Source organism: Erythrolamprus reginae, chromosome 1 (genome assembly GCF_031021105.1).
Source record: "Erythrolamprus reginae isolate rEryReg1 chromosome 1, rEryReg1.hap1, whole genome shotgun sequence".
NCBI lineage: Eukaryota > Metazoa > Chordata > Lepidosauria > Squamata > Dipsadidae > Erythrolamprus > Erythrolamprus reginae.
Genome location: NC_091950.1, coordinates 190213301 through 190265613, shown reverse-complemented (window position 1 = coordinate 190265613; position 52313 = coordinate 190213301). Strand labels below are relative to the sequence as shown.

Below are 52313 nucleotides of genomic sequence, written 5' to 3'. Positions count from 1 at the left end.
GGTTCCACTGTATTGAAAACAAAGAACAATATGTTAAAAAGGCTTCCACTCATCCACAGACTTTTTTTTTGTGCTAAATAACACTGAACCAAGGTATTTGAAAATACTCCAACTGGGCATTTTCTTGAAACGTCATCTATAAAATGTTCCCGAGGACCTTTCATTTAAACTTATAATACTAATACAAATTTTATATATTTCCATTAAGGGGACAAATTACTTTTGACAGAAAGAATCAAAGGCATACTAGAAGGGATGCGCCATAGTAATGATAGCAAGGGAAGGGTAGGAGGTGGGAGAAATTGATGGACCAGTTCCAGTTCAGAGAATTGAGCACTTTTCATTTTTGCTGGAAATAACATAAATGATGGAACCTTTGCACCTCGGTTGCACATCTGCAGTTCTCAGGTAAAGTAGACGCTGCTAAACGCATCGCATTTTTTGACATTAAAATGAGTAGAAAGTTATTTCCTTCTCTTTCTTCCTGAAACGTAGTCAAGATTTTATTGAAATGGATGTATATGGTGGGGAGGGGGGGGCAGGTAATGTTTCAGATGACAACACCTCAACTAGAACCTTATTGCCATTTCTATCTTCATGCTGATTAGAATCCAGGTTGTTTATAGCAGAGCCATTATGAGAAACCGGCAAATACTTTTCTGCCTCAGTGGAAATGAAATCTTTCTACTGAACGCTTTGTCCTGGTGAATTTTGCATTTGAATCAGTAAGGTCATTGCTTTGCATAAGATGATGTGGAATATGCTTTGCTGGGCTTCAAAGGAAACCGATCCTTTACTGGGTTGAATGGAATATAGGGCAGGAAATATTTGGGGATAATTAGCTTACTTGGATAAGCTGGTGAATGTGGGGATCATAGGGAGATAGTTCTGCTTCCTTATTCTCTAGCAGCAAATGCTGATAACTTCAACATAATTATTCCAGAAACAGTGAGGCTCTCCTGATATTAATTTGCCTTTTACCATTAGCTGTATTGATTTTCACACTGATGTAAAAGAGCACTCACTCCAGTGACCTTCAGATGTTTGGGTTTCTTGTATGTGAATCAAGGTATTCAGTAGTTAATATTTCTAGAAAACAATAAAGGAAATACTTTCTGTTTACATTATTTATTGGTGAGTGCACATTATTGAATTTGCATTCAAAAGCAAAGGTTTTCCTTAAGCGATTACAGAATATTTCTTCAACCCCATAGCATCAATTGTGCTATTTTGTATACTGTAGGGAGGGTGTGAAAAAGAGAAAGAAGGAAAGAGATTTGTCTGTGTATTAATTATGGGCTCCTACAGGTACGGTCAGATACGCAGTACCGGTAGAAAAAATGTGGTCAGGTATGCAGAACCGGTAGAAATATTTTGAATTTTTTTTCTTTTTTTCACTTCTGGGCTCTGGATATGAAGTTGAATGTGTATAATTTTAAAAGAGCTGTGTGTGTGTGTGTGTGTGTGTGTTTGTACATACAGTTTATATAAAGATAATGTATATTTTTGTGTGCCTGTGTGTATTATGTATGTACACATATACATAGAATTAAAGAGTGTATTTTGGATGTTCAGTAATGGTAAATAGATAGGGAAATTGTATCTCTTTGACGAGAGGAGAGGCCAGGCACCCTAACCCAAACCCTTGACGTGAGTGACGTCAAGTTGGCCACCTTTAAGCCAGTCACATGACTTTTAAGCCACCCCCAGTCACATGATCATCAAGCCACTCCCACCTGATCAAATGGCTGGCAAGCCGCATCTACAAAATAAGCCATGCCCACAGTATGGTAGTAAAATTTTTTGTAGCCCTTCACTGCTGCGTGTGTATAGATTTGTATGCTTAGCCAGTGTAAGTATGATAAGGTGTAAGGTACAACAGTTAAGGTATTGGATCAGAAGTGGAAAAAAACAGTTTCTACTCTTCGTTTAGGCAGAGAAGTTGCTGGATGATTTGGGTCTTATTATTTGTTTAAGTCCTAGATTGGGATGTAAAAAAACACACTATTTTATTAATCTACACGTGTGTGGTATATTATGGTCTATAACCGTGTTGGCGAACCTATGGCACACATGCCACAGATGGCACACACAGAGTCATATCTTCCAGCACACAAGCTGTTGCCCTAGCTCAGCCCTAGCACGCATGCAGGCACTGGCCAGCTGATTTTTGGCTTGCACAGAGGCTCTGGAAGGGCATTTTCAGCCTCCTTAGGGCCTCCAGGGGATGGGGGAGGGCGTTACTGCCCTCCCCAGGCTCCAAGAATAGGCTCTGTGGCAGGTGAAAAAGAGCCTAACGGACCCTCTAAGTCTGGAAATGGGCCATTTCCAGTCTTCAGAGGACCTCCGGGGGTGGGGAAGGCCATTTCACCCTCCAAGAAAGGAAGCCTCTGGAAGTCGAGAAACAGGGCAGCAGGGGAGCAGGAGTCATGCATAGGAGGCGGGGTGTATGGTGGGCATTGAATTATGGGTGTGGGCACACACGTTTGCGATAGCATGCAAGTGCTTACTTTGGGTATCTCAGGAAAAAAAGGTTCTCCACAACTAGTCTATAATCTTTAATGAAGTAACCATCAGCCTGCAGAGGACTGATCTGGGGTGATAATATTGACATTGTGGCCTCAAACATTTATTATGTTGATTGTTGCTTTTCCTGGTTTGTATTAGTCCTTACATGTTGCTGATTCATAGCCATGAGATTGGACAATTATATAAATCATGCCTATATCTACAGGTAGTCCTCACTCCTGCTCCAAATGCTAATTGGGATCAGTAATTCCGTTGTTATGTGACACCGTTGTAAATTGGAAAACCATGTGACAGTGCCATTAGCTATCCCAGTTGTTTTCATTAAGGGAGGACCTCAATTGACTGGGAATTCAGCCTTCCTGCTGGCTTCCCCATTGACTTTGCTTGCCAATGTAAGTTTGGACAGTCGCTGAGTATTACCAGAGTATTTATTTTATTTATTTTCATTTATTAGATTTGTATGCCGCCCCTCTCCGAAGAGTACTTGGTAAACAAGGACACATGTATCTATATATACATGTAAACATACTTATATAAGCATAAATTTGCACATGCACACTCAAATAATAAAACTGTCCATTTTTCCTACCTTAGCAGTGAGTCTAAAAAAAGATCTGCTTTTTTGATTCATTACATAGTTATTGGTCACAAATTTAGCGAGGCTGGATCATTACAAAGTCATTAACAAATACCAATACAGACACTATCTACTTTTTATTGGGGTAATAACAGAAGCATTAGAATCAATTGACCCCATCAAATAATTTAGTAAGTGTAATTATGGTGGGAGGTGATAGCTGTTCAGAAGGAAAACTTTCCTGTTGTTAAATGCAATAAAACCAACAGCTGAAGAGAGCTTTGAAGTTTATCGATCAGTGATCATAGGGTGTTCAAGCAATTTATCACGTTGGTTTTCAAACATTTCATTACCTTTTCCTGCATATCTCGTTAGGAACACGCAGTGGTTGATTTAGATAGGAGCAACTTTGTCCTATATTATATATAGCTATCACTTCTTTCTTTCTTCTTTCTTTAAGAATTGTACTAGGCAGAAGTTTGAACAGAGAGCTTATTTCTAGTTCTTCCGCAGTTTGTGCACTTTATAGCTTATTTTCTTCCCTGCCAGGACTATGTTTTGTGCAATTTATCTGCAATTGTAATGACTTCCAGATTTTTCTGTGATCCACCTTAAATATGGCTTTGTTTTATGTCTCCTAATGTTTACATTATATGGGGGTCCCATGTCCTTCATCAAGTCTTACATCATGTTGTTCAATACACTGGACTAAACAATAAAACCATTGAACCACATTTTAGTCAATCAACACAGGTATTTGTAAATATGGGAATATGTAAACATGGTTGGTAAATGGTGATTTAGTGCAGGGGTATTTGCACTTTGTTTCTTCAAAAGGAATTTATTTATTTATTAGATTTTTATAATAATAATAATAATAATAATAATAATAACAATAATAATAATAATAATTTATTAGATTTGTATGCCGCCCTTCTCCGAAGACTCAGGGCGGCTTACAACATATTAGCAATAGCACTTTTTAACAGAGCCAGCATATTGCCCCCACAATCTGGGTCCTCATTTTACCCGCCTCGGAAGGATGGAAGGCTGAGTCAACCTTGAGCCGGTGATGAGATTTGAACCTCTAACCTACAGATATATAGTCAGCTTCAGTGGCCTGCAGTACAGCACTCTACCTGCTGTGCCACTCCGGCTAATTTGCTCCCCATCTTCCCTTGTTCTTTTATTTCCATTCTTTTTTCAAAATGACTGCGCATCAATATAAAAATATCAATCTGAAAATAATCAGAGTGGCTTGCTACAATTTGGAATTGTTAGTCCTTCTGGGTAAACCAGACACTTTATTGTAAGGCTTCAAGAATTAAGAATTTTACCAGTCTGAAAGTAGAAACTTTCCACTGTCACTTTTAACTGCTTGATCCACAATATTTCCTGAGGTTCTTCCTTTCTGCCTGTTATATTAAGGGCTCCTGTCCCTCTTGTTTGATTGTTTTCTAGGCCTCATCTCTTCCCTTCATTCCCCAAGGTCATCCAAACATTCCATTACACGAATATACCTTTAGAAAGGAAGAAATATTTCAACACCCTTGCAAGTGTGAAATCAAGCAGTGTGCATCATGAGTCTCCATTATGCACTAAAAGAAAGTAATGGTTTCTGGCAGGAGGGGCAATATTTGACATCATGGCATAGCATGTTTATCATCCTTGAGATAATGGCCTTGCCATTAACCACTGTTTGTTGGCTTTTCAAACTCACAGGCCTTGGCATTGCTATCTCTGCCTAGAGTCGTGGTTCTCAACCTCCCTAATGCCACAACCTTTTAATACAGTTCCTCATGTTGTGGTGACCCCCAACCATAAAATAATAAAATTATTTGGAAACTCAGTTTGTAACTTACCTCGCTGCTGGTTTTCTTCCTCCTGCGCTGCGTGGCTGTGCCTCATGGGCGTGCATGCGCTTTGCGTGCGCACATATGAACAGTGCTGGTTTTTTTTAATGCAAAAAAAAGAAGAAGCCAAAAACAAGATGCGAAGCATGCACGGTGCTGGAAATTTGGCTTCTACGCATGCTCAGAAGTTCACATGGTACAGATTTTTTTTCCCCCCAGTGGTCCATTTGCATGTGGATGGACCTGCCTGGAGACGGATAGAGGAGCGGTGTCTCAGTTTCTAGGACCATCAGAAATATGTATTTTCCCATGATCTTAGGTGACCCTGTGAAAGGGCCATTTGACCCCCAAAAGGGTTGCGACCCACAGGTTGAGAACCACTGGCCTAGAGTTGTTCTGTCCCAGCGACAAGACCCCCTCCCCCCAAAAAAAAGATTTGGCACAGACAGACAGTGATTTCACACTAATTATTTACTCCTAATATTTTCTTAGCAATCAGGTCTTTTTAAAAGTTCAAGAAATCATAAGGCTGTTAAGCTGTGAGACAGCTGCTAATTAATATCTTAACAACTGGCCAGAGTCCAAGCAGATATAACTTATGCAAGGTTGGCAGAAAGCCCAGAGCTCGTTAGCAAGAAAGCCAAATTTAACATCACAAGCGTACATAAGTGCACTGGTGTGCCTTTCGTCCCCTGTCCAATTGTCTTTCCTTTCTCTCACTTATCATATATATTTTCTTTCTTTCATATATCCTCTCCTCTAAGTTCACTTTACCCTTATATATATTGCTACATGTCCATTTTTCTTCCTATGTATTTGTGTATTGGACAAATGAATAAGTAAATAAAATAAATAAGAATGTCAGAGAGAGAGAGAGAGAGAGAGATGACCCCAAACCACATCTGGAATGGAAGGATGTTGACTTCCACTTAAGCGTCATGTGGCTAAGCTTTAAATAGTCTAAGGGCGTGGCGAATTGTTCTACAGATCTATTCACACAGAGACCTCCTCTTGCTTAGCCCCTCCTGCCTTCTGGCAGCTCTGCGGGTCCTAGCATCAAGAAGAGGCTCCTCCTCTTCTCCTGAGTCACTCATGGGCACCTCGGGAGAAGACCCTGGTTGGCTTTCAGCCTCTGACACCACATCTTCTCCAACCTCCTCGCTATTGGACTCAAGTGCCAGGTACACATGCATCTAGTGTATCACGCCATAACGTGACCATCTGCGCGGGATGTGGATGGGCCACAACAAGAGTAAGCCAAAATTGGATTCGGAAAGTATTGCAACAATTCTAGCTTGAGGATTGTCTGCCATACTGTTTTGTTGGGTGCCATCTGGGGACCCCATGCTCAATATTATATGTGTACAGTGTTCCCTCGATTTTCGCGGGTTCGAACTTCGCGAATAGTCTATACCACGGTTTTTCAAAAAATATTAATTAAAAAATACTTCGTGGTTTTTTCCCTATACCACGGTTTTTCCCACTTGATGACGTCATATGTCATTGCCAAACTAATAATTTTTGCAAATAAATAACAAAATAAATAATTATTGTTAATAAATAATTATGTTTATAAATATCAGGATCACTAAGTGTCTTATTCAATGGTGAGTACCAGTAATAATGGTGAGTAAATGGTTGTTAAGTGTTCTGTCTGGGTGCCCCCAGACTTCAACACCAACTGGAAAAAGCAGCCAGACACGCTGGTAAAAGCAAAAGCACTTTATAGTTTGAAAAATAAACACAGAAAAAAACCTGTTCTTCCCAACAGGCAGGCTATGAGACTTCACAGCAGAGTCCTGATGGCCAGACAATACAGCAGACTTCTTGCTGGCACACCCACCACTGTAGAGAATAAGACCCACACCTTTTCCCCCCAAGGTTTCAGTATTCAAAGTCACAAACCAGAATTCCAAGACGCCAAAGATCACAGCCAGGTCCCAGGACTCCCAAAGATAATACTCCACAAGCCAGGAAGGGTGGGTCTGCCTTTTCAGCCTTTCCAGAGAGCACCACACCCAAACCCAGCTGTTGCCTCTTTAGTGCTGAAAGTACCTGGCTAATTGTCCCCTTCGTTGTGTTGCTCTTCTCTGCCGGAGATCGATTATTGCTTGTGCATTTTCATGTAAGGAATCCAGGCTGCTTGCTGGGGAGAGCTCCCTCTCGGGGGACTCTGGCTGTCCTCCCTCTCCCTCAGCCTGAGATTCCTCCTCCCCGTCTGCCTGAACCTCCTGTTCCTCATCCTCCCCCTCTGAGCAGGAAGCCGGCAGAGGATCAGCCGTTCCCTGAGGGGCCTCAGACGGAATCACAACATTAAGGGAATGGGAAATGGTAATTTAGGGGTTTAAAGTGTTAAGGGATGGCTTGTGATACTGTCCATAGCCAAAAATGGTGTATTTACTTCCGCATCTCTACTTCACGGAAATTCAACTTTTGCGGGCAGTCTCGGAACGCATCCTCTGCGGAAATCGAGGGAACACTGTATATGTGGATGCACATAGAAATATGAATACAGTACATTGATTTTTGATGTGGTAGATGGACAAAATAATTGTATGGCACTGGCCTGCTTAAGAAGATCTGGTTTTAAACCATTCTGGATGTGCTATTCATTACCAGAGAAGCTGAATTTGGCAATAAGATTTCATAAATCTTACTGCCAAATTTTGTTGTAGTACTGCAAGGACTACAGTTTTTCTTGCATGTTTCCCGCTGTTATTTTAAAGTGTAAGCCAGCACCAACATTTTATTTCCAATCCAAACTAATTTGCTTAAATAAGCAATCAGACAGTCTGAACATTTGCTTCTCATCAAGTGAGGCTGATCTACCATAATCTAATTACTGTGTCAGAAAACTGACAAGCAATTTAACCAACAATGAAAATATACTGTAAATAACACACACATATAATGCAGTTGGGATAAAAAAAAAAAACTTTAGATCAGTAATTCTGATTATTTTCACAGCATCTCAACAAATAGTATTTGGAAAGAAGCAATATTTGATCTCTTGTCTTTAATGCTTTTGTATTAGCAGTTTGATCTTAAGAATGGTTCTTCTATACATATGTGTTTGGATGGGCTTCACTGCACAAAATAAACCTTGAATTGTTTTATACAAATGATACAGGTACTGTAGTTCTCAACTTATGACCACATTTGAGCCCCAAATTTTTGTTGCTAAGTAAGATATTTGCTAAGTGAATTTTGCCCCATTCTAATTCCTCCTCCATAAATGAATTCTTGTTTGTTTTAGTTGCATGTTACCTGTTACACACTGCTCAAAAAAAATAAAGGGAACACTCAAACTGTCTACTTAGGAAGCAACATTGATTGACAATCAATTTCACATGCTGTTGCGCACATTCAACTTTGTACAGAACAAAGTATTCAATGAGAATATTTCATTCATTCAGATCTAGGATGTGTTCTTGGAGTGTTCCCTTTATTTTTTTGAGCAGTATATTTACATCCAAACCTTTCTGTGGGAGCTGAAATTGGTTCAGTAAGGCTTTCTTCACTTTATCCCTACAATAAGCTGGAAAATATACCAGAATAAAAATGGTTGGCCCACATTCATCCCATGGTAGTTTTGACAACTTGGGGTCTCTAACTTTAATTTAATAACTTAACCCCTATAAAACAATGTTTCTTTACCTTGGAAAATTCTGACAATTGAAATCCATATATCTTAAAGCTCCCAAGGTTGAGAATCAGTGTTCTATACTACACTGGCTCTCTTCCTATTATCCAAGATATTGCTTTTAAGTGCTATGTGTTTAGAGCTCAAAGTATTGTTAGAGACCCCACCCACCACTTTGCAGACTCCTTCTCTTTCACCACTCTGGGAGGACGTTTTGAGGTACCTATAGCAGGACTACTCGATTCTGTAACAGCTTTGCTCCTTATACCATCCGTCTTGTAAACTTGCAGGATTCTCTCTTTTTTTACACCATGTATATGTATACAGTTGAACTAGACTGTGATGTTTCTCTGTATAGTGTGTGTGTGTGTGTGTGTGTGTGTGTGTGTATGCATAATGGCAGGGGTGAAATTGAGCAGGTTCTGACAGGTTCTAGAGAACCGGTAGTGGAAATTTTGAGTAGTTCAGAGAATGGGAAAATACCACCTCTGTCTGGCCTCAGAATGGGGTGGGAATGGAAATTTTGCAATATCCTTCCCTTGGAGTGAGGAGGCAATGGGATTTTGCAGTATCCTCCCCCTGCCATGCCCACCAAGCCACGCCCACCAAGCCACATCCACAGAACAGGTAGGGGAAAATTTTGAGATTTACTGTCACTTGGAAATTGTACAATCTGGTTGCCGCTACCGGAACAGAGCTGCCTAGCGCACTGGTAGGAACCCTTCACTGATCCACAGGCTCCAGAGGCTTTTTTGAAGGGTGGGAAGAGAGGAAATGGCCTCCCCCTGCCCTCCAAAAGACCAAAAATCAGCTGGCCAGCACACACATGTGCGCTGGAGCTGACATAGGGCAATACTTTGCGTGCCCTCAGACATGGCTCTGCATGCCACCTTTAGCATGGGTGCCATAGGTTCGCCATCAGCGCTAAAGACCAGTGGTGTCAAACTCAAGGCCCACGGGCCACATATGGTCCGCAGGGTGCTTAGATCTGGCTCAGAGGGCTGCCCTGGAAACAGCAAAGGACTGGCCCACAGCGCTTCTGCCAGCAGAAACAGAGCTCTTCGTTCAAACCTCTGCCAGCAAAAACAGCCCCCACCCCGAGCTCCATTTTCACTGGCAGAGGGCTAGCAAAACAAACTAAAAATGAAACAAAAGGAGAAATGTTTCCCCGTTTGCATCTGAGCATGGAAGAAGGGACAGGAAAGGAGAAAGGGAAAGACAATGAAAAAGAAGGAAAGATGGGAAGATAGTAAGGAAGGAAAAATAAGGAAAGGGGGAGGAAGAAGAAAGGAGACTGAAGAGGGAAGGAAAAAGAAGAGGGAGGAAGGATGGAGAGAAGGAGGGAAGGAAGAAAGGAAGGAGGGAGGGAGGGAGAGAAGGAGGAAGGAAGGAAAGGAAGGAAGGAGGGAGGGAGGGAGGGAAGGAGGAAGGAAGGAAGGAGGGAAAGAAGGAAGAAAGGAAGGAGGGAGGGAGGGAAGGAGGAAGGAAGGAAGGAGGGAAAGAAGGAAGGAAGGAGGGAGGGAAAGAAGGAAGAAAGGAAGGAGGGAAGGAAGGATGGAGAGAAGGAGGGAAAGAAGGAAGGAAGGAAGGAAGGAGGGAGAGAAGGAGGAAGGAAGGAAGGAGATTATAATGAGAGTGGGGGAGGGTCTGAGTGAAGTCCTGCCTTAGCATTTGGCCACAGCAGGTGCCATCCCAACAGCCACACACCCACACCTACCCTGGCCACACCACGTCAAACACCAGCCTGATACAGCCCTCAATGAAATCAAGTTTCACACCCCTGCTTAGACCATCATTTTCCACTCTCCCAAGGGAATGTGAGGATAAAAAAGGGATAGTGGCATAGATGTAAACCAATTGTTTGATTTCACTACCTCACTATGCATATCAGAAAAGTTATTGGACGTGAATTATGAAATTAACACCATATGTATGGGGTAGCGCTTTTTAGTAAATGAATCTTGCGTTGTCGTCTATGAGAGGTGGATGTGTTTTTGGTCGAAATCATCTACCCTGCCAGATAACCTCCAGATACGTTGATTATAATGTCCATAATTCCAAAGCCACATGATTAATGTAATTATGGAAGATGTGGTCAGACTCACCTGGAGAACAACAAGGTCAGGAAAAGAAACTGGACTCTGATGCAAATACAATTCTCTGAAAGCAACTAGCAAAGTGAGGGTTAATTCCATATGACAAACCCTTTTGAAAAATGCTGACATGGGATTTGCAGCAGCAATGAGGCAATGTAAACATAAAGTGAAGATGATGAAAACTAATTAGCTAAGTCTCCTGGAATCAAATTTTAACTTGATGTGATTATATATAAGGGGGGAAACACAATGTTTAGACTGCATGTAATTCCAGTAATATGGTAATGAAGCACAGTGCATAATTTCTGACCTAACTAATCCCGTGGGCTTTTAAAATGCCTGTTTTAAACAACATATCATCAGTAATGCTTCAGTGGTAGGTGACAATGTCATAATGGATACCGAGAGACCAGTTAAGTATCAAAATTGAATTAAAATTTGTAGCACCAATTAAACAGGAAGGGGGCTTGGCACATTCTAGCCTGGAGACATTGTACGCATCAATGTTTCATGGCAAAATAATTTGGGTCTATTTTGGAAGTATTTTCCCCAGATGCAACGTTGCTGAATAAATCAATAGCAGCTGGAAACAGATTCCTGATGTGACGCTAATGTTTTGTTAACTGGTAGCAGCATCTAGTCCATAGAATTCAGTATATCTATTCTCACTGTTTTATTGGTTTTCTGATCATACAGAAAATATGGCCTTACAGGGAAGAGTGGCAAATTAATTTCATTGGTATCTTCATTTGTACCCATTCAGGATGATTTCAGCAAATACTCAACACTGTCTCTCATGAGATTCTAGTAAAGAATGTGGCAAAATGTGATTTAGGCCAGTGTTTTTCAACCAGTGTGCCATGAGACATGGTCAGGTATGCCGCGAAGCTCAGAGAGAGAGAAAGAAAGAGAGAAAGAAAGAAAGAAAGAGAGAAAGAAAGAAAGAGAGAGAAAGAGCGAGCGAGCAAGAGAAAAAGAACAAGAGAGAGAGAAAAAAAGCAAGAGAGAGAGAAAAAGAACAAGAAAAAGAAAGCAAGAGAGAAAGAAAGAGATAGAACAAGAGAGAGAAAGAAAGCAAGAGAGAGAGAGAAAGAGAGGGGGGAAGGAGAGAGAGAGAAAGACATAGAGGGAGGTAGGGAGGGAGAAAGAGCAAAAAAGAGAGGAAGGAAGGAAGAGAAAGAAAGGAATGGAGAGAGAGAAAGAAAGATGAAGGGAGAGAAAGAGGGAGGGAGAGAGAAATAGAGCGAAAGGGAGGAAGAAAGAGAGAGAATTTTTTTGTCCAAACTTTCCCCCCCCCCCCCGCTCAATGTACCCCAGGGTTTCGTAAATGTAAAAAATGTGCCGCGGCTCAAGAAAGGTTGAAAATCACTGATTTAGGCTATGGTAAAGGATGCAGAACTAGTTCAGTGATTGGATCCATAAGAGTCCATCTATGACTCTATGTCAAGCTTCAAAGAGATATTGAGCAATGTATTGGAGCCAGAGGGCTTTGTTCTAGGACCCGTCCCTGTTCAATATATCTATAAACATCTTAGTTGAGCTTTAGAAGATAAGATTATTCATTTTTCCAATGACAATATACCATGGTATAAGGAGCATCATCCTCAATGATGGCAGTTTGGATTTTCTGTTTATAATTGATTTTGGACTTTATCTTGATATAGATACCACCAGATACCACTACCGTAAGCCACTCAGGGTCTATAGAAGTAGAACATCATATATGTAGTAAAAATAATAACAGTAACATTCATATGAAAAATCCAGCTTATTGTGATAGTGGGTTTGCATGATCCAGTGATGTCGGTGGGACCTTAACTCCTGGAAGTTCACACATGCCGGAAAGAGCTCAACTGCGAATCAAGATTAAGGCATCCCACAACCGATTAAATAAAAAAGGTAAAGGAGGCCCTACTTCTTTATGTGTGCTCCACAAACCATCGGTGACTATAGGGAGTGGTGCTTATCTCCATTTCAAGGCTATTGAGCCAGTGCTAGCTGAAGAAATCTCTGTGGTCATATGGCCAGCATGGCTATGCGCCAAAGGCACACCCGGGACACTATAACTGCTAGGTGGGCAGGAGCTGGAGCGAGGATGGGAGCTCACCCAGTCAGGTGGAGCTCGGGTGTGAAACCTGGGCTATCAGCTTTCCAGCACACTGGCCTAGCTTCTTAACTGCTGAGCCACCATACCACACCACAACCAGGGGCGGGCTGCTCCCCCCCCAGGGGGGAATGCCGTTCCGGTAGCAGAAATGGAGCTGTGTGCACAGTTCCAGCTGACTGCCATTCAGGCGTGTGCACCCTGCGTGAGATTTGCTTCCTGTGCATGCGCAGGATGTGAAATCTCATGCAAGGACGCACGTGACTGCGAGATTTTGGTGGTTTTCGCCAGGTTTTTGCTTCCACGACCGCAGCCCACCCGCCCAGAGGCATCCCGGTAAATGGAGGTAATGTGGCCCATCACTGCCCACAACCCATTAAGAAGGGTGAAAATTAAAGAATAGTTTCCAGACCAGATTAGAGATCACCTAGTTCTGGAAAACAAGTCAATTATAGTATATCCAGGGGTGGGTGAGCAGTTCCACTGGCGGAAATGAAGCTGTGTGCACAGCTCCAACTGACCGGCAGCAGTCACTTCCTGGATTACCGGTCTCGGCTCAGCTCTCCTTTTTTCTCCTGCTACTGCTGCTGCACGCTCCTCGCTTTTTGCCTCTTTCCTCCTTCCTGGCCTCAGTTGAGCTTCCTTCTCTGCTGTCCAGCTTCCCTCCAGCCTCACGCGGCCGCCTCCTAAGGCCAGGAAGGAGGAAAGAGGAAAAAAGTGAGGAGCGCACAGCAACAACAGCAGGGGGAAAAAGGAGAATCAAGCTGAGCCACACCAAAGCAGTCTGGGCTGTGGTCTTTTTCCCCTCACGAAGGCCTCACTCCACCCGCAGCTGAGATGAAAAGGCGTTGTGCGGCAATAATAACCTTGTGACTCTCCCTCAGCTTTCTGATATTTTTTAAAAAAACCCTCCCATTATCCTCCTCCTCAGAAAGGGGCAGGGAGACCAGCACCACCAGGAGTTGCGGGGGGTTCTTTTCCTCTCCTATCTTTTCTCAACAGCTGATCGGCACCTGTTCACCTAGCTACCAGCCTGAGGCAGGGGGCGATCCAGGAAGTATAGTGCGGGAAACCCAAAGCAAATTGTCACCCCAGCGAGCGACACTGGTGAGGTTGTAAGTCGAGGACTTAACAGTTCACTTGAACAATGATGATTGTTCAAGCCACTCCCACCTGGTCACATGGCCAGCAAGCCACTCCTACCCAGCCACATGTCCATCAAGCCACACCCACTAAATAAGCCACCCCCATAGTGTGGCAGTAAAAATTTTGGCTGCCCATTACTGAGTATATCATATATGAAATTGAAAGGAGATCAAAATCTGACATGAAATCTGGAATACCTAACAAGAATCGGAACCAATAATCATGCCAGATCAAGAACAAGCTCTGCAAGTTAATACTATTAAATTTGAAATGGAACATACTATGTAAAATTAAGGATAGCATTGTAGCTAATCTCATTAATGGCTATGGTGAAATCATTCAAACACAGTATAAATACCGTAATAGGACTGCAAAAATTATCCAATGCAATTTATGTGGAAAATTTGATTTTGGGTTGGTTTTTTTTTTAACATTTGCAAAAACTACTGAGACTATGCGCCTGAATTTTTTTTTGCACCATGAGAACAAAGTGTGAGATTTCAAAATTCAAACTGAGAGTGTAATACATCAGACATTGCTGTTACAGGGGGGGAAACCCGTATGGTTCATTGATGTGGCAATACCTAGAGATGGTCGAATTGATGAAAAACAGCAGGAGAAAATAACAAAATATCATGATATACAAATTGAGGTTGAAGTATTACGGAGGAAAAAATTGATTGTCCTACCGATTGCAATTGAAGCCCTTAGTACAATACCGTAAGGATTTGCAAAAGCTGAGCTTACTTGGAACAACATGCATTTTATGGTGATTCTACCAACTTTATTTGGTTGTTTGCGAGGTTCACTGAAATCAACACCTATTCAATTAGATTATGATATTCATTTTGGGCAAATAGAAAAGCATAATAACGTGAAAAATGGTTATGACCTATAAAGCCCTTCATGGAACCGGACCAGATTATCTCAGGGACCACCTTCTGCTGCACGAATCCCAGCGACCAGTAAGGTCCCACAGAGTGGGTCTTCTCCGGGTCCCGTCAACTAAACAATGTCGCTTGGCGGGACCCAGGGGAAGAGCCTTCTCTGTGGCAGACCCGACCCTCTGGAACCAACTCCCCCCAGAGATTAGAATTGCCCCCACCCTCCTTGCCTTTCGTAAGCTACTTAAAACCCACCTCTGCCGCCAAGCATGGGGGAATTGAGATACGCTTTCCCCCTAGGCCTTTACAATTTTATGCATGGTATATCTTTACATATGTTTGGTTTTATAATAAGGGTTTTTAACTGTTTTAGTATTGGATTATTATTATATGCTGTTTTATTGCTGTTGTTAGCCGCCCCGATAAATAAATCAATAAATCAATAAAATGTACCAAGAATAGTACCTGTTCTGCAGTTTTATGTAAGTCAATGGTAGTTACCGTGTTTCCCTGAAAATAAGACATGAAAATAGGACATGTGTTGAAATAACCCCCCTACCCACCCAAAATAAGCCCCCTCCACTACTTTCCAGGGAAAGGGGAGGATATGCAGGAGCCATTCTTTTAGCGATGGGCACTTTTGGCCACGAGAGCAAGACCAAGCAAGAGGCGGCTGCGCACCCCCCATCACCCCAGGACTAGCTCGGCTCCTCTGGGCTCTGCCTACAGCAGTTTGAAACACACTCCTACCTGTGAGGAAGTGGAGGCGGGCATCGATCCCTGCTTTGCCTCCTCCTTGCAGGCAGGAGCGCGTTTCAAAATACAGTGTTCCCTCGATTTTCGCGGGTTCGAACTTCGTGAAAAGTCTATACCACGGTTTTTCAAAAATATTAATTAAAAAATACTTTGCCGGTTTTTTCCTTATACCATGGTTTTTCCTGCCCGATGACGACATATGTCATTGCCAAACTTTCATCTGCCTTTAATAAATATTTCTTTTAATAAACTTTAATAAATAAACATGGTGAGTAATGATCTAAATGGTTGCTAAGGGAATGGGGAATTGCACTTTAGGGTTTTAAAGTGTTACGGGAAGGCTTGTGATACTGTTCATAGCCAAAAATAGTGTATTTACTTCCGCATCTCTACTTTGCGGAAATTCAACTTTCGTGGGCGGTCTCGGAACGCATCCCCCGTAAAAATCGAGGAAACACTGTACTGCCAGAGGCAACCCAGAGGACCTTGCAGGGGGTTCCCATCGCCCTCCCCTGCATCTCCTATCTGAAGGACACAGGGAGGGCAGGTGGAGGATGAGTAGCCCGAGCTGGCGAGCGAGTGAGGGAGGTGGTAGCAGGAGGCAGGGCCAAAGGGGCTATTTTACGTACTATTTTATTCCAGGAAGACGACAGGCCTTTTCATATACTCACCGTATGCACTGACTCTTCCGGAACGAATGTCTGCTGACATAAAACAGAGGCCCTTGGATCACAGTTTGGATGCAAACTATTTCATTTCCATCTGGAGGAAATTTATAGCAGAAAACTATTAAACAGAGGATCACCGTATTTGTCAGGAGAGTTAGTTTTAATTAACACTGCATCAAAGATTTCGCAATGACAGATGCTCTGTCTCAGGCATATCTCACGAGTCAAATTGTAACTACTGAGGAGGATTGTGATCTTGAAATCCATGGGGATAGCACAGGGCCAAAGCATCAAAGACGCCATCCCACCTGGTAAGAAATTGGCCATGACTTTCTTAAGATGTTTCAAGGAGGCTTATGAGGTAATACAAGTGTATGCGTAACAGGACACAATACCTAGGCCCGTGATGGCGAACCTATAGTACGCATATCACAAATGTCATGTGGAGCCATATCTGAGGGCACGTATAGGGCCAGCTGATTTTTAGCCTTGGGGAAGGCAGTTTTCATCCTCCCCAGGCTTTAGAAAGCTTCTGGAATGGAAAAAAATGGCCCAACAGGCAAACAGGAAGTCCGTTTTTTCCAAACTTCCAGTTTGCTCTATTTTTGGCACTCTGGAGGCTTCAAGGAAGCCTGAGGGTGAAAAATGGTCCACTGGGGGGGCATGTACGGGGACATGTGCATGAAGAGTGCGTGGGTGGTTGTGTATTGGCACACATGCACACTAGCATGTGCACACACTCTCATTTTTGGCATGCAAGAAGAAAAAGATTCGCCATCACTGACAGATGTCACCCAAGACAATATTTTTTTAAATTTTCACACCTCCAATAAGAATTAAGGTGGCACTGGAACTCTGCTGGTGATTGGCCCAAAGTCGCCCAGCCAGGACAGGGGTAGGCAAAGTTGGCTCTTCTGTGACATGTGGAATTAAATTCCCAGAATTCCTGAGCTAGCATGATTAGTTCAGGAATTCTGGGAGTTGAAGTCCACAAGTCATAGAAGAGCCAACTTTGCCTATCCTTGGCCCAGGAAGTTTCAATCCCCCACCCCACTTACTTTCCCCTCCTTGTCTGCTCCACAGTGCTTGTGAGAGCTGCAGCAGAAGCAGACAGGCTGGGGGAAGGGTCTCCCAGCAGCACTGGACAGCAGAGCCCTGCAGGCTTAGTGAGCCTGCTCCCCCTCTTCCCCCTCCCCACTCCTCCCACTGCCACTGCCTGCAAGCTGGAGGATTCAAGTGAAGCAGGCAGCGGAATTGAAGAGCAGGGCTAGAAATGGCTGTGCAAAACCCAGCTGCGGAGATGGAGTGTGGGAAATGAACTGAGTCATCAAGATTGCATGGCACTTGAAAGTGCTGCGCTAAAGTTTGGTTTTTTGTGTTTGTGGCTGCGCGGCTGCGCAGCTTAGAGGGAACAGTGAACTGTATAATATATCTTACTGCAAAGGAAGTTGAAAGTCACTGCTTTGTGTTTCCTTTTTGTTTCCTCCTTTAATCCACTTCTTTCCTTTTCCCTCTTTCCTCCTCCTTTTCCCATTATCTCCATTTCTATTTGAATTTTATATTAAGAATTTTTTTAAAAATAAAAATATTTTAAAAAACACTTCACAAATAAAAAGTTACGTTTTTGCTTGATTGCTTAGTGCACTTTGGAAGAGTAAATGCAAGGAAATAATCTCCATATGTGATAATGGAAAATATAATTAAATCAGTAATTTTAAAGAACAGAACTATTGAAAACAAAATTCAGAGTTCAGAACAGAAGAAAAGGGTGACTCACACTAACCATGTGAGAGTTTAACTGCTTTCAATTCATACATTAACCAGTCTAGTTGATTTCTGACTTTCATGTTTTTCTGTTTTTTCTTTAATCTCCCTTTTTCATCCCATTACATTAAGTAGCTATACCCGTGAAATACATTCAGCGATTTCTGAAAAAAGCCGAACACCTTTGATTTATGTATTTTGCTAAACAAGCCCTTGTGATTAATTTATGGATCATTGTATTGTCTGGATCTTGAAATCTGGAACTCAGTATTTTTGTTTTGTTTTTCCACCAAAGACCCTTGGTTTTTGTTTAAATCATTTTTGTGTGTATACATGTTTGTGCATGGATGTATGTGTATATGGAGGTATAATATAAAGGGGCGAAATGCAACATGGTACAAAAAAAGCCTGCCTTAAATAGAAATGAAATAAAAGTGAATTGATTGAATAATTAACTTAATTCAGTGTAAATTGTGCAAATGCAACCAGAATGTTTCCCCTTTTCTTCTTGCATGCCAATAATGGGAGTGTGTGCACAAGTCTCCCCCAAGTCTCCTCCACCTTTGAAAAGTGTTCGGAAACTTCAGATCGTGCAGAATGCAGCTGCGAGAGCAATCATGGGCTTTCCCAAATATGCCCATGTTTCTCCAACACTCCGCAGTCTGCATTGGTTGCCAATCAGTTTCCGGTCACAATTCAAAGTGTTGGTTATGACCTATAAAGCCCTTCATGGCACCGGGCCAGAATATCTCAGGGACTGCCTTCTGCCGCACGAATCCCACCGACCAGTTAGTTCCCACAGAGTGGGTCTTCTCTGGGTCCCGTCAACCAAACAATGTCGCTTGGCGGGTCCCAGAGGAAGAGCCTTCTCTGTGGCGGCCCCGACCCTCTGGAACCAACTCCCCCCAGAGATTAGAATTGCCACCACCCTCCTTGCCTTTCGTAAGCTGCTTAAAACCCACCTCTGCCGCCAGGCATGGGGGAACTAAGATACACTTCCCCCCTAGGCCTTCACAATTTTATGTATGGTATGTTTGTATGTGTGATTGGTCTTTATATAATGGGTTTTAACTGCTTTTTTAGTATTGGATTTTGTTGTACTGTTTTACTGCTGTTGTTAGCCGCCCCGAGTCTGCGGAGAGGGGCGGCATACAAATCCAATAAATAATAATAATAATAATAATAATAATAATAATAATAATAATAATAATAATAAAAGGTCCCCTCCTTTTTTTCCTATGTGTTGATCGGGGTGGATTCCCATTATTGCCGCTACCAGTGAGCTGCATATGCAGAAGCAAAAACATATTGTGTGTGAAAACCAGTTGGCCAGCACAACGGAACCTGGAAGAGCAAGGGGTGATGGCTCTGCGAGCCCGGAGAAATGGTTCTGCCTGCAACTTCCTGCATGCGTGCCATCACAACATTTCTCAGTGTTTGTCCAAATTCATGTTTATTGCATGGATTGTTGGGTTTCACCACTCTACCACATGCTTACACTGTCTTGTAGACACATCTCTATGGTCAGGTTGTAATTGGCTGACTAGTCTGTCACCTTTTGATGACAAAAAGGGGCATGTACTCTGCAGACTATATAAACAGTGCAGAGTAGATGACTCCTCTCCTTTTTTCCCCTTTTTGGCCCTGCTGAGCTTCTTTCCGCCTCCTTCTATCTTCCTGTGTGCTCCATTGTCCTTGGCTGAGGACACATGTGTGAGATCAATCCGAAGGCATCCTCACACATGGAAGCATCCGGAAGTTATTAATATGAACTGGAATATAAGCATTTATGCCTGCATTCTGTAAATGCATGAATCAACAGAATTGTAAGTAAAGATTGCAGTTTATTTCATCTTTATGAAAGGGTGTTCATTCATTGCTAACAAATGGGATTCTAAGCCACACAATTGATTTCTTGCCCTGCTGAATCCATTGCAAATTAAGCCAGCTGAACTCTGCTAATACTGTACTAATAATATGAATAGCAACCAAATACCAACGTAGATGACATCATCTAAGCATCTCATCCTCTGCTGTCCCTTTCTCATTTTGCCTTCAATCTTTCCCAACATTAGGGTCTTCTCCAATGAGTGCTCTCTTCTCATTTGGTGGCTAGTTATGTGAGCTTTAGCTTCAGTATCTATCCTTCCAAATAAAATGGAAAATATAGGCCTGGGTTATAGACAACCTGATGCCTTCCAGATGTTTTTGACTTCACTCTCCATCAATCCTACTCAGAAAATTCAAATGCAAAGGATTGTAAGTATTGCAATTCAAAACATCTGGAGAGCACTGGGTTATAGATAAACAGTTATAAAATGTATAATAATTCTTTTTGTACCATAGGATGTTTCAAGAGCAGGGGCTTCAAAAGACTGGAGATAGCTGACAAACAAGCTTGATAATGCTTGCCATCTAGTGGATACTGTTTATATATACATTAAATGAAAATATATAACATATTGTGTAACGTGAAAGTGGCTGGTTTTATATCTGAGGAAATTAGGCAAACATGATGATGACGATGGTATCCAGGATTGGTTGTATTGTAAAAAAACCATATACATACATACATACATACATACATACATACATACATACATATCACATGTTTTTTTGCTGAATTTGAAAATTAAGGGAGACTAGGATAGATCTATTTCAGCCTTGTTTTGGCCTCATCAGCTAGCAATACCCACTGGGACTTAAACCTGCAACCTTTGCCTTGTAAGGCAGAGAATTATCCTCTAGGCTACAGTATCCAATCCCTTCAGCTCTGCACCAGGGAAGGGTTACATATTTTTGTGTCGAATCACCCTGGTGTATTGAAGGAACATCACAGCTCCTTATTTGCCTCTCGGCCCAACCCAGGGCCATTTCCAAGGCAGTTAATTTTATTGATAGCCGACAATTCTATCTGTATGTGTCACATGTTTTTTTTGCTGAATTTGAAAATTAAGGGAGACTAGGATAGATCTATTTCGGCCTTGTTTTGGCCTCATCAGCTAGCCATACCCACTGGGACTTGAACCTGCAACCTTTGCCCTGTAAATTTATATATGTATAAACTGTAGTGCCTTAGCACTTGAAGAGTGCAGGTCTTAAAAATAAAAATGAATGGGAGAAGATTTGGGTTTTAGGATGTATTTCACAAGCAAATCATACAAGTGAAGAGGAATTTAATACCATCTTCTAGGAATTTTTCACTGATATAATTTGATATCAGAATGCTATGTATACTAATATCATTTGATATCAGAATGCTATATGATTGTCATTTGCAACTGAGGCATTTTTGCCGCCCCAAATGGCGGGCCGCTCGTGAATTTGGACCGTAGTCTTGACTTGGGTATATGCTATTGGTTCTTGTGTAACTATGTCATGTAGTCCAACCTTCTATTGTTTGTACTCAATAACAGAGATTCCCCCGACCTTGGTCGGGGTTGTCTCGTCCCAAGAAAGCACTTGTCCAAGATCTTTCTTGCATGCGGCCCAAATTCATGAGCGGACCGCCATTCGGGGCGGCGAAAACGCCTCATGTGTGAGAATTGATCACAAAGTTACATTTTCATCGTTGCAATTGCAAACTGTTGCTACCCAAGGCAGTTGCTAAACTAGAATTGCCTGTGTAAGAAGGGAGAAACATCTTTTCTATCATCTCCAAGAAAACTTTATTAATATACTGTACCCACGAATTCACCAGTGTAAAGCTCACTGACAATTCATTTAGTGACAGTTTGAAGTTAGAGTACAAGTTAGGCACTAAAAAATTACTTATAAACGGTCCTCACACTTGCGAGTGCGGCCTCATAATCATGATTTGGACACTTGGCAACCATTGTGTATTTATTGTGGTAGCACTGACCAGCAAACATGTGATTGTCATTTGCAACTGGGGCGTTTTCGCTGCTCCGAATGGCGGGCCGCTCGTGAATTTGGGCCGCATGCAAGAAAGCCCTCGGACAAGCGCTTCCTCGGGACGAGACGACCCCAACCAAGGTCGGGGGAATCTCTTTTATTGAGTACAAACAATAGAAGGTTGGACTACATGACATACTATATGACTACATACAAGAACCAATAGCATATACACAAGTCAAGACTGGGGTAAATTTAAACCAATAGTACCATTGCACCTCAACTATCTGCATGGTCAGCAGGAAAAGGTCATGCGGAAAGTCCAAAGTAATTAAGGCCGGAAAATCCCTTTATATCCTGTGGGATAATGTTTCGTGTACGTGCAACTATGCTCAGTACACGTGACCTTTTAGCCCATTGTTTTTAACATAGGCTAATCCCAACATGCAACCTTCCCACCTGGATTCCAACAAGTAAAGTCAATGAGGAAGTTGGCAGAATGGTCGCAAATTGTGGTCACACATATTGTTTCATTTAACAATCATTATTGAATCAAATGAAGCTTTGAAATAATGTTAGAATAGTAGAATATTAAGCATGGTGTTTAGGGAAATTCACCACAGACAGAAGCCAAAGAACAGGATGAATTAATTGTTTCTCAAACTCAGTCCATATTGAAATTTGTTTATTGAGAGGACTATTTTTAAGTGAAGAAGAAAAGATTTATCCTCTTAACATACTTTATTTTAATTGTTGGGATAGTTCATATCTCAATTGTTGCCAAAAAGGATATTTGCTTACTGTCAACATAAGTTAAAAGTATGTATCTAGTGGTGGGTTGCTACTGGTTCGACCTTGTAAACAGCAGCAGCAGCGGAAGGCTACGCCCACCTGCCCAGACATCATTAAAAAAAACCTCTGCGCATGCACAGAAGTGTTGCACACACTCCCGTTCCCGAAACAGTAGCAAAGATAAGTAGCACCCAACCCAGTACTGTATGTATCATTGAAATAAAAGAATTGGTTCTTGCTGGATAGTAGAGAATGGGAAGTGCCTTTTACATATTTGCCGTTGTGAAGATACTAAAATTGTTTAATTGCTCATATACTCCATCTTCCTTCCCTCTATTTTTGTGTTTAATTAATTGAAGTAAAACACAGGTGTAACAAACCAAAAGCGGAAATAATATAATATCCATAGATACATACATAATATTATAATCCCTCAGTTATCTGCATTGTTAATGGTCTTTTTTTGTTAATAATAATATTGCTGCTGCATAAGCTTTGCACCAACGTGAAGGCTGAGGGGAAAATTCAAAAGATGAGATTTGATTTAGTGATTTAAAAATTAATTACTGGTATAAGGGAGTGGGATTTGTTCTGTTTTTATTTATTAGGGGTTTGCCCTGTCAAGTGTTGGTGGGGGCATTCTTGGTGATTCCTTGATTAGGCTGTTGTTTACTGATAGCTATGAGTATGAGTTTTTTATAGAAACATAGAAGACTGACGGCAGAAAGACCTCATGTTCCATCTAGTCTGCCCTTATACTATTTCCTGTATTTTATCTTACAATGGATATATGTTTATCCCAGGCATGTTTAAATTCAGTTACTGTGGATTTACCAACCACGTCTGCTGGAAGTTTGTTCCAAGGATCTACTACTCTTTCAGTAAAATAATATTTTCTCATGTTGCTTTTGATCTTTCCCCCAACTAACTTCAGATGGTGTCCCCTTGTTCTTGTGTTCACTTTCCTATTAAAAATACTTCCCTCCTAAACCTTATTTAACCCTTTAACATATTTAAATGTTTCGATCATGTCCCCCCTTTTCCTTCTGTCCTCCAGACTATACAGATTGAGTTCATTAAGTCTTTCCTGATACGTTTTATGCTTAAGACCTTCCACCATTATTTTCTCTTTTGAGTGGTATATTGATGTTGTTTATGTTTGTTGGTGACTGATTTGTTTTAGTGTCAAGCTTCTAGAATTCTTTGCTGCTAAAACATTCCAGCAGAGCCGAACATCCATTCCAAAAAGATAATCAAAAGCCAAAAGCCAAAAGACCAAAACATCTCCCCACCAGCAATCCAGACCCTGATGAGCAGAGATTATAACCAAGATTAACACTAGGTCAACAATCAAGAAGAAAATAATACTCCAATCAAGCAACTATAAATTCACACAAACAAGTTATTAATAAACAACAATCTAATTAAGGAGCCACCAAGATCACATTGACTGGGTAAATCATAGTATATAAAATTAGAGCAAATCCCATTCCTTTCTAGCACTGATGATGGTAATTAGTTTATTTATTTATTTATTTATTTATTTATTTATCTATCTATTTATTTATTTATTTATTTATTTATTATTTGGATTTGTATGCCGCCCCTCTTCAAAGACTCGGGGCGGCTCACAACAAGTGAAAACAAATCATAAATAATCCAATTAATTAAAATATTTAAAGATTTAAAAAAACCCATATACTAACAGACACACACACAAGCATACCATGTATAAACTAAACGTGCCCAGGGGGAGATGTTTAATTTCCTCATGCCTGACGGCAAAGGTGGGTTTTGAGGAGTTTACGGAAGGCAGGAAGAGTAGGGGCAGCTCTGATCTCCGGGGGAGTTGATTCCAGAGAGCCGGTGCCGCCACAGAGAAGGCTCTTCCCCTGGGGCCCGCCAACCGACATTGTTTAGTTGACGGGACCCGGAGAAGGCCCACTCTGTGGGACCTAATCGGTCGCTGGGATTCGTGCGGCAGGAGGCGGTCTCGGAGATATTCTGGTCCGATGCCATGAAGGGCTTTAAAGGTCATAACCAACACTTTGAATTGTGACTGGAAACTGATCGGCAGCCAATGCAGACTGCGGAGTGATGGTGAAACATGGGCATACCTGTGGCCCATGACTGCTCTCGCAGCTGCATTCTGCACGATCTGAAGTTTCCGAACACTTTTCAAAGGTAGCCCCACGTAGAGAGCATTACAGTAGTCGAACCTCGAGGTGATGAGGGCATGAGTGACTGTGAGCAATGAGTCCCGGTCCAGATAGGGCCGCAACTGGTGCACCAGGCGAACCTGGGCAAACGCCCCCCTCGCCACAGCTGAGAGATGGTTTTCTAATGTGAGCTGTGGATCGAGGAGGACGCCCAAGTTGCGAACCCTCTCTGAGGGGATCAGTAATCCCCCCCCAGGGTAATGGATGGACATATGGAATTGTCCTTGGGAGGCAAAACCCACAGCCACTCCGTCTTATCCGGGTTGAGCTTGAGTCTGTTGACACCCATCCAGGCCCCAACAGCCTCCAGGCACCGGCACATCACTTCCACCGCTTCGTTGACTGGGCATGGGGTGGAGATGTAAAGCTGGGTATCATCGGCATATTGATGATACCTCACCCCATGTCCTTGGATGATCTCACCCAACAGTTTCATGTAGAAGTTAAATAGCAAGGGGGAGAGGACCGACCCCTGAGGCACCCCTCAAGGCAGAGACCTCGGAGCCGACCTCTGACCCCCCACTAACACCGACTGCGACCGGCCAGAGAGGTAGGAGGAGAACCACTGAAGAACAGTGCCTCCCACCCCCAACCCCTCCAACCGGTGCAGAAGGATACCATGATCGAAAGCCGCTGAGAGATCGAGGAGCACCAGGACAGAGGATAAACCCCTGTCCCGGGCCCGCCAGAGATCATCCATCAACGCGACCAAAGCGGTTTCCGTGCTGTAACCGGGCCTGAAACCCGACTGCTGGGGACCTAGATAATCGGCTTCTTCCAAGGACCGCTGGAGCTGGAGTGCCACCACCTTCTCGACAACCTTCCCCATAAAGGAAGGTTGGAGACTGGACGATAGTTGTTAAGTACGGCTGGGTCCAGGGAAGGCTTCTTGAGGAGGGGGCGCACAAGCGCTTCTTTATAGAGTGTTGGAAAAACTCCCCTCCCCAAGGAAGCATTGGTAATCTCCTGGGCCCAGCTCCGTGTCACCTCCCTGCTGGACGAGACCAACCAGGAGGGACACGGATCCAGTAGACAGGTGGCGGAACTCACAGCTCCAATGGCCTTGTCCACTTCATCAGGTGTCACCAGATCAAACTCTTCCCAGACAGGTGGACAAGTACGTGTCCCAGTCACCTCGACTGACTCATTGTCAGTCGACTCTGTTTTACAATTGGAATCGAGGTCGGCCCGGATCTGAGCGACTTTATCAGCGAAAAACGTGTTAAACTCCTCGGCGCTACTCTGCAAGGGCTCCCCAACTCCCCCCTGGTTAAGAAGGGAGCGGGTCACCCTAAACAGAGCGGCCGGGTGGGATTCCGCTGATGCAATCAAGGCGGCATGGTACGCGCATCTTGCCGCCTTGAGCGCCACTTTGTAAGTCTTAATAAAAGCTCTTACAAATGTTTGATCAGATTCAGACCTACTCTTTCTCCATCGCTTCTCTAGACGTCTCTTTTGGCGTTTCAACTCCCGGAGCTCCTCGTTGAACCATGGGGCTCTACAGGGTCTAGCGCCACGGAGAGGTCGCAAAGGCGCAATCCGGTCGAGAGCCTCCGCAGCAGCCGTATTCCAGGCCTCCGCAAGAGACTCCGCCGAACTGTGGATGAGTGCCTCTGGAATAACCCCAAGCGCCGTCTGAAAGCCCTCTGGGTCCATCAGGCGTCTGGGGCGGAACATCTTCATTGGTTCCGCCTCCCTGCGGGGAAGGATTGGAGCCAGGAAGTCAAGCCGTAGTAGAAAATGGTCTGACCATGACAAAGGCAATGCTTCTAAGCCCCTTAGTCTCAGACCATTTCTCAATTGCTCGGAAAGGAATACCATGTCAGGTGCGTGCCCTCCCTCGTGAGTCGGACCCTGTACTACTTGAGTCAGGTCCATGGCTGTCATGGTGGCCATGAACTCCTGTGCCAACCCAGAGGCTTCGCCGAGTGACGGCAGGTTGAAGTCCCCCAGGACAATGAGTCCGGGGAACTCCACCGCCAACCCGGCTACCTCCTCGAGTAGCACAGGCAGGGCTTTTGACACGCAGCTGGGAGGCAGGTACGTGAGAAATAAGCCCACCTGGACCCCTAAGTCCAACTTCAACAAGAGAGACTCGCAACCCGCAATTTCCGGAGCAATGAGTCTACGCAGGCAAAGGCTCTCCCTGGCTATAATAGCCACTCCTCCCCCCCTTCCCTGGGGTCGAGGTTGATGCCATATCTGAAACCCGGCTGGGCAAATTTCAGAGAGAGGAACACCTCCCTCCGGGCCCAGCCAGGTTTCAGTAATAAAAGCCAGGTCAGCCTCCTCATCCAGGATCAGTTTGGTAATGAAATGTCTTCAAACAAACAAGGAAGCTTATAGGGTGCCCCAGGACCCCAGGGTTCAACCTAGAGCTATACATATTCTTTCCAAAAAGATTTGTGGTTTCACAAATGCCCACATTTATCCAAAATCTGTGCTTGGATTTTCAATTTTGGGATATTATCCTAAGGCGTCTTGGTATACCCTGGCTATTTATTTATTTATTTTGTCCAATACACAATGAGGCTATATTTTCCTTGTTCACTCTTCTGTGCCATGACATTGCATTTGCATTGGTTTCTTTCTGTTCTAGGCTCCACAAAGTGGTCTTCAACGCTGAGAGACAGATGGCAAACTTTGCTGTATTAGGAACTGCTTTTCCCAGTTAGTGCATTTTTAAGACTCACTGGGAGTCCAAAATGTCTGGGATTGCTGACCTGTTTTAAAAAAGCTGGAGCAGGTTGTGTTGTGAGTAGTTTCTTCCTCATTCCATATCCTCTCGTCATTTTTCTTCCTTTCCCCATACCCCTTTATCTTCTATTTGTTCTCCATCCCCTTTACAGTAAGTATCCTTTCTCAGCACCCAGGCTTTTTGTTCAAGCAATATAGTTCTACAGACAGGGCTTGGGTGGGGTAGGAAATCTCCCTCAGGCACTGAGATATCAATAAAGATTTCTTGTGAAAGGAATTTTATGACTGCAAGTATATTGTTTACATTCTGCTGTTACCCTGTTTAAGTGTTTCCACTTTGTAAACACACACACACACAGTATAATCACCAAGGTCATGACCCTGATCCTAGTCATTCTTATGACAGGGAGAGAATTCTTACTTTGGGGTTTCTGAGAAATTATATATGATCAATGCAAAATAAACCCAATGGCTTTCTTAATTTTTTGCTACCTTGAAAAAGTATAGTACTTTAACCTATTTAAATTGCAACTGTGAAAATAGAGGGAGCTTTTATGATAAATAACTGACAGTTTAATTATATTCATGTGATTCAGTTCATACAGTGCTGGTAGAATGGAAATCACTGTGGTTTATTACACTGTTGGTTTACTTTCTTTACTTGTAATTTCTTTTTGTATGAAAACTAATATCCAGTTTAATATATGCTTGCCAGTAAGGGTTTTTTTTTTTTCATTATAGGAAAATAAATCAACACATATACATTTTCTTCTTTTAGTGGCATTTTTCCATTTCTTTCTCACCAGCTGAAAAAAAGTGTCTCCAACTACTTTTGGCATTATAACTTTAACAATGTTAATAGGTTGCCTGTATTAATTCCTAAACAGTCCTTGAGTATTTATATGCCTAACTAACCAGGGTCGTTATGCATTGTATTCAGGTCTTGGAGGTATCATGACTCCTTGGCAAACGGGATATTTTTTTTAACGGTTCCTATAAATTAAAAAAGAAAATGATGTGTCTAAATGATGAATTCGCTGAAACCTTTGCAATTCTGGGACAAAAACCCAAGTAAACTATTAATGTAACAAACTTCTCTCTTGTTTATCCTCAAAATCTACACAGAGGCTTAGGAATCAATACATCTTAATAATATTAGATAAACATCTATTGTAACAGAGAAAAAATGATTGTCACTCACCATCTGCAATTCCCAGGTTCTATTTCAAATCAGCACACAGTCTAGCAATTATTACTAGCACAAAACATTGTAGATTCTTCAAGTTTTTATTGTAATATAAAAATAGTTACAAAACGTTTACTTTACAAAGGATTACTGATCCCATGTATTCAAATGGATTTCCAAATATTTAATTCAGTAATATTGGCAATATCCATGTTTTTTTTAAATTAAAATTATACTATTTATTCTAATATATAAAAACATGCATTCTCTTAGAAACTGGTGTTTTTCAGCTTTGGTAATTTTAAGATGTGCGGCATGCTGGCTGTGGAATTCGAGATAAAGTCCATACATCATAGAAGTTACCAAGGTCAAGAAACACTCCATAAGACAATCTTCAGGGTCAATAATTCTGCTATGTTAGTTTATAATTTCAAAATATAAAGGCTATAATAATGCACATTCTTCTTTCCCACTGTCTTCTGTAGAGATTGGAGTTTGCCAGGTTTTACATCTTCTACCATTATCCTACTGAGCCTTCAGGCTAATATGCTGAGAACCTTTGGCTTCTCTAAAGCTGTTATAATAGAAAATGGCTATGATGATGTTTAGGGCAGGGTTTATCATCTACAGCAGTGTTTCCCAACCTTGGCAACTTGAAGAGATCTGGACTTCAACTCCCAGAATTCCCCAGCCAGCATTTGCTGGCTGGGGAATTCTGGGAGTTGAAGTCCAGATCTCTTCAAGTTGCCAAGGTTGGGAGACACTGATCTACAGTACAGCAGTTCTCACCTAATATTGAGATACCAACTCATTATCCTTCCTTTCGGAAGTTGCAATCCCAACTTGTCTGAAAAGCAAATATGAGGAAGGGCCACTGTTTCCTAAGATCACTCTTATAATGGCTTACAATAACATTGCAACCAGCAGCAAATCAGGATAGGAAAGAGTTTCTATCATGGAGGATGACAGATTTAACTGCTTACTTTCTTTTCCTGTCCACAATAGCAAACTAGTCAGGATAAGGAAACTGACATGAAATATCTTCTTGTTTTCTTTCAGAAACTAAGTAATTTTCTGAGATGTCTCTAGAATGAATGCTTTAATTTGCACTACAAATTACAGTAAAAGGCAAACCGACTTTGGAAGTCCACTTGAAAGTATTGAGAAAAAGAGTACTTTTTTTCAATGCTCTGAGTTTGCTGCTGCAGTTTTGATCTTTTCTTCAAATGAGCTGCAATGATAATTCAAAAATCGGATTAGCTTCCCTAAAGTCCAATTACATATTTCATGCTATATCATCCAGATATACATTTAGACGGTCTTTTCAAAATGTAAGCAAGGATGTGCTGAATACATTTTCTCAACATTGTCTAGAATAAGATTAAGTTTTATTTTTTTTATTCAGTGTAACATTCTCTATAACGATAGATAACGGGTTTTTCCAACAGTCTAGCTTAGGGATGTCAAACTCAATTTCATTGAAGGCTGGATCAGGGTTGTGCTTGACCTCGCGGGACCAAGATAGGCGCGGTCAGCTTGATATCACTTGTGCCAGGGGTGCCTGTGGCAGCCCGAGCACTCTGCCAGCAAAAATGAAGCTAGCAGAGGCACTGCGAGGTGGCCCTCTGGGCCAGATCTAAGCATCCCATGGGCCAGATCCATCTCACAGGCCTCGAGTTTGACACCCCTGGTCTAGTTTTTATTGTTATAGTAAAAGATAAAAGTAGATGACATTTGTAGTTTCAATAGTTTCTAAGGTTACGAAGAGCAAAAATAAAATGCAATGAATCCTCTATATAAGCCTGTGTTAAATGTCCTTGGAAAAATGGAAGCAGTACAGATTTGGCATATAGCTCAAAAATGGCTTCCTCCCGGTTCTCCCAAACCGGTAGCAATCCTCTGGCGATATCACAATGTCACTGAACTGGATCGGTCAGTGCCGGTCCGTGGGCGCCACCATCTTTTTTTAAATTTTATTTTTTTTACATTTTTCCTGGTTTTTTTCTTCTGCACATGCACAGAAGCAGTGTTCCAGCACTGTACATGTGCAAGAAGGAAGCAAATCAGCGGTGAGGTAAGCAGGCTCAGCCCCTTCACAGGGTTGCTTTTCCCTGTGCCTAAGAAAGATCAAAAGGCAAAGCCACCTAGAGGCAAGAAAACTAACCATCTAGGGAAGGAGACCCCCGTCCCCTGAAGCTGCTGGTGTGGCAGCCTCCCCCTTCCCTGCAGCTTAGAGCTCCAAGCAGAAGAGGTCCTCGGCTGTTGCGGAGAAGGGGCATCTCTCTGTGCTGCCCACTGGCTTTCTTCCCCTTCACTGTTTTTGCTGGGATACTTCATGCAGCACAACAAAATGTAGGAGCCATGAGTTTCGCTTTCCTCAAAGTCTCATCCTGAAAACTCTGTGTAGAGAGAAGCACCTGATTTGCTCTGCCGCCCGCAGCGCTTAGAAGAAGGCATAGCTCATGGCTGCTACATTTCGCTGTGCTGTGCTAAACGATTTCCCATTAAGAGCAACAAAGGAGACAAACAGCTGCTGACCTGGAGAAGATGTGGACTGGAGCAGCTCTGTGTGCTGTTTACTAAATTTCTTCCCCTTCACTGATATTGCTGGGATACTTCGTGCAGAACAGAGGAAGAAAGAAGTGTCTGTATGTATGAGAGAGTCTACAGGTAGCATCCCATGTGTTGCACTCTCCTCACAACCTTCGCCCGTGCCCCTGCGCCACCAGCCTCTGCTGAAGCTGCTGCCCCATTGGAGGGGGGCAGAGCCCAGTAAGCTGGGCGCCTGAAAACAGTGCAGAGGTGTGGGCGAAGGTTGGGAGCAACACACAAGAGGCTTTTGGGTGTCTGCTGTGGCTGCCTGCATCCACCTCTGGTCCTATGGACACACTTTCTTCTCCTGCCACTGCTGCTCTGGTGCGAGAGAAAGTGTGTGTGTATATGTGTGAAAGAGAGAGAGAGAGAGGGAGGAAGAGAAAGAGAAATTTAGAACCCAATATAGCTGGCAGTGCCACAGCAAGGGCTGGTTTAGAATTGTCACCTGACACTCTAAAAGGAGAATCATGTAGAAGAGATGGAAGAAATTGAGGGGTGGAGTGAAAAGGGAGATCAGTCTAAAATCCCTACATAGCCACAAGAGATCTAAGTCCAAGCTGCCCCCTCTCCCCTTCAATGTTGTTAACCCTCATATAACTCTTGCATGTTAGCTAAGGCTTTTAGCAATAAATTAGTTTAATTGAACCTCCACTGTGCACCTGATTGTTTGCACACTTGACAGATCAAAACATAAAACATACAAATTGGACAATCCTAAAACACAGCATCATCTCAGCACATGGAGGTTGAAGGTCCTGATTATTTTCAATATAGTTTTTGTTGAAATCTACTGATAAAATAAAGGAAATGCTCCTTCTCCTCCTAAAAATAAGTAGCTTATTGAAATATGTAGTCAGTGACATCAATTTAAAAGAACGCAACAGCTTCAGTTGTTCATTAAGGAAATAAGATCAGCGAGAAGGCTTGCTCTTTGCCAAATATCCACAATGCTAGCCATCTATTATCCATGGAAAAAAACCTTTCACCCCCCTTCCCCCCCGAAACACTCCGGAATGTACATGTTGAAACGGTATTCTTTAAGAGTTAAGATTAACACAGCTTTAATTTACTTAGGTCTAGAGAAACGTCCTAACAGTGAGGATGATTAAGCAATAGAACAGCTTGCCTCCAGAAATTGTGGCCACTGCATCACTGGATGTTTTTAAGAAGAGTCTAGACCAGGTGGTGTCAAACACATGGCCCGGATGCGTCATGCGCTGGCCAAACCCATGCCAGGTTTAGCAAAGGAGAAAAAAGTCATGTGATGGCGATGTGACAACACGAGTTTGAAACCCCTGGTCTAGACAGTCAGTTCTCTGAAACAGTAGAGGCTCTCCTGCTTGAACAGAGGGCTGGACTAGATAACCCTTCAAGGTGCTGTCCAGTCCAATCTAGTCTAGTCTACCTACTCTACATTACATTGGCTTATAATCCAAACTAACTGTAAACATTCCAACACATTTAATCCAAATAATGGAGTTACTGTGTAAAGCCAATATTAATTTAAATGTGGTTGTGCCAGAAGCAATACTGATTGCCTTACAGCAGTAATGTCTGAGTTTGATATTAGAAGATGTGTTTGTATGAGAACCTGGCAGTGGTGTGAAAAAAAAAGCTAAACCATCAAATTATCATCCACACAGCCACCTACTTTGCCTCTCTCTTCCTTCTTTCCCTGGCCACCATAATCATAATAATTGAACTGCAGAATACACAATTCTTCTCCAGTGCCAGTGGAAGGCAACATCACAGGTCAATAGAAAAAAGAAAAATAATGAATTGTGGAATCAATCATTCAGCTTTCCAAGATGGCCAGAAGTTCCATAGTTTATGGAAACAAGTTTGAACATGTTACATTTAAAAAGTATCAAAGGTTTTAGTCATTTTATTCAATGGAGTCCTCCCTTTCTTCATAACTTTCTTCCAAAATCTGAAATCTAACTGTTCATCTTGTCAACTTCTTCCATCAATAAAAAAGCATTTCATGTAACTGACCTGGTGATAATTTCAGATTTTTTTTTCAAAATTATCAAGAAATACAGTACAAGTTACCCTAGTGGCACCATATGAACGTAGATGCTTCTAAAATTAAAATTCTTTACTATTCTCCTTTATTCAGAAAATTCTAACAATATTAACAAAGCAAAGTATGGTGTGTTGAAGAGCTGGGAGTGACTAGGGAGAGTGAGTTTTCTTCATTGCAAATTCTGCTATATACTTTCTTTACATAGTTTATCTCTGTCCAGCTTCATCAGATTTGGGGTTTCTTTTTCTAGCAGCTCCATCACTGTTGAACTCCAAATCTGGACTCTGACAGTCATCATCACTGAGTCCTTCTCCAATTATTTGATGGGTTATAAAAACGTGTTCGAGTGGGCGCTTCCAATTAGGCCTTGTAGCCATCCACAAAATGACAGCCCCATAGGCGACGATCAGGACACCCAGAACATTGACAAAAATCGCTTCTTCTGGGGACTGGCTATAGGGGGGTGCTTTCCTTCAAGGAAAAACAAGATAAAGTTAAGGAAACCATTAAGAATGCTCAATTAGTAAATGTCATTGTAAAAAAAAAACATTAGTGACATCCCAATAAATACTTACAGCTCAAAAAAGAGTTTTTCTGTAATTCCCATTAGGGCTGTGGCAATCCCTGTCCCAAAGATGAGAAGACCTGAATATGTGTGTATTGGCATCACAGCTGTCCGAAGAGAAGTCGGGGCAAAGGGAAGTAGGAAGACCACAATGCCTAAAACAAGCTGATACACGGATGACACTTAGTAAATGTTCAACGGTACACATCATTTTAAAAACAAACATGTAGGGATTTAGGGAAGAAGCAAGAATGTTTTGGATCTCCAAATTCTGTTGAACTGTATAAATTATATTCCTCACCATTACCATGGAGCTCTTCCAGAGCAAGGGTCTCCAACCTTGGCAACTTTAAGACTTATGGACTTCAACTCCCAGAAGTTCATAAATTTTAAAGTTGCCAAGGTTGGAGAACCCTGTTCTAGAGGGCAGCGGCTTCCCCAACCTATATATATTTACATTAAATGATATACATTTACAATCTTCCCTACTCTTAAAAACAAGAAAGTTTGAACGTATTTCTAGGATATTCTATAAAAATTATATGAAAAGCACTCTACAAAGGTGGTAAAATGAAATACTTCTGAATATAGAAAGAGCATTTTTAAAAATGTAATAAAAACTGAAAAACCAAAAAGTTCCTTACTAAAAGTACTCAAAATAGAAACACGGTTTTTGGGGGCTACTGTCTTTTTAAATTTACCGTTTATGAGAAAGATCCTTTTACAATTTTTGCTGGGTTAGTTTATTGGCAAATAATTTGTTTCTTCTCATATTTTTTTAAGAAGCTAAACAACTGCCTTTAGGTTTAAGTATTATTTTGCAATCTGCAAGATATTGGCAAACTAGTTTGTTTTAATTGCAATTACAAAATGTTTATTAAGAAAATATTTTTAGTTCCAGGACAGATTTCTGCAGCAGAATGCCAATTGTTTAAATGTAAAATACCTTATATCTATTATTTTGTTTACAATGTTAAGACAAAGATTAATGAAGTAACCAATCTGGGTCAGTCATCGCAACTGATGTTTTGTCTTCTGAGCTTTAGGGCTTGTGCTGGATTCCATCTTCAGGGAACTTCTTCAGGAGTGAAATTTAGTAGGTTCTGAGAGGTTCTGGAGAACCGGTAGCAGAAATTTTGAATAGTTCAGAGAACTGGCAAATACCATCTCTGGCTGGGCCTTGAGTGGGGTGGGAATGGAGATTTTGCAATATCCTTCCCCTGCCATGCCCACCAAGCCACCCCACCCCCACCCAACCATACCCACAAAACCGGCAGTAATAAAATTTGAATTTCATCACTGCTCTAGAGGCTCCAGCACAAGTCTGAAATGTTGGAAGATAAAATGTTAGGCCCGATGACCAATCTAGATTGTATCCTACAACATTATCCTGGGACACATATATATTCACCTTCATTCAACAAAGGTTAATTTATCGAGTTGTAAGATTTTTGTCTAAGAACTGCAGAATACAAACTCCCTTGTTAAAATTAATGTATACACAGCACATTTTTATTGAAGTTAAAATAATCCTAGTCTGTTTTTAAGTATAAATGACATCTAACCTGCAGAGCATAAAGAATTACAGCGGTCAATCCAATCCAGCTGTGTAGGCTGTACATGTTAGGAATCTTCTGAGCATTATGGAAATCAAAAACAGCCACCAGGGAAATAATAGCAAGTGTCAGAGTAACGGTATGTAACCCCGCATGGATTAATTTCATCAAAAATTTGCTGCATTTCCAGGTCCATGGCAACCTGTATACAATAATTGCTGCAATTGGGAAATAAGGAAGAATTCTGAAGATTAAAACAAAACAAAACTGATATTATTAGGAACATTAAAACTGTTTTTGCAGTACATGCAACATTTTTGAGCATTTCCTTCAACAAATAGGTCATGCTCTCTCATTTTACTGTTTATCCCTTTTCTGAAGGAAATAATTCAGATTACTGTAATTGGAAACTAAAATATTGACACACACACACACATACACATTTTAAAAAATGATTTTGTTTTAAAAGAACAAGAGCAGAGACAGTGATAAAATTCTGTATCTAAGATTTTGGAGACTGACTGGCAATCATGCTAGATTAAAAAGATGGCCTGACTCAACATATTGAACAAAAACTGTTTCTGGGTTTTTTAAATTAAAATTCCTGGCTTAGTGTGCTTCTTCAAAATCAGATTCAACTAAGTTGGTTCCTGCTTATATATCGTGGGATGGTTTACAAATCCTGAATTATTGGTATTGACAAACCAGAATCTCCAGTTGTAACAATTTACTAAACCGCTTCGGTGAAATCAGCTATGTGTACATTGGAAATCAGATAGCACATTAACGTTTCATAAAACAACAAGGAACTCTGTTTTTTTAAAAAAGCCAAACCTGGCCCACATTTCACCTTAAAAAGGCAGAAATAGGCACTTTGTCTGCATGATAACTTCAGTGGATTGTACATAGTAAGTACAGTAAATGGCTACGTTCTAGTACTGGATCGGTCCAGAAGAATTTGGGGGACTTTAAGGGAGAAATAAATGGCTTATGTGTCTGCAAATAGGTTTCTTAAGACAACATAGCGAAATATGCAAAGAAGGAAGGAAAACTTGAGTTTTGAGTTGTGGGGGAGGGAGCTGCAGAACAGAACCTGGTGAATCATTGTCTGGCAGGCCAAAGTCTCTAACTCTCCCCCCCCCCAAGCGCTAATTGGAGTGCTGATACTGTCATTCTTCCACTGTAATTTAGAGGGGTGGGGTTACCTTTTCTACCCCACTTTATTATTTTTATAAATAACTCAGGGTGGCAAATATCCCTAATATTCTTTCCTCTTATTACCCCCACAACAATACCCTGAGGTGAGTTGGGCTGAGAGTGGCTGAATAAAAGGTGTATTTAGTGCAGCCCATATGTCAAAGAATGACCCGAGCACATTATTTTATTTATCTTTTAATTAGGTCAGTAAAAAAAAAAATTGAAGATAATTTAGCAGCAGCACATAATACATTCGTCACAGTGCATGAGTAGGTAGATATTAAGCTTCTTGATAACAAAAAGGAACAAAGTACTCCCAGACTAATACATATTTTCTAAGAGCCATGCCTTTAAATATTTACTAATATGCGCGTCACCTGTGCCAAGGACTTGTGCTATAAAAGTCATAAATCTCTGTCCCCAAATGGAATGTCTTGGAAAAAGACTCCAGGTCCATTTCCCCCATGCCTATATGAAATATAATACTGACATTTGACACTGTTTAAATTAACTGCATACACTCGAGTTTCATAGCTTTTTCCAAAATTATACAAAAGCCCGCTGAAGGGATAATCTTACGTTAAAATCTTTAAGAGGCTGGTAGGAAAAAATGGCGGTTTTAAATCATTTGTATTTTGCTACCAAATCGTATTTTGATAAATCAGCCATTTGCCTTTTATTAGCACCTCTGTAATAAGTATTAAGAAGCATAAAACAATTTACCACTTACAACCATCCATTTAGCAACTGCTTATATTTGCAATGGCACTGAAAAAAGAATGATTTACATCCTAGCCTCACTCTTTAAGACTGTCATGGCATCACTGTGATCACATGATCAATATTCAGGTGCTTGGAAACGAGCAAATATTTATGATGGTTGCACCATCCCAGAATCATGTGATTGCTATTCACAACCTTCCCAGACAGCTTCTGACAAGCAAAGTCAATGGGGGAAGGCAGATTTGCTTCATGCCATGCAATTCACTTAAGAAATGCAGTGATTTGCTTAACAACCGTGGCTAACTAGGTTATAAAATTGGGCATGACTCACTTAAGAACCGTGTGGCTTAGCCACAAAAATTCTAATTCCAATTATGGAATCTGTACATCCTGTATAGTTATTTTACTCTGGTATGTATTCCCCATATGGATTTTTGTAAGCATGCATGAAATACTTACTGTAGTTTTCGGATTATAAAATGCACCAGTGTATAAAATGCATGAAGGTAAATAAATGCATGAAGGTAAGTTTTTGTCCTCCCTGGCCCCCAGAAGCACTCTGCAGGCCTCCCAAACCCTCTGCACACACCATTTTTTGCAAAAGCAGGGCCGTTTTTCTGAAAAACAGGACATACAGAGGTTTGGGAAGCCTGCAGAGTGCTTCTGGGGGCTGGTGGAAGGAGAGAAATACTCATTTGGGCATTTTTGTCTTCCCCCAAGCCCCAGAAGTATTCTGCAAGCCTCCCAAACCCTCTGCACATCCTGTTTTTTGCAAAAATGGAATGTGGGGGCGGGGCTTCGGGAGGCCAAAAATAACTGTATTCGGTGTAACAAAAGGTGCGTCTTATACACCGTAAAATGTGGCATGTAATTCTGCCCATATGTCCTCCAATACTCCAATTGAACATTTAGACTATCCTTTCTTAGCACGATCTCGCCAAAATATACTGGGAGTATCATAACAAAAGTTGATACTAATAAAAACTGGAATCACAAGTTTTCCTAAATAGTAGCACTTTGGCTGAACTGAAAATAAACTGTTACAATTTTTTTTTCTACTTAGCCATTTTCCCCATTCTCTTGTTTTTTTTTTACAACTCAGGAGTCTTTGTTTTCACAATCATGCTATGCACTTTTCCTTCCGTTAACCTTCTATTAGTCTAGCTTCTATTACATAAGAATGGTACAATGTTTAGTAAACAATTATATATTTACAGTAATCCATTGTATAGTGTGATAGTGTTATAAAGTCAATCCACTTCTGTCAACTCTCAACAAATTTATTCCTATATGAATTTATAGTGTATTTTTTTTAACACTACTGATACTTTACCCCAGTCCCCACAGACCGGGGTAGTCTATAACAACAAATAGAAATCAAGACCAACCCCCACCCCCAACTTCAATATCACAGTAGTCCTGGGTGAAATCCTCCCAGTTTGCTCAGTAGGTAGCATTTGTGGTGGCTGCTTTGGAGAACAGGGATGGCAGCACAAGGCTCCGCCTACCCACACTGACATCATTTCCTGTTTTTTTTAAAAAAAAATTAAAAGCCTTTTTTCCATGTGGGTTCCCCTGAATGAATGAAGGAAAGAAAGAAAGAAAAGGGGGCGGGAGGGAGGGAAGGGAAAAAGAAAGAGAGAGGTGTTAGAAGGAAAAAATCAAGACTCACTTTCCAGCCAGGAGATTGCTTGGCAAAGAAGAAAAACAAATGCTGTTGATTTAAATCAGGAGTCTCCAAACTTAGCCGCATAGCTGGCTGAGGAATTCTGGGGATTGAAGTCCACAAGTCTTAATGTTGCAAACGTTGGAGATTCCTGCTTTAAACTGAAAAATCTTGAGAAGCTGCTCAGAAGAAGTTTTTAATTGTAGAAGCAAAGTGACATTCAGCAGCGGATAAAAGGAAGGATTCTTATATGGGTCTTATGTTTTTGAAGTTTTGGGGTTGTGCAACATGGGCTTTGTGTTTCTAAAAGGGTTTGGGTGATTCCCATTGTGGCTAAATGATTTTTGTCCTGTATCCGGTCTTTAGTGTGGGGCTGCTTATTCTGATTCTATTACTATTGTGTTTTATTAGTTGCCAAATCTTGCCATGGAGAAATTTCAAAATATCCAGTCTTGAACGGGGTTTTCTAGGAATCTGCTTGACTACTTGTGTGAATGGAGCCAAACATCAGGCTTCCACTTTCTATACTGTACAGTCATTATCTCTATTGGGCAGGAATATGGAATGAGCTTCAGGCAGATTCTTTATTAGCAACTTGATATTTCCTTGTTTTTTTGTGAGCCTTTTATTATGAGTAATATTTATTGGGGGGGTTGCTTCCCACAGAAGGAAGGAAGGAAGGAAGGAAGGAAGGAAGGAAGGAAGGAAGGAAGGAGCAGACATAGCTTCAGAGAATGCTTTGAAACAGCAAAGCAAAGCCTGGAAGGGACCTCAGAGGTCATCTAGTCCAACCTCCTGCTCCCTGGCAAAATGGACTGCTAAATTGGCTGCACCCACCTGGCCACTTCCACCCAGCCACATGACCACACCCACCCAAAGCCACACCCACCTGACTTCTAGGTCACACCCACAAGCCACATCTACAGAGCCTGCAGGGGGAAATTTTGGATTTCCCCATCTTAAATCAAGAATGTAAATAATTTGGCAGGTGTGTTTTATTCTTGATTTAAGATGGGGAAATCTGAAATTTCCCATCTTAAATCAAGAATAAAACACACCTGCCAAATTATGTACATCATCACAGGCAGTTCACAAGTTTTTCCATCCAAATTGTTTTACTGAATAATGAATAATGTACAGGTAAAATAATATTAGGAGCAACATACTGGATATACAATAGATATTGCTTATGTAACAATGGGAAACTAAAATAAAATCCAGTTGAAAAAGGGGGGGGAAACCCTTAAGAATGTTAACTATTGCCAACATATCTACTTAAAGTGCCATTCTAATCCCTATGTATGAATGTGTGTGGGTTTGTGTACCTATGTAGAGAGAGAAATAAAGAGAACTAATAAGATTAAGCAATGATGGGAGGGGACACATCTAGTGACTATGTTTGAGAATATGTTGTGTACGTTTTTCATAAGTAGCTGCGATGGTGACATAGCCACTGGCAACACTCCTATTTACCAGGAAGCCAATTGTGCCTTTTTGTTCTCCTTTATCCTGGAAATGCACACTCCTACCTCTCTTTGTATTTGCATAATTTCATACAAAACTACAACATACCACATTTCTTTTCTAAAAATATCTGATTTCAGAAGGTGTTCTTGTAAATGACTATATCAGGGGGCCATTGCGCAGCATGTCAGGAGAAAGAATGGATTCAGATCTGGCTGTGAGCATGACCAGATGCCAATGGGCAAGGCAGATGTAGGTTCCTCCTGGTTTGCATCGATTTGCCCAAAATGGTAGCAAACCACTGGTGACGTCACAGAACCGGTTTTGTCAGTGTCGACCTGTGGACGCTGCCATCTTTTTTTTTTTTAATGGGGGTGAGATTTGTTCCAAGGGGTTACCCGAAGTTGAGTTTCCGGCACTGCACATGCATTGCATCTTGACTTTATTTGGATTCTTTTGGCACTGTGCATATGCGCACACGCAAAGCACATGTGCGGCTATGCAGCACACCCACGTGGCATGGGAGGAATTGAACCGGCAGCGAGGTAAGTTAAAACCCTCCCTTGAGGCAAGGTATAAAGTTTCCAGTGCTTGACAAATTGGGTGCTCCACCCCAGAGCACCCAATTTGCAGTGAAAGATGTGGAAACAAAATGCATAAGCCACGCCCACAGTGTGGTAAACTGTAGTTTAAAAGATTTAGTATTCATGCCTTCTAACAGGTAAATGATAAATTGACACTGATTCTTCCACGAACAGAAATGTATTTGTAAAAATTAAGGACGCAACTTTTCATACAGTTTGCTTTTACTTTTAAAATCTCTTGCTTTTTCTTCTTCTAGACTCTGAAGATCTAACAACTCCCAGATGGTACAATTAATTTACAAGCCCAAATCTGATTTCTTATACTTATCAGAAATTATAAACCTCATATAGTATCAAAACTATACACTATATGTGTATTAATTTTTAGGGTTTTTCCCCCATGGTTGATTTTTTTCTACCATTAAGATTACTTTCTTTCACCATTCATATTACTTTATCAAGTGTTTAGTGCCTAGTTGGGTTTTCCTCCCATTACAGTATTAAATCTATTTTAAATAACACAAAATCTAGCATTCAGTACAGGATGATTGTTAATTACAAGGCATTCTGTAGAGCTGATTCCTGCACCATCAGTGAAATAAAATAGTTGAAAGCTTTCAGAAACTATAATCAAGATGGTCAAATATATTATTGATTGATTGATTGGATTTGTATGCCGCCTAGTGATGGGCTCCTACGGGAACAGTCAGGAATGCAGTTCCGGTAGCAAAATTTGGAGCTCCACCCCAGAGCACCCAATTTGCAGTGAAAGATGTGGAAACAAAATGCATAAGCCACGCCCACAGTGTGGTAGTAAAAAATTTGTTAGCCTATCACTAATGCCGCCCTTCTCGGTCCACTCGAGGCGGCTCACAACAAACATAGAATACATAGTAAAACAATTTGATCCAATTAATTACGATTAAAAGACTTTAAAAATCCTAAAAACTTAAAAACATTCAATTTATTATTCACTCAGTATGTCACTCTAAAACACATTCGTTGATCAGGATTGTCAAGACAACATACCTACAGAAAGTCAGTGTAAAATGATCAGAACACAATGGGGTTTTTCAGTAAACCAGACACTGTGGTTTGTTTTTGCACCATCCCGATTACTCACACTTACAGAACTTATTTACCTACTTACATAATTACTTATTTATTGTTCTTGTATGCTGCCCAATTCCCAAAAGACTCTGGGCGCCTTCCAATAAATAAGAATACTGTACATAAAAACAGCATAAAAACATTTAATAAAAACCCATCCAAACATACATGCTATCCCTCACCTTCCTAGCAATCTAGGTTCCTATAAAGGCATTGCTATTAAAACGCAGAGTCACTGAGGGAAACGCAGAGTCACTGAGGGAAATTTAAAACACACACACACACAAAGGAAGGCCTGAATACCCCACGCCCTTTTTGCTCTGGACAAGATATCAATTAAACGGGTAAACAAAAAAGTCGAGGAAAAAATAATATGCACGTCGCGACAATCGCTTTCGTAATCCGGCTGGCAGTTTTGTAACACCTCCTAAGTGGATTTAACCCAGCTGGGTAATGAAGTGTCTGCAAAACAAACCCGGGGAGCGCCAAGGCCTCCCCCAACTCCCAATTCCAACCGCAAAATTCAGAATTACTGTACTCCTTAACGCTCGGACGCAACGGAAGTGAGGCTTGTTTTCTAAGCTAAAAGGCACCCAACAGGCACCGTTCCCGGGCCAGTGACTCTGGAGAGCTTGCTTCGGAACCGAGGAGGAGGAACGGGGTGGGCGTGAGTGGGTGGGAGGCAGAGCTACAGACCGCCCCCCCAAGGCGGGAGAATTCCTGGCGTTCTTCGCGGGGTTTCCCTCATTCTGGGAAAGGTCTAACTGCACGGCCCGCGACTAGAGAGCTCCTCATTTTGGGAGTTGGATCCTAAAACTTGCCACCGCAGCCCTCGCCGAGCGGTGGCTCGTCGCCACACCGACCCGCCTTTTGGAGGTTGTTGCGGTGCCAACAACCCGGGATGGGAAAGCTGTGCGAAGCCTGTCAGTCTGCCAGAATCCCCCCACCCACGAGCTAACAGACCCCACATGGTGTGGAAGTTCGCTTGCTTCTATGTGTGCGCTGCAGCGTTTGCAGAGGATTTTTTAAAATATGTAATATATAATAAATACTATATAATATTCACTGTCAGCAAAAATGTTACACACACACAAACATACATATATACACACACACACACACACAATGTGATATACAGTATATATATTCGACAGAAAACACACACATATATACACATACATACGTAGACAGACAGATAGGTATACATCTATAGAGTCCTCGGAGAGGGGAGGCATACAAATATAATAATAATAATAATAATAATAATAATAATAACAACAACAACAACAATAATAATAGATATAGATATAGAACTATAGAGTCCTCGGAGAGGGACAGCATACAAATCTACTACTACTACTACTAGATAGATAGATAGATAGATAGATAGATAGATAGATAGATAGATAGATAGATAGATAGATAGATAGATAGATGCATACATACATATATAAGCCCAGCAGCCTTTTCTCGCGCCTTCCTCCCTCTCCACCCACCCCGGTCCCCGGTTGCCCACCCATTCCGTCCCTATTACGCACCGATTCCTTGGATGAACACGAAGCCCGTGATGATGAGAACCGGGTGCCAATTGAATTCGACCGGGCCCCCGTTCCAGCCGAGCCCCCCGCGGTAACGGAGGACCCAGACCAGGGCGAAGACGACGGAGAGGAAGCCGAGCAGCAACCCTGAGGCCAGAAAGGCCAGGAAAGCCTTGTAGCCTTCCATCTCCCTCCAGATCAGGACGAAACTGCGTTGGACCCAAACAAACTCGGGAGCGGGGCGGAGACGGGAAACGGAGCGCTCGCCGTGGCGCGGTCTCCTCTTTCGTCCCCTGGAGGGAAAAGGGGAAGAAAAAGGGGGTGTGTGAGAGAGAGGGAGAGAGAGAGAGAGAAAGCAAAGCGATTCCTCCCACTTTAGACCGGGCTGGAGAAATCACGAGGAAGTCGAGAAGGAAGTTTAGGCACCGGGCAGGGACTTTGCAAGACTCGACCCTCTGTTTTTCTCGTCTTTAGCCCTGCTTTTTTCGGCGCCTCCCTCTCCCACCTCCGGCCTCGACATCAGCTGAAGTCAAAAATTTGCGCTCCTAAATTGCTCCGGCTTAAGAATTATTAGGCGGCATTCCCACCCCCCACCCGCCTCCCCGAAGGCTGTCGGCGCGGATATTGGTAACTAGAAAGCAACAGCGTTAAGTTCAATAGTCTGTGCTTGGCTATTGAAGATTAAGCCCAACGGAGAAGAAGGCGGCTTATTTTGGATTTCAGCTTCAGAGACTCGCCGATCTCTTCCCCGCAGGGAACTCTCGGTGATTGGAGTCTACCGTATCCTGGGCTTTCTTGAGGCAACGTGAAAGTTGTAGGGCTGTTGGTGCCAAAAGATTATATTTTGGCTTAGATCAGGGGGTAGGCAAAGTTGGCTCTTCTATGACTTGTGGACTTCAACTCCCAGAATTCCTGAGCCAATCATGCTAGCTCAGGAATTCTGGGTGTTGAAGTCCACATGTCATAGAAGAGCCAATTTTGCCTACCTCTGGCTTAGACTATATTCTGTTTCAGGGCCAGACTATTTTCAGGAGCGCTTTCTACCACATATCTCCCAGCTACCGATAAGGGCCCGCAAAGTTGGTCTTCTCTGGTTCGTCAGTTAAAACACTGTCACATGGGGTAGAGCCTTCTTTGTGGTGGCTCCAGCTCTCTGGAACCAGTTATCTCCTGAGATCCGGACTACCCCCACCCTACTGGCCTTCCGAAAAGCTGTAAAGCCCCGGCTTTTCTGGCAGGTCTGGGCCATTGACTGAATGGTGCACCATTGAGATCTAGCCATAAATGGAACGCCCCAAGTCTTCAGAGAGGGGCGGCATACAAATCTAATAAACTATAACTATATGGTTTTAAAAAAATAAATAAAAGATGTTTTATTATTAATACTTTATGTTTTACTTTTTGGTCATAAGCCACCCAGAATCCTTAGGGAGCTGGACGACATACAAATATAAGTAAGTAAATAATAAGTAAATAAATAAGTAATAAATAAATACAAATTTGAATTCATTTTTCAAGCTCTTCTAAAGTTATTGTACTTTTGCACTGGGTGCCACATGAACGTTATGGGGCCTATGGGGGATACTGTGCTATTTTCCCTTCCCCCTTGTGCCGTCTACCCCGATGCAGACTTGTCAGCCTGTCCTGTGATGCTATTTCTGACCTAACCTTCTAGCACGTAGCCAGAATCCCTCCACACCTTGTAAAGTAATCAGTATAGGATTAAAGCCCAATGTTGGCCCTGTTTGCTCTGCATGTATGTACATATATACATAATATCTAATAAATACAATACAAAGCATACAAATCATACAAAGCATACACATCTAATAAATAATAATAGTAATAGTAATAGTAATAATAGTAATAATAGTAATAGTAATAATAATAATAATAATAATAATAATAATAATAATAATAATAATAATACCATACCGTTTGTTCCCTTTTGTGTTTTACTATTCCGAGGACAGGAAAAAAAAGTTAAATTCTATGCCTAGGAATAAAGAGCATGAAATAAAAGAAAAGGAAAATCTGATTTACACCCCAACAGAGCTTGCTATACTTCTTAATTTGCCTTTGTATCCTTGCTTCCTTCTCATTCGTACATGATTTTACTCTAATCTTAGCACTTTTTATTTATTTATTATTTCTTGGATTTATATGCTGCCCCTCTCCAAGCACTTTTTCCCTTTGTATCTCATCAGTTCCAACTATTATTTTTGGTTTTCTACTTCATCTCAGCCTGCCCTGCTCTTTCATTCACTCCTCACTTAAATTAGGAAGTTACTAATTTACCATGCTGTATGCTTTTTCTACTGGTCTCTCACTTTTGTATTCAGTTGACCTGCATTGAACATTAATTCATTTGTACCACTTCCGATTTTAACAGACACACACCTGGAATATAACCCTGTACATTCAATTTAATTTTTTCTTTCTCCTAACATAGGTCAACTTTTCACACAACAAAGAGGCAGAAGTGCAGTACACCCTTTTACACAGTCCTTTTTGTTCACTTGACAAACATTCCTTGCAACAGACCATAAGTACCTACAGTAATCCTCACTACTTCACGGTTCATCTTTCGCAGATTTGTTATTTCACAGGTTTTCAAAGGGTGCTTAAATCAATTAAATCCATTGAAAATTTTAAATCCATTAAAAATTCATAAAATTCTTCTACAGTACTACTGTACTTTATTAAAGAAACTGGTAGGATATCACATGTAGTTCCAGCTGAGAAACATTATAGAATGACTGTTTAATGCAAAAGGTGGGTTTTAAAAGTCCAAATACTTGTTAAATACATCTAATAACGACTTCAGATCACTTGGATGTTTAACCAGCATAGCATCATTTGTGCATAAATTCCTGTCCAAACCAAACATACCTCTGGCCTCACCACAAGCATTTCTCCATAAATTATAAACAAACAAGGGAATATGAATATTTGAGGGGCTGTGACAGACGAGGGAGACAACCTATTTTCCAAAGCATCTCAAGGCCACACAAGGATCAATGGGTGGAAACTGATCAAGGAGAGATTCAACCTAGAACTAAGGATAGATTTCCTAACTGTGAGAATAATTAACCAATGGAACAATTTGCCTTCAGACGTTGTAGGTGCTTCATCAATGGAGTCTTTCAAGAAGAGACTGGACAGTCACTTGTCAGAAATGGTATAGGGCAGTGATGGTGAACCTATGGCACGCATCCCATAGGTGGTACTCAGAGCCATATCTGAGGGCATGCGAGGCGTTGCTTTATGTCAGCTCCAGCATACATGTGCGCGCTGGCTAGCTGATTTTCAGCCACCTTTTCAGCTGTTTTCACTCTCCTCAGGCTTCAGGACAGATTCCTGAAGCCTTGAGATGCTAAAAAATGACCCGACGAGCCAACCAGAAGTTCAGAAACAAGAGGGAAGTGTAACTGCCCTACTACGTATCTTCAGATAGTTCAACCAGGCCTCACACACCTCGGCCCATTTCTTCTGCAGTCAACACGGCTTTCCTGAAGGCCTATGTAGCCAATAAATCTGGAGCTCTCTTATCAGCTGCAGAGGCCTTTCCTAAAGGCCTTTCCTGAAGACCTCTCTAACCGATAACAGAGCTCTGGATTGATCTGGAGCTCTCTTATCAGCTGCAGAGGCCTTTCCTAAAGGCCTTTCCTGAAGGCCTCTCTAGCCAATAACAGAGCTCTGGATTGATCTGGAGCTCTCTTATCAGCTGCAGAGGCCTTTCCTAAAGGCCTTTCCTGAAGGCCTCTCTAACCGATAACTCTGGATTGATCTGCGGCTGCAGAGGCCTTCAGGAAAGATTTGCCGGCTGCAGAAGAAATGGGCCGAGATGTGAAAGGCCTGGTTTCAACTATGCACAGGGGGACAGCACGGGGGTTGTGCGCATTCAGGGTGGAGGGCATTGCATTATGGATGTTGCCATGCACGTGCACGCTGTTATACGCACAAACTCACTTTTGGTACCCAAGCCAAAAAAGGTTCTCCATCACTGGTATAGGGTCTCCTGCTTGAGCAGGGGGTTGGACTAGATCAGTGATGGTGAACCTGTGGCACGTGGAGCCATATCTGTTGGCACCCGAGCCGTTGCCCTAGTTCAGCTCCAACGTGCATGTGTGTGCCAGCCAGCTGATTTTTGGCTTGCACAGAGGCTCTAGGAGGGCATTTTTGGCTTCCAGAGAGCCTCTGGTGGGATGGGGGAGGGCGTTTTTACCCTCCTGCGGCTCCAGGGAAGCATTTGGAGCTTGGGAAAGGTGAAAGATGAGCTTGCTGGGCCCACCAGAAGTTGGAAAACAGACCATTTCTGGCCTCCAAAGGACCTCTGGGGAGGTGGGGAAAGCTGTTTACACCCTCCCGAGGCATTGAATTATGGGTGTGGGCACCCAAGGAAAAAAAGGTTCGTCATCACTGGACTAGATGATCTACAACAGAGGTCTTCAAACTTGGCAACTTTAAGACATGTGGACTGCAACTCCCAGAATTCTCCAGCCAGCACAGCTGGAGAATTCTGGGAGATGAAGTCCACATGTCTTAAAGTTGCCAAGTTTGAAGACCTCTGGTCAAAAGGTCCCTTCCTTCTGTTATTCGGTAAACATAACGCTTGAGGTATTCCATGCAAAACATTGAATTGTTTGCTAAGCAGCCCCCCTTGCCTAATCTTCCAGACTTTGCTCTTTGTTACCTTTTGATCAGAATTCTGTCAGACAATTTTCTGAGCACATTAACAAATCTATTCTGCAGTTTTTGCACTCATGTTAGCTACATTTCTACTTAGAAAAATTCCCAAATGTTATTGTTCCAAGCAACAGATACAAATGCAATCTTAAACATACAGTGAACAAGTTATACTGTACTGCCATTTGTAAGCCAACCGCACATATATTATAATTTCTCAAGGTATACAACTTTTGTCATTTTAAATTATTTTAGAGTAGTTATAATTGACCTTTCATCAGTGTTCTATTAGATACTAGCATTTATAGTATAGTATAGTGTAGAGTAGTGTAGTGTAGTGTAGTGTAGTGTAGCGTAGCATAGCGTAGCATAGCATAGCATAGTAAAAATAAATCTTTATAACTATTTTTACAAATTTTTAAAATAATGTCTTCCGAAATTTCCTCACTCCAGGTTCATTCCAAATTATATCCTCACTTTCATTTTTAATTTTAATCACTTTGCTGGAAGCTCTTTGGTATAAATGTTTTTCATCTGTTTCCAAAACATTTATTTCGTGCTCTGTTTAAATATATTGTTTGCAACCATATTTATTAGATTTCTGTCTGTCATTCTAATTTTTAGCAGCAATCATTGTCTTCATTTCATTTTGATCATTCTACCAAAAATCTTTTTCCAAATTTTCTATTAGCGTAACTCAACACACTTCTTGGCATTCTGTAATATTGTGTTCATTTTGTTCCAAACAGTTTCCAAGTTCTTCTTGTCTGCATTCCATTCATTCTTTTGTGACAGTAATTTGTCTTCTAATACTTTATATAGATTCATATTTTTCTCTTGCAGTTCTGTTTTCATTCACATTTTTCCTTTCTAACTATTTCTTTTTCACTCCCCACCAGAAATTGGTCTGTTTTACTCTGAGAATCTGTCATTCCTTCCTATCCTTCACTAATTATTTCTTCATATTAAATCAGTTTTGTTTTCAACTGCATGTTAGTATTTTTATATCGGCTTAAACACAAAATAATCACCATTGTCATTCATTCTCGGATCCCCACATCTCTCTGTCAGTTTGTATTCTTTTATTCAAATCCATTTATTTATATTATCTAGCTGTTTATTAAAAGTAAACATAAAATATAGGTTTTAGATTAATTCATATCTTTTTAAGGAAAAACTGAACCAAAGAATAGCCACAACTGTTATGTGAATTCAACCTATGCAATGCAAACACTTCTGATTTGTTCAGTTTCCAAGAATTATTATTTCACCTGAGGATGTGAGTTATGTGAATCCAGCCAAAGAAAACTCTATGTGTATTTAGGGTTGGATCAGTGGATATAGATGGGATACAAAATCATTTAGTGCAAAGGTGTCAAACTCGTGTAGTCACATCATCATGCGACATATTGTGACTTCCCCTTCGCTAAAATAGGAGTGGGAGTGGCTAGCACCATGACACATCTAGACCGTGAACCTGGGGATGGATTCTGACTTCAGTTCACTTCCTCATGCGCTGTGCAGGTGTGTACATGCACAGGGTTTAAAATGCAGCTGTTGTGCATGAGCAGAAGCAAAAAACACCTTCTGTGCATGCACAGAAGTGAAAAACACAAGTTCGGGGGCATGTCCAGCTGCCCATTGCTACCTGTTTGGCCAGTGGGGGAAAATTCCCAGTACCGGTTCTATAGAATTGGCCCAAACCAGCAGTAATTCACATCTCTGTGGACCATGAGTTTAACACCCCTGATTTAGTGCAATGCCTTTAAAAAAAACCCTCTTTATTTTTTTTTGCAGAAGAGGTGCATGCTGATGAAAATCTTTTTTTCTAGAAAGTTGTGAGAACAGAATTGTTGCAACCTACCTCCTTACTTAAATATAAGATTAAAGCTTTAAAAATGTGTTACATTTTCCCATTAAACTCAGAGATCTTCTGAGATTTGATGAGAAGGTGACAACCGTGACCAGGTGGGGCTTTGCATTGGTTCATCTTGTGTATCACATGTGCCCTTTCCTCAGCCAAAAGACCATTCAGTCAGTCAGTCATGTTCTCATTAATTCACTATTGGATTATTGCAATGTTTCTGCCAGGGGTTGCCAAGACCAAAAGTTACAGCGTGTTTTTATTGTTAAGGTTGTTTTTTGAACTGGGCTGGTACGTTTTATTTTATGCTATTAACTGTTTTAATTTTATAGTTGCGTATCAAAAGTCATTCAGACTTTTGGGAGTTAAAGAGAGTTAAATATATTATGTATGCATGTGTAAACACACACAAACACATTTATGACTTTGTAAAATTATTATGAGTAACACAAGCTATTTAAGATGGTTGAAGAATATTTTGCTTAAAGCTTTAAATATGCAAGACATTAAAGTAAGGCCTGTCAAAAAAAATCTTGTTGCATCTTAATATATCTACGTCAGGATTATAATGAGAAAGGAATAAGCCGTAATAAAAAAACAAGATAGTCCGTCAGAATATGGAAAGGTAAATCTAGCAGAAATAAGAGGGTGAAGTAACACTGACGTTAAAAGAGGTGGAAACTTTTAAATAAGACATTGTAGAACATTGAGAGGTATGTTTGATCAATTAAACAGACACCCCCAGGCCCTAATTTTCACCCCAAACCAGGAGTTTGCATTGATCTCTTTTTAACCTGAACTTTCTTACAATGTATCTTTCTCCATCCCTTCTTTTTACATTAGCTTTCTCCATTTAATATAATTTCTGATTGCTGGGTATGGTTGCACAGGAAAGAAACCTAACTTATATTCATGGATTAGTGAAAAATGAAATTCCCAAAGTGAAAATTAAACAAAACCACCCTTTCAATAGAATTGTAAAAACATATATTAGGATGCTAGTTTCAAGCCAAAGGTTAAGCCTTTATTGAGGTCATATCCATTCTAAACTAAATCTTTATCTTGAAATAAACTAAAAAGCAACTATCAAGCCAGCAATGGAAAAAAGTTGTAAAAATGCAATGAAAAAATTCAAACATCAAATATATATACTGTACTTACATTATTAGGAGGATACAAACACCATATGCATTAGGCTTGCTCTGTAGACAGGACTACAGTTAAATAGATTTTCAACAGAGAACACAGCTGTTGCCATTTCATTAAAACATGGCTTCCAACCAGTTTTTAATTTCAAAGAGTGGTTTAGGCAGTAGTATTAACAGGAGCTCTTTTACAAAAGCAACAAAAAGATTAACACCTGTTGGATCTAAGTTTCTGGATTCAGTCTATTTATAAGAGGTACACAATTGGATCCTGGAACCATATTTGTCTCTTTTTCTCTCATGGATGAGGACAAAGTCATTTCAGGATCCAACCAGATTCTGCTTCACTAGGAATTGTTTTGGACTCTGAAATTTTTCCTATTACTATATCTGTGAGCCTCTATGGAAACAAAAGTTGGAGTTTAAAGCAGGATAGGTTGAATATTTAAGCCCTTGTCAATGAATTTGGGTCCTGGAGAAGATGCCTGAGCATTCTGTGAATAGCCCAGAAAACAAACTGATGCTTCATTGAGCAAATTAACCCATAATTGTCACCCATACAAATTCTGATACACGATTTGAATATCCACTCTCTGGAAAAGGCTGTAATTCTAGGAAACATAGAGAAGAGGACAAGGTGGGTAAGCTCAACAACAGAGGGAATAAGTACATGGTTGGAGGACATGAAAGAAAAGGTTAGTGATAGATTGACTTGGAGAATCTGTATGGTCCTTACCTATGTGGCCCGTTAAGAATTGAAAATAACTTGATGGTACATAATCATTATTTCAGTGCCTTAAAAATAAGTTTAGACTTTGGACC

The 52313-nt window shown here is 41.4% G+C and overlaps 1 protein-coding gene across 4 annotated transcripts; it reads right to left on the bottom strand.

Annotated features, from left to right (window-relative positions):
- Nucleotides 1-33458: 33458 nt before the first annotated feature.
- Nucleotides 33459-51786, bottom strand: CYBRD1 (cytochrome b reductase 1). Of its 4 annotated transcripts, none has more exons than XM_070731745.1 (5): nt 51508-51786; nt 43794-44086; nt 35521-35729; nt 33966-34120; nt 33459-33861 (listed from the first exon to the last, which is right to left on the bottom strand). In XM_070731745.1, coding segments are annotated over exons 1-5 (924 nt in total). In that variant the 5' UTR covers nt 51510-51786; the 3' UTR covers nt 33459-33596. The 4 variants fall into 4 exon arrangements, with proteins under 4 accessions (XP_070587846.1, XP_070587848.1, XP_070587847.1 ...); XM_070731747.1 differs by lacking the exon at nt 51508-51786 and adding an exon at nt 47271-47323; XM_070731746.1 differs by lacking the exon at nt 51508-51786 and adding an exon at nt 45729-45747.
- Between the last annotated feature and the right edge of the window lie 527 nt (nt 51787-52313).

Coding starts and splice junctions, on each gene's coding strand:
- CYBRD1 (XM_070731745.1), bottom strand. Junction 35,730..43,793: donor CGTGTTCATCCAAGGAATCG/GTGCGTAATAGG, acceptor TCCCAATTGCAG/CAATTATTGTATACAGGTTG. Junction 33,862..33,965: donor GAAAAACTCTTTTTTGAGCT/GTAAGTATTTAT, acceptor TTTTCCTTGAAG/GAAAGCACCCCCCTATAGCC.